Here is a 72,089-nt window from a genome sequence, read left to right as displayed (position 1 = left end):
TTGTTGAGAGTTGGGAATGCAGATTTTTCACAGTTTTGTCACACCGACTTTACCAGATGATCTGGGGAATAAATTTCCTTTTGAAAGTTTTTTATCCTTTAGGCTACCACTGTCAAAATCCCTCTTCTGTTTCTTATCAGACCAATGAAATATATTTTGGCAACAGAATTAAATTTAAAAGGTTTTCAGTCATCAGCTATCCCTGAATATCTACCAGAATGTTTGTTTTTTCCATTATATATATTTTTTTAATTATCAATGCCTCTTTTTGGAGCAAACGTTTTCAAATCATGTCACACAAACTTCACTTTCATCTTCTGTCCTCTTGTATAGACTCTTCAGTATTCAGTGCCACTCTGCCATGTTGATTCAATATGTATTGCACCACTAATTTGCTTTGTAAGATCCATCTATTGACATTTTTAAAAATCTGATGTATATAGTGGACTGCAGAAAGGATAAACCAGCATCATGTAGAAAGAATTTACGGCTTATTTATAATTAAAAAACTGTTAAGCTATCTCACTTGCCTACTTTCAGCTAGTACTCCAATATCCGCCACACCAATCCCACTTAGGGAGGAGTAGTTATCTGTCTTTAACACAATCTGTTGCTCTCTACACGCAGACACACTTTGACTTGGTGTTTTTTTGTAAAAGAAAGTTGTTTAGCACTAGCTGTTTTTTTCCTTTCCCCCTCCCTCCTAATGTTTTTTCATGACTTTGTTTAGTTTATATAGATTGTAATTGATTAATTGCTTTATTTATTTGATAGCAGACCTGTGCCAAGGGAAAATACCCTTTTATTAAAGTATGAATCTGTTCCTTATAAATACACTGACTTTTGGGGTCATTTCTTTTGTTTTTTTTAATGGTATGTCTCTGTATTACTGTGCAAATTTACAGTGCATATTTACTTATCCTTTCAAAATATATCAGAAAAAAATTAAGTACTATCTGTTTTTGCCAAAAACAAGCAGCAACCTCAGGGCCTGAAAAATGAAGCCAATTAATAAAAGTGCCTTAAACCTGCATTCTTTCTCATGACCAGCAGGGGGCGACTCCACTTGTCGTTAAAAGAAGTGGCTTTATGAGAAGTCTAAGTCTATGAGAAAATGATCCTTCTTCTTACTTAATTTATTACCTAAGTAACATTTTCCTATTAAGGTAATCGTTAGTTCTAAGCATGATGATCATTGTAGTAAATATTATTTAAGGGTGTGGATACATTGTTTTACAACTCGCTACCCCAGCGACCTGTGAATCTGGAGGTGTAGCAGTGTGTATCCATTGCACTGGGTTCATTTAGATAGCCAAGAACCTGTTTTTGGAACCTGTGTGGTCCGTATTACCAACGTTGATCCTTTCAGTATGTATATAGTTCATGACAATTAATTGAAAATTGTGATCGGCACATATCTCTCGTTCAGCCATAGGTTGTACTAAAAGACTAAGGAGTCGGCTGTTAAGTCTGGTAAGTACATTTTTTGTTCTGTTTTTTTTTTTTTCGCCAGGAAAAATTTGAGTCCCAATTAATATCGCTGTTAATGTTAAATATGATTGCACTTAACTAGCCTAGTTAGCTAGTGCTAATGTTAGCGAGTATCTGCATTTTCTATGCTAGCGGTACCTGGCCCCATTGGGCTGTAACCTCCCTATTTCCACTCTCATCCAATTATTTTTTACTGCTGCCTCCAATAAAACAAGATGGCGGCCAAAATGACAAACTCAGGGCTTTCAGAATGGTCTTCCACATACTGATGGTTGACACCTTGGGGCTACGTCTATGGTCTATGGCTAAAACATAAAATGTGCTCTGCATGAATTTAAAAAAAAACAAAAAACAAAAATAAACATCCTGCTTGAAAGTTAAACTAAATTAAATTTTATGATAAACACAGCTGCAATATTTTTTTAGATTGTTGCCTTATCTATTTATGTTGACTTCATTACATGCATTCATCTATTTGTAGAATTGGTCCATTCATCTATCCATATCTATATTTGTCCTGTGCAGTGCTCCCAAAACATATTCACCCCTACAGTAAACCTCCATTGCACCTATCCCTGATACAGACACATACAAAGACTCAAAAGTGTTGCTTTGAAGCAACAGTGCTGTCCACTGAGCAACTGAGCCACTTTTGACCACATGGGGTCTTTAGGATCAAAACAAGATGACACCAGATTTGGGTGAGAGAGGGCCTATACCATCTGGGACAACATGTTTACTGCTGCCCTTAAACCAGACCACATTCTAATTTTATTTGTCACCGAAAAAGAATTTATCTCAGATGCATTTGGTACTTTTTTGTGGTGAATCCTTTTCCCTGATTGACGTTTTTAAAATTTTATTTCCAAGATGTTGGCAGGATTGATGTGCAGGAAATTGTGTGTGTGTGTGTGTGTGTATAGTGAAGTAAAGCTCCTCTTTACTGTAACTTAGCTGTGGTGTCATAGAGGGCTCCCAAATCTGGCTGACCACAGCTGCTCACCACGCCACGCTCTCTACATGCACACACACTTTCATCTGCAGCTTAGCAGCTTATCTCTGGTCAGGGCAACCACTGAGAGTCTGCCTCTCGGCAATGTGATACGCCTTCCTCTCACGAACATGGCTATTTGTGTAAGCAAGGCAGTGTAACCCGCAGAACTTGTATCATCATTACAAATGGTTTCTATCCTAACACAGCTTACCAGGTTATTATTACCACCGCTTTACACATTTAAGCATCCATATCAGAGGTGTAAAGTAAGCTGTTACCATTTTTATGGCACATTTACTCTCAACAGCTATACTTATGTGAACTTTAACACCAAATGTTATATTTTTCCTTGAGTTCTCCACGTGGCCAACCATTTTAGGCATTAGGTGCACTTTTAAAGTCACCCCCTATGATGAGACAGGCTTACTAGTGCTTATCCTGGAGATTTTTCTTTTTCAAAGACATAAGAGCAAGTATAGTCCTGGCTTGAGTTGTACCATTGCATACAAATTACAAACAATAAAGAAATGCTCTGAAGCATTAAGTCTATTAAACAGTACAGGCACTCCTGCTAAATTGCGCTGCCCATCAGAAAAATAAGCCTAGTCATGCCAATGAGCTTTTCAAATGTTTTTATTTGCTGCTGATTTTACATCATATATATATATATATATATATATATATATATATATAAATATATATATATGTATATATATATATATATATATATATATATATATATATATACATATATATATATATGTGAGTAGTGGCTGGATTGCATTCCAGACTACAGACTTGCACTCACAATGCAACCCTGACATCTTACATAACTGGTTCAGTAGATCAGATTACTATTACAAAAACATTGTACTAGTTTGTTGCAGTAGTTTGTACATTCCAGCTTGTACTCTAACATTTACTGGCTGGATCAGATGAAATATATATATATATATATATATACATATATATATATATATATATATATATATATATATATATATAAACGTCATCTGATCCAGCCAGTAAATGTTAGATTACTGTATTTACAATGCTAGCATCTGGTAGCCTAAACAATGGGTATTTTTCAATTATAACATTTGTTGGAAGAATATTATGGTTTAATTTATAGAAAATTCTGTTTATCTTCGTCATCAGCTTCTGATACAGATACATAACGCACCATTTAGTGTCTGTATGAGACACACCGGGCTTTCCATTAACTCCAATGCAAACCCATCTGTGGCAATATTAGACGCTTAGATAACGGACGTAATACACAGATTGCAAAGGTCCGTTAGTGGTGAGTGTGGCGGTGGATGGGTCAAACAAACCTCAGACTTTAACCCAGGAGACCATATCCAATGAGAAACCAGGATGACCATGTATGTTATTTGATGACCTGTGTTATTTCCCACAGTGCCACAGATCTCAAGAGCTCACACTCAAACTGCACTTCCTTGGGTACTCAGCAATACACCTGTCAAGTGTGAAGTCAGTCAATTGAATGATTTTTAAGGAAGTCAAAGGACATACAGATAGAGAATCCTTCCGTTTTAGTTAGATATAAATGGTCAGGGTGATTGCACACTGGTGTTCACATTCATTGCTTGTTCACCAAAAGTTTTTTCTTAGCATTGCTGAAAGTGAGCTTAGACAGAAAAAATATCTGAAGTGATTTAAAGACTGCACAAGGGAGCATCACTCAAAAACAAATAGCACTGTTTCATAAGCACTTGGCAAATCTCGTAAATTCCATGCTCGCTCTGCATGGAACTGCTTTGCTATATTTGCCATAACTAATGAAAGCCATGACAGTGAAGTCTCACATTGTACAGGGAAAAAGAAAACAAAAGTTAGAGGGATGGTCCTAATCTGATCTTTAAAGGTTAAGACACTTCATGAGATTCAAGTTCTCAAATCCACAAGCCCAACAAACAATTAATCCCAATCTATGTTAGAGTTTGGACATTGTTTTCTTTCTGAATCACATGATTCTGAATGCATACTGACACATTGTTTTGTTGTTGTTGTGTAAATGCAGATTGTTTCCTATAAACCAGGGTTATCTTTGTCCTCTGCAGTGATGTTTGAAAAAAACAAAACAAGAAATGCTCAAAAACTTCTTGCCTTGCATCTTTATTGCAGGGCTCACATGCCGTATAGCCAAAGGGGCCATTTCCTACTGTATCCTCCTGCATCCTCTCTTCTCTGTAGCCTGGCTTTTTTTTTTTTTTTTGACATTTTCTTCACATTTTTTTTAACTTTGACTTTGATCTGCGCTCCTTTCAACTCCTCACATATGTTGGTAATAGCCTTGGTGTTCATGGAGATTTTCTTCCTCAGTGCAGGGTAACGGTTGGATAATGCATTCACGCCTTTTGAAATGACAGAACTGCAGACGGTGTCCTTCCTCTCATCTATAAGTCTGTCTCTGCTGTTCAATTCTTTTGTTTGGGACTCTTCCTGAATGAGTCAGGTAAAAGAGGAAGGGGTGAACAACATGTTTTACAAGTTCAAGCTTAAGCTTGCTTTGGAGTCTTGAAGAAAGTTGATCTGCACTTGCCTAATACATTACATTATCACATTTTAACAGCTACTTCATCACTGTATCAACACTTCAGTAGTGAACAACATGGTTTTCTTTACACTTGATAAAAGTAAAATAAAAGTAATATTTTGTAGGACTTTTACTTTGAAAAGAGAATTCATTCTGGTATTGATACTTTCACTTAAACATGCCATTACACTTTTTGGCCACTTGGGGGCAGCAATATCAAGTTATGAACATTGACATATCACATCAAGTGCGTTGAGGAGGCGAACTAGTTTGCAATATTACTCCCCTAATATTGTAATATTATTATTATTGTAATATATATTGTAATATGTAATATTCACTCTCTTAAGCTTGATTTTGGAAATATCTGGTTCGTTAGCGGCTTAATTCTATACAGTGGGGTACATTTACTTTATAAAGCCGGAATACAAACTGGAGTCTAATACTAAAAGCTGTCAATATAAAAAAAGGATCATCATCAAGGTGTCATGGATTCCTTAATTCTCTGCCAGTGGCACCACATTTTTATAGAAGTGATCAGATGGGGCCACTTAAAATCTTGGAATCTCAAAATCTTAAAATCAAATCTAAAGCCATAACTCAATTTCAGGAATTATATTATGCTATTGTAGTATAGAGGATGAAAACTCTGTCAATATGAGAGTTGCATACTGATATACATTGGTATACATTCTTATTTTACAGTTAGTGTTACAAATGATCTAATGTATAGACAAATACTTGCATATTTATTATATTTAGTTACACAGCAATCCTGTTTTAATGTGTTTAGTATCTGAATATACATGTGTTAGGTGATACATTGTCCTTCAAGTAGGCCTGATTTAAAAGGACAAATAGAGGTTTAATTTGATATTATTTAATTTGAGGTCACCACCAGGCCACTTTTCTGACCAAAGTGAACAAAGGTCAGTATCGTAAAACACAGGAAGTCTCCGTCGGAGCAAAGGATACATGATCATTTATAGATGAGCACTACCCACAGCAATTACAGTGAGCCATTACTGTGAAAATCATCCTCCAGAGGGCTGCATGCTTTACACTGAAGAATATAAAGAGCAGCAGTGAGGGGAATAATGCTCTCTAAGAGACAGCACAGAGGTATTTAAGACTGCAATCTGAACATTTTCATTCACTGACTCTACCAGCGCCTAAGAGGATATATCATTTGTATTATGTTAACTACAAACTCGGCAGTGTAATTACAGGTAACAAGTTAATCAAGGTATAAGGATTTTGCTGATTGCATGGCTTCCTTTTCATAAATCAAATATTTAATAAGAAGTTTAATATTTTATTTTTTATATTTAGTTAAATGTAATATTATTCAGAGAAGAATACTCACATCTCTGTTTTTTCCCATATTCAGAGCTATGAGCAGCTTGGTGACTATCAGAAAAATGCAACATTAGCCAGGACTATGAAGGGATAAACCTTTCCTCGTTGTATTTGTGTTGTTGGGGGACATGGGTTACGGGGAAAGGTTCTTTTGTGTAGAAATAAACCCTATCTCTGTGTTGCCACCGGCAAAAAAAAAGCAATGATATTGACTTAAATATGGGGAAATGAGAGGCTGCCATAATATGTTCTGTGTGCTTTGTTTCCAGCAGATAGGCAGGGAGCTTTGAAGTGTGGATTGGCACAGCAGGGAGCAAGCTTCTGTAAAGGCAAGATGCTAAACGCTAAAGGATGAGAAGGACATGAGGTAGTCTATTACCAATACAGGAGCAAAGAGAAAAAAAAGGCAAATCCAATGATAATGTACATCTGTTCCAGTGAATTTATGAGCTTTGAACATTTTTTCATGTGGGATAAGTGGATCCTTTTTCTTACAGAATCTCAGAACTTCAAAGCAGATTCGCTTTGGATAATGCAAATGATTGGAATATGCTGGTTCCTGCCTACTCAAGAGCATGAAAAGAAAGAGGGGAAAGGGAGAATTAGACCTAATTGGCAAGGCAGTCTTTTATGTGTGGATAGAAGGGCAAAAATAAAACACTTCAATTATTGTCAAGTTCATTCAATTAGGAAACAAGCTGAGAAAGTGCTAAAGTTCAGTATGCCCAGCCCTGTAGCCGCTTGTATTCAATGTCACTTTTCACTGTCGACATTTCCCTGCTTATAGCTGATGAAATCATAATTAGTAGGATTAAATCCACCCTATAATCACAGAGCTGGCACAGGCTCCTTTGTTCAGCTCTGACGTTGTGATGGCTGGCCCTTAGGGGAAGAATTTATTCATCTATTCGTCCAATATTTTGCTGTTCTGGCACAATGCTTATTACATTAATACCATGACCTCCAAATATGTGTAAAACATTTGAAAAGAAATCCCAAAGCAAAGGAATGGAACAATAGCAAGCAACCACCTCCATGGCTGAGAGCTGGAGTAAATATGAAAGTGACTCAACAGCAGCACGGCAAGTAACAAACATCAAAATTGATTTTTTTTATGATCCCTCAGATTAATGACTGGCAACTGAACCACAAAAGAGTCGTTTGTGTCCAGGAGAGATTTTTTATCTTGCTGTGTCATCAAACGGCTGGGAAAAGCAAAGGAAAACACATTTGTCATTTGCAGAAAGAAAAGGTCCTCTTAGAATAAAAGCAAAATACTACAAAAATGAGCCAAACCCTTTGAAGTTGAGTACTTTTAAATGGATTGAAGACAGAAGTTTCATGCTTTTGAAGCCACAGAAAATTTTACTACTTCCTGATAGACTGTTTCTCCCAAAGTGTTTAACTACTTGGTTCCACTAAAGGATATGTCTGGCAATTCTGTATTTTTATGAAATTACCAAAACCAACAATTAATTTATCCGACTAACAAGTATTGTCCATCTACAAATCATGATGTAGGTCATCCCATTCTGCCATTGGCTGCATTCACACCAAATAAGGCATGCAGTGAAAACGTCAGTCCTTCCATTAATCTGAATTGGGGATGGTGCTTTTAGGCTGCGGTGCTGGAGACCACCAGGGATGCCAAAAAGCAAAATAAAAACGCAGAGTCCTGTGGTGAAAAGTTGAAACATGCAACCTGAGGTCACTCTACTGTGGCCAATCAATAAGAGAAAGCCATAGACATCCCTGCCCCTTGCTGTCATGGGACGGGAATGGAAAACAACTTTGGTACAAGAAAGTTATAAAAAGCTTTCAGGGTAAAAAACAAAACACAACCTCTCTGGGCCTAGTTCACATGTACACACGTATTTTTGGAAATGCGGTTTTTCCTCCTTCGTACTCAAAAGGAATCCACACAAACAGTGTCTGTCAAGGCCACACATGCGCATATAGATCTCATTCAAAACTGTTGGCAATGTGGTGTCTGTTGTAGGAGTACTGGGTTATGTAGCAGTGATGTTAAATTAAGAGGCAACTAAATACATGAATATCCATTGATACACGATATGACTGTCCACTTACAGCCACTACAACTACCTAAATTGCAGCAGTAGTAATTTGCTGGAAATGCATGCATTAATATGAAAGCCTGAAAGGACATGCTGACCCCTTGACAGTTTTCCTTTTGCCTTTTACATTCACTGTGAAGATGGAACTTATTCCACAGTTCCCTTCAACTGTATATGACATGACATTCACCATAGGAAGTGTAATGTTGAAAACACAAACCCCACTGCTGCAGTTTAAAAGCGAGTAGAGTCTCTTTTCACCAGTTGTTCATTCACTTCATTTTGCAAAGAGTACAGTTCAACTTTTCCAGATTACAAATCAGCTGTATGGACTTCTGGAGACTGACTCCAGACTTCTAGAGATAGCAAATGAATAAAACAAGGCTCCAGAAAGTTGCATTGGTTTTTAGTAGATCATTGGAGCTCTTTCTTTTTGCAACATCAAAGGCAGCCGCAGCTCTTTGATGTGGCAGCATGCTGTTTAAGGTACAGAGTGAATGGAGAGATGTCAAGCTGCAAGGTGCCTCTGTAGTTTACGTTGAGTGCTGCAGAGAGCTGCAGATGAAAGGAGCAAACAGAGTTTGATAATGAATGTCCAACAAGTAGGACCCATCTCAGACAGCGCACTCTCAGCGGGGTGCCTGCGCTAACCTTGAGCGCAGCACCCCAAACCTCAGGCAGACGCTGGAGACCAGACTCCTTCAACTTGGCCGCCCCTGAAAAAAACGGGGGCTCTCAGATGTGAGCTTTAATCTTCCTGTCAATTAAATCCTGATTGACACACACACACCCCCACACACACATGGTCACGCACATGTGCATGATGCCATCCACTTCCTCAGTTAAATACTTCTCGTTTTGGCTGAAGGACGCCTTTTCTAATTATTTACTAATCCTTTCAATGTATGAGTCAATATGAGACTTTGCATTGCTATAGTATGGCTGTACAAAGTGAGCCTCTTAATGGTAATGTCTCTATTAATGAAAAGAGGTAATCCACCTTTATTTGTCCCCCCTTCGTCTCAGAGGAATGTGTGATTACAGGTTGTAAATGTATAACTCGACATCATTGGAAGAGTGATTGTTCTCTTCATTTATTTAGCATCGAGAACTATAATAAACATAATTCTCTCAATGCTTGTATGACGTCTATATAAATAAAATTAGTGGACAGAGATTTTTGTTGCATCATTTGCTAGGGGACTAAGAATCCTCACTGCTATTTGCTTTGAGTAAGCTTTCTATAAATGCTGATTCATTAATATGTAATCGTACAGTCCGGTATGTAGGATTTAGTGGCATATAGCAGTGAGGTTTCAGATTGCATCCAACTGAATAAAACCCTCCCCAGGCATGCCCGAGAAGCCTCATGTAATGCGAAAGGCCCATTCTAGAGCCAGTGTTTGGTTGGTCTGTTGGTAGAGTTGGTTGGCCCCAACCAAAGGGTTGGTGGTTCGATCCCTGACCGTCGCAGCCTACATGTCGAAGTATCCTTGAGCAAGATACTGAACCCCAAATTGCTCCTGATGCTGCGTTCATTGGTGTGTGAATGAATTCCTAATGGTGGCAGGTGGGACCGTTTAGGGTAGCCTCTGCCACCAGTATGAATGTGTGTGTGAAAGGGTGAATGAGCACAGTCTGTAGTGTAAAGCGATTTGAGTGGTTGCAAAGCGACTAGAAAAGCGATATATAAGTGCAGGTCCATTTACCATTCTGGGCTACCGTAGGAACATGGTGTTTCAACATGGCAGACTCTGCTTCCTATAGACGGCCGTGGCTCAGATGATAGAGCTGTCAGTGATTCAATCCCTGGCTCTGGTAGTTTACATGTCCAAATATCTTTAGGCAAGATATTCAACCCCAGGTTGCTCCCGAAGTTGTGGCCTCCATGAATGAATGCAAGTGAGTGGATGTGCAGGTGGCACATTGTATCCCCGGCCACCAGTGTATGACTGTGTGTGTGGATGGGTTAATGCTGACCTGTAGTGTAAAAGCCCTTTAACTAGAAAAGTGTGATGCAGGTGCAGTCCATTTACCATTTCTATTTAGATTTGAAGGGCTGATTCTAAGCTCGAAAAAAAATGCAATAATTCTTAGTTTCAGGTGATAATACATTTATGAAAAGTACAAATATGAATATTATATTCTATTTTTACCAATAAATCCCCCTCAAGATTTAGATTTTTTACAAAATGTCATGGGTTCATCCTTGTCCTAATGCTACACCTTTCCACCAAGTTTCATGACAGACAGACAGACAGACAGACAGACAGACAGACAGACAGACAGACAGGACAGACAGGACAGATGAACGGACGGACGGACGGACGGACGGACAGACAGACAGGACAGAAATAATAATGAATATGGAATTCCAGTATATCTTCCATATAGTGCAAATGCATATGTATCAGATAATTAGCATCAAATAACTGATCAACACTAAACTAAAAGAAAAACTGACACATTAACACACATCAGTCTGATCAGAACTACCTAAAGAAAGGAAGTTATTTGATGGGTTTGACAGGATTTTTTTTGGCCCATGTTCCATCTGCTAGTATAGAGTGGGCAGGATTTATGATCTATACTGCAGCCAGCCACCAGGGAGCGATCAAGATGTTTAGCTTCACTTTGGGGGAGCTTTAATGTCTTCTATCTTCGTATATGTCTATAATAAAAACATATTCCAAAATGTATCTCGAGTTAATTTAGGGTTAGGCAGTCAGTACAAAATACCCTCTTAATTTTACTCTCCCTGATAAAATTGGTATTCTAGTGTTTAAGAACAATTATTTAGTTAATTGATAAAATCGCATATAGATTGGATTATTTTAATTGCTGTTAAAATGCATGTGACTGTGTACATTTCTGTCATATGCAATTTTGATTTAACCCATAAGAACCCAGACCTATTTATCCTTAAAGGAAACTTATGGGGGATATACCACAGAACAAGTGGACCACATATTTAAAAAAAAAATACTACCTCTAAATGTCAAAGATCTGTGATGTGACATATACGATACATTAGGCGTTTATGGTATTTATGTTTATGATATTTCTTATTTTTTTCACATTCACATTCACACAGTCACATGACCACCACACCAGCGTGTTGAGTATACGTCACTTAGGGATTTAATGAGTTAAGGTGAAGCAAAAAAGCTGAATATGGGAGATTACAGAAGATTTAAAATGTTTGTTACACGGGTGTCACCATGGGTTCTTATGGGTTAAAGAATTCAAAGAAGTTTTTTCTTTGTTTTTATGATTATGTTGTGCGTTCTTTAAAAGTTTGCAGTATCAAAAAAATAAATCTTTACTTGTGAACATGAGGACATTTATAATTTGTTATGTATAACAACTTGCATGTAGATTTACTTGAGAATTCATGGAGGATGAGTCGTGCTGATTTGCTTCTGGGAGTTCCGTGTCTCTGGCAAACTAATCAATTCAAATACTGTACATCAGTGCACCTGGCCTTACACTGAGCTCACCACATGTGCTTTTGATATCTGCACAGAAAGAATGCACAGCGATTAAACAACTGGAGCCAAAGTATTCTATCTCTGCTATGAGAGTGGGCTGCATCCAGCACTGAGCTGCGTGCTGTTATTCATTGACATACAGTTTAAAACTGACTTGGGCGGACAAGGTTATTTAGTACTGGGCAGCAGTTTTTAGTGCAGCACACAGAGCTGAACTGACTCCATATGGAGCGAGACCTAACTTTCATGCCCAGTAAAATGCAAGCTGAGGAGTCGATCTTTCAGGCCAAGTTTAAGTCAACCTATCTGTGTGTCCATGGTGGAAAAAGGAACACTAGCTCTCATCCTGATTGTCTGTAAAGTGATTTGGAGGAACACAAAGACCCCGAATAGTTCTCTGTCTTGTTCCAGATATTGAAATATGCCTTGAGAACAAACTAAAAACAATTTTCAGCAGCAGATGCCTATTAACAAGTCAATTTTTTTTAATCCAAACTGAGGACATAATGGTCAGACACTGCAGCCTTTGACCCTTGACCCTTTGCTAATACAATGCAAAAACCTTGTTTTGCTGCAAAAACAATTGTTGTTTTGTATATATTTAAAATAAAATATAATATTCTGCCAACTCATCATTAAGGGGTAGGACTAGTTTTTTTACTTCACTTTCCTTTCCTTTTTTCCCCAATTTTTTTGCTTTTTTGTTTTGATTTTTATTTATTCATCTATTAATATTTAAACTTGTTTTTTTTATTGCTTGCATGTTCAAAATAAAGACAATCAATCAAAAAAAATCAATCAATCATATTCAAACTCATGTTCTTAATTCCTAGATAGCTAACTCTTTTGAGATATGAGGTTTACAAGTGACAAAAGAAAAAAGTTCAGACTTTATTTAATACTTATTTGTTCGTAATTCAAAGTTAATGTGTTACAGCCTTTGGCCACAAATGTTAAAAATTAAAATTACTGCCTTATGACAACCAGCTGAGTTGTACTTTACATCCATGTCTGTCCAGTCTCAGATGTAGCCATGACTGTATACAATGCATCAAATATGAATGTTGTTTCAGAGAAGCTAAGAGTTCTAAAAATTTGATCTTCACTAACATCTTTAACCTGCAGCAGGAGATCTGTACATTCACCACAGTTTAAAGGTGGGCACCCAAGATTAGTGTCACCAATTCAGTATCCAACCATATGTTTCACTTTCTGATGACCTTTTGAAATATGATGCCATTACTTCATAATTTTGTCCCATTACAATTTGAAATTGGTATGAAATTTTGTCATAATAAGTGAATTAAGTTACAGCCAAAAACATATGATGTGCAAAGGTCACAGTGACCTTTGACGTCCAAAATCTAATCAGTGCGTTCAAGTCGATTTTTGTGCCAAATTTGAAGATGTCTCCTTTAGGTGTTTCTGAGATATCACTTTTACAAACAGGGCAGGGAGACATAATGTCTCCGACCATGGCTGTCACATAAAAATGGTATAAAAAACCCTTGTGTTTCTTGGCTAGTCCTGGCTCAACAAGATTTCTTCATTGATAGTGAAGGTTATACAGTCCAAATGGATAAAGTTGGAGCCACATGTTTTTCTTGCGCAAGGTGATAATAATTCTGTTGCAACAGAGAATAGAAATTCTCTGAGATGTCTTTTGGGACTATATCTGTATTTTCTTTATTGACAATTTCTTACCTTCTTTCTTATCCATCCAAACTTGTCTGGACCCCCTACTGTGTTTTGGATGGTAGAACTCCACGTTAGAGCTTCACGTAGGATGCCTGACAGAGAGCACTCTGCATTACACTCCCCTTGGTGGAGTTGCCTGTTTCTTAGACAAGAGGAAGAAGGAGAGTGAAAAAAAGAAATTCACTTTAGAAAGTTTTATTCCAGTCTGTCTTTGATTACTTCTGCCTTTGTGTGTATGAGGATTTTTCCTCTACAGGACACACTGAAGAAACACAAGAATCCAATCATGGTCCTCAGGAGGGGGCTGTAATAACAGTAATGACAACTCATCTGACTGTCCAAAAAGTCATTCTTGCACTTATTCTTTTCTTGACATCAAAGAATGCAAGGGGAGCAGGAAGCAGGCCCAGTATGAGCTGTTTCCAGGGTTGTGTTTTATATGCACTTTTTGAAGTTTACATCAGATACAAAGCATGTTGGCAAAGCTACAAGTTCCTTATTTATTATGGGCCTAATTTAAATATTGTTTTCCTGGTAATGATGATACTTTTTATATGTCTTTTTAAGCAGAAAAGTCTGACCAGGGACAGGGGTGACCCCTGTGGTGACATTATTCTTGGGTAGAAATCTGTTTCCGTAATACATCTGTAGTATTTTATTGTAACTTGTTATCATGCTGTTTTGAATTATCCCTGACAATTGAACTAATACATGAATAATTCAATACAAATCATCACATTATACGGGTATTTAGAAAAAACCAATAAGACCACTCATACCAGTCTTGTTACCATCAAAGGATTTTCACTTAAACCACCGAAAATGAGTTGTACAATGTGAACATAGAGAGGGTTGGGGAAGTGGGTAGGTTGACAGGAAGAAGTCAGCCTCTGAGAAATAAAAGGCCATATAGAAGTGTGATGAAAAGGAGCATAAAGAAATGTGAGAAAAGGCAAGGAAATAAAAAGTTCCGGCCCCTTGAACAAACCAGATTGGTTTATTTATGCAACAGTTCCACCAAGTGGTTACACAAGCTACTTGCAGGAACTGCCAATATGGTCCTGCAGCTTCCTCCTTCGGTATATTTATTCAAATAGTTTTTTTTCTTTTTCTTATTGTTTGTTATCAAATGAACCTTTTCTATTCAATAGTGCCAGGGCTTCTGCTTTTTAAAAAACTTTACTTCCTCTTTATTGTCTCCCTAATGCACTGAAAACCCGTGTGACTTTGCATCACAGTGGGATTTGTCAAAGTATGCTCAGCCTATGAAATATTGCTTTTGTTCTAATTATAAATGAAAAAACCCCAACAAAGAGAGGGGATTTAACTTTTGCAGTGTAGTGCATTGTCATCATTGGGATGGAATTGTGTTTAAGTTTCATCTCATTTGCTGGTAAGTTGTAGTTTGCAGTTTATAGGAGGGACTTGGTAAAAGAATAAGTTTCGCTTTCAGCTGTGAAATGAGGAAGAGATGAGTGTTAAGTAGTGCCGCGTCTCTGCCCAAATGCCAGATGGAGGGAAGAAAACTCTGTTGTGGAGACTCTACAGTAAGTGATACTCTTACAGTGGCGTTATTATGTGTTGCTTGCCTTTTGTGGTTAAAGTCCCTTGATAAATCTTGTGTTTTGGCACAAAAATGTTAGTGTTATGTTTATGTTAGCAATAATACTCATCAGAGTGAAACTGGAGATGACTAATAGTTGCATGACGACATGTGGGTGTTCACTGTACCACCTTGTGTTATTGGAAGGAGCATCGGTATGCATTGGATGTCTCTGAGTATGGACGCTGACATGCAAACAGCATGTTTGCCCAGGAGCTTGTGCTGAGACAACGGACAGAGATACTGCATGCACTGTGCAGCAGCGGGTCAGCTGAACGTCTGGAACAGGTGCTGGATATACTGCTGTCCCAGGGGGAGCTCACATGGGAGGACTACCAGAACATACAGGTACCGGGAAGGACGCTGTACAACAGTGCCAGACAGCTGCTCGACCTGGTTTATACAAAGGGTGTGGATACCTGCCGGATCTGCCTTGCTGCTCTCAAACAGGTCCTGCCTGAAGCGCAGGGAGTTTGCCTTTCATATTCAGAATGCTGTACAAATCTAGAGGAAAAACAAGAGAACCAGAACACATGTACTGAGACTATTCTGACTCAAAGGCCAAATCTGGTCAACAAGCTACAAGGCTGCATTGATGGTGCTCTAAATGCCCTTGTCACATCAGGACACTTCACCTCAGTAGACTGCGATGAAGTGCAGCTACCTGTATACACCCCCTCTCAGCAGGTAATTATATGGCCCATGTTTTATACACAGTAGTACCGTGGCATCCTGTTATTGTTCTTTATCATTCAGTTGTCTTGGAATAAAAACTGTTTTTTTGCATTGTTTTTATTGGCAATTTTGGATGTTATGTACAATCTGAAGCTGGGTCTGGTTTTCATTAAAAACCTCCGACTGCTTCCTTTTAACTGATTAACATATTCACCGTATAGTTTAATCTCAGTTGAGGCGAGTCTGAATCAAGGAAGTTTTTTTTAATAACTATATAGAATGAGCTGACAGTTTGCTTATCTAGGTCATATAGAGGCATCAGCATTACATTGATTGTTTAATTACCAGTTAGGAACACCTTGCAGTTGCTTTAATATTGAATCTGTTGCCACTCTTATGTCAATCAGGCAAGGCATTTGCTTGACCATGTCAGATCAAAAGGGGAATCAGCGGCAAAGGTTATACTGAAGTACATTGAACAAAAACAGGAATCTGGATCTCCAGTGAACCAGGAGAAATGGACTCCTCCCAAAGGTGCGTCATGCTTAAACATGCTGAAAACTATTTTCTTTTTCTGTAATGGAAGATTCTACAATGCACATGCAAGCTGAAATCTACACAAAATGCACGTCCTTGTATAATCTTGTGTAGGATCTGTAGAAAATATACAAAATATATGAATTTCCTTAGAAAATATGGAAGCAGCGGAGCTCCAAAAATAGAACTTGGTTGAAAAAACTTATTCAAAAAAGGGCAAACACCATTTGTGGGCCCATATTTCAGAGTGACAGAATATTTACAAATACACAGTATTTACCATTTTGCTATTTATAGTTTATCTCATGTGGGTGCTTTTTGTTACAGAGGTCTTAAAGTATCAGAAGAAGCTCAGCAGTTCTGTATCTGCTCAGTCTTGCTTTCTCAGTACTTATGGAGGCACCAGCCACATGTCTCTGGATGACATCTACACTGAAGGCCAGCTGGAACTTGCTCATGACTGTGCTGATGTTCATGGGCCTTTGGGCCTGGAGGACATAGTTGGTGCAGCGGGTACAGTGAACAAGGAGGCCGACACGGTGCTAGTGTGTGGGGAGGCAGGCAGTGGGAAGAGCACCTTACTCCAGAGGCTGCACCTGCTTTGGGCTCGGGGGGCAGCTCTCCAGAACTTCCTCCTTCTGTTTCCATTCAGCTGTCGCAGGTTGAACACAGAGCAACGGGAAATGTCAGTCCAGGAGTTACTGTTTCAGCACTGCTGCTGGCCTGACAGGGAGCAGGAGGAAATTTTCCAGTTCATCCTGGACCACCCACATCTCATCCTGTTCACTTTTGATGGCCTTGATGAGCTCAAGCAGAGCTTTTCAGATGAGCACAGGGTCTGCTGCCCCACACAGCCTGCTCCTGTTCACGTACTATTGTTCAACTTAATCCAGGGTTCCCTAATGAAGGGAGTGCGGAAAGTGGTGACCAGTCGCCCAGAGGCAGTGGGCCCCGTGTTGAAGAAACACCTCTGCAAAGAGGTCCTCCTGCAAGGCTTTTCCCCAAGTGGGATTGACTGCTTTGTGAAGAAACACCACAGTGACCCCACTGTGGCTGCTAAAGTTTTGGAGTCTCTACAGACAAACACAGCTTTACTTGGACTGTGTCATAGTCCAGTCCTCTGCTGGATTGTCTCACAGTGCCATAAGGAGCTGCTAGGCTGTGGAGAGGGCAGCCCACAAACCATCACAGATGTTTACCTCATGATCTTACAGCACTTTTTGCAGCACCAAAGCTCCCTGAAGAGCACCACAGGGCTAGGTTGGCTTCAGGAGCACCTAAAAACAGTGTTGCATCTAGGAAAGCTTGCCTTTGATGGGATAGGAGCCACCTGTTACATCTTCTCAGGTACAGACCTGGAGACTTGTGGTGTAACTGAGAAGGATATCTGCATGGGCTTTCTCATACAAAGCAAAGATATATCCTCAACCAACAGTAAACGCTATGAATTCCTTCATGTGACTATGCAATGTTTCTTTGCTGCTCTGTACATCGTTTTGTCAAATAACATTGACCGCTCAACTATCCCCAAGCTCTTTGAGCCCCAGCACATTAGAGATACAGGTCTGAGCAGCACATGTTTCATGGCCTGCTTGCCGTCTACTGACCAACAAAAGCTGCCTTTAGAGGCGGGAGATGTAGCAGCTGAAACACCAAATCTCCAAATCGCAGCCACCTTTGTGTCTGGACTGCTGTCCCAGCGCCATCGCACCCTGTGGCTCCACTGCTGCCCCAGTGCTGTGATGGAGAAGAAGGTCAGACAGGTGGCTCGATGTCTGTCCAAAGGCATGCAGAAACACTTTAAGTCAATCCCTCGAGCTGTAGAAGGGGAGAAAAAGAGCATGCATGCAATGCCCGGCTTTGTCTGGCTTATCAAATGTATCTATGAGATGCAGGAGAGCAGGATTGCTAAAGATGCTATGAGTAAGCTACAGGTGGACCACCTGAAACTGACCTACTGTAAGATCGGCCCTGTAGAGTGCACTGCTCTAGCCTACGTGCTCCAGCATTTAAGGGATCCTGTCGGCCTCCAGCTGGACAACAACTCCGTAGGCGATGTTGGAGTGGAGCAGCTTCTTCCCTGCATGCACATTTGTAACTCCCTCTAGTAAGTATGAAATCCATCTGTTCATTATAGTGAACAAAGCTTCTACAATAGCATTTATTATAAGACAAAAATACATGTTACGCTCATTTTACATATATTTTTCCTTTATCAGCCTCAGAAATAATAACATTACAGATGAAGGGATCCGCAAACTGCTGGCTAAAGGTATCCAGTGTGACAACTTCAGGAAAATTGCGTAAGTGTTGTCAAGATGATTAACAACACAATCAGGAAGCCACAAATGATCAATTACCTTTTACAATCATTTTGTTGTTTTTTTGTCTCTAGGCTCTTCAACAACAAGCTAACTGATGCTTGCACACAGCACTTCTCTCATCTATTGAAGACCAAGCAGGATTTCCTTTCTATAAGGTAACCACATGCAATATTTTCAGCACTCATTTAACTGACACTAAATGAACTATAATAACACAAAGTCTGTGTAATGTAATGTAAAAAGCAAATAAAAGTCTCCATTCTCCTTTAGGCTTGGCAACAATAACATAACAGAAGAAGGTGCAAAGCAGCTGGCAGAGGGACTGAAATTAAACCGTTCACTGCAATATTTAGGGTAAAAGTCTTCCAGCGAAATTCCATGTGTCCTATAATTGGTGGTCTATTTCCATTTTACAGTCTTTCTTTGTGTTCTCAGGCTTTGGGGCAACAGGATAGGTGATGCAGGAGCAGAGGCTCTTGCAGACGCCCTAGAGAGCAGCAAAACTCTGGTGTGGCTTAGGTAATATTTACTTTTAATATTGACACATTAGACTAAAGATAGTGTGGAAATTGTATTACAAAACATATTCAAATATATCCCACTTTTGTATTGCATGAACACAATTGTATGCATATAATGGCAAATGTTTCTGTAAGCTACCAAATAGACATGTCTGCAGCTTTTAGATATAATAAATACATCTCCCTTAGCTGCAGACTATACTTTACCTGGATATAATTATACTTTTATCTAACAGCCTGGTGGGCAACAGTGTGGGGAGTACAGGAGCATGTGCCCTCGCTAACATTATCAAGAACAGTACGTCACTGGAGGAGATTTGGTAAGTGTAGGAGACAAGTTGTACTTGTATTAATAATACACATGTCACCCAAATGGCTGATTCGACATTTAAGCACTCACTGTATGGTAATCTTTAAATTACTCAGCCTTTTCTTCACCCTCTTATTTCCTGTAAAAGGTTGACAGACAACTGCATAACCAGAACAGGGGTGGAATGTCTGATTCAAGCCCTACAGCTTAATACTCATGTGAAATCTGTATGGTATGTAATATTCACACTGTTTCTTTTGTGGTTACATGTGATTGGTGATTGATTGGCTGCATCCTGGATTTGATAGCTGTACTGTTCATTTAAGAGCCAAGATAAACTGTTGTTGTTAACACTGCATCCTGTTTTGGCTCAACTAAAATGTTATTTTGCTTCAAGCTTCAATTCTTTATATTGTCACTGATTGATTTTGTGTCTTCCTATTACACTGCAGGTTGAGAAACAATGACCTCAGTTTGGAGGAGGTGGAGGAGATGACACAACGGGAATCAAGATTGACTTTCTAATTTTGTGTTAAGTTGGCCAAAGACTGTATAATGTTGTAAGAACTATTTCTATTTATTATAGCAAATAGTTAATAGTGAAATGTGTTTTTTTTCTTCTAAAGTGGATTTTGGTTTTCTGCTTAGATGGAATAAATATCATTTTTCAGGGTTTTTGCAAATACACAGAAAATGTCTATCTTAATCTTGGGTTTCGTTTTTAAATGTAGGTGTACTGTACATGGTGATAGGATCATATGATACCATGCCACCACCAAGGGCACAACCATCACTGTGACTACAACTAATAACAAGAAGTTTAACTGAAGCTAAGTTGTTTGTAGTCAGTGGTGAAACCATACAAAATCACTTAAGTCACAGTTTTAAGGGATTACTTTTCTTGAGTATTTAAATGTGATGATATTTTAGAATTCTAATTCACTAGAGGGAAATATTGTATGGCAGCTTTAGTTAGTATTTTCAGTTTAAATAGTCATTCTAAACACATAATCATAATCATCAACACAAATATGATTTATAATATAATATGTTATATTCAGGAGGGTGTTTTGACCATTTTTTGTCCATTCTCAAATTGAAGAATGGCATAATTCAGCATCATATGTGTGTAACAAATGGTATCAACCCAAAATGTGCTGCAACAACTTATAGGATATAGTTGAGCATGGAAATAGACAAGCCAAGCATTAATGTTCTGAACCCTTACACACCTAAATAGGTCAAAGGGTTTTTTGTTTTTTTTAATTCTAAAACATGTTGCTGATAATAATACTTCTCTAGTTAAGGTTAAATTAATTTATTAGATTTTGAGTACTTAACTGTTATAGGGTATATTTATGATCATCATTATTTCGCAGTAAATACTTTCACCAGTGCTCGACCAGAGACAGCATCATTTGCCCTGAAAGCTACACTTCAACCTAACTACGTGTTCTGCCATTCATGGGAAAACCCCACAGAGTGGGACTTGGTTACAAACACAATGAACAGCCAATCAGCGATTGAAAACGAGGCCAATGGCCAATGGCTGTCAAGGGGCGCATTACGTCACACAACAAGTTTTGTGAGGTCGTCTCCTGTAAATAATATATCTCATAGCTGTAGCGATACACTGTATTATTTCACGTATTTCCTATGGAGAGTAGATTTATCTAAATGCTGATAGCATACTGTAGACGGTGGCAGTCCTCTGCCAGCCTGCTTGCTATCGCTCAGCTCGCTAGGCCAACTTTAGCGTGATACATAGCTGGTTAGCACGCTAGCATTAGCTAGCCATTTAGCTAATCAGAGGTTATTACGGGAGGTATCTAGCTTGTTGTTAGAGGCCTGTATCTAACTGAGATGGACATTTGAAATGACAGTCGCCTGCAGCCGGTAACAGAACTGACGCCTATCAAAGGTAAGGTGTCCATGTCGTTAGCATTGAACGGAAATGACTATTTGGTGCTTTTTAGCTGACGGTACGTTAGCTACTTCCCTCTCTTAAAGGGCCTGGGACTGACAGCTTGCCTGGTGATGACACACCGCTGCTCTGGTTGTCAGGGAAAATGTGCATGAAAACGAGCCATGATATTGGTTTGAGTGATACTGAGATAATCAACTTTGTGGTTGTCACCTTGATGACCACGCTGGGTGTTGTCAAATTTGACAAAAATAAATGTCAAATCAAGTCAACGTTAGCCCATATGTGGTTGAAATACTTTACATTTTCTACCTGTGCTGTTTCTTAGCCCTGTAAGGCGTTAGCTATAACAATTAATGGAAATATGCTGTTAAACTGGCGTTACAACATTTGTTGAAAGCAACCAAATAACCAAGTCAGTAATACTGTCATGCTTAAAAAACAATTGACGGATGTAGTGTGTGCTCTTGATTGCGTGGGGTGGTTGATCATCATATCTGAGGTGTCATCAGGGGAAATCCAATTGTCTGCCATTGTCTTGTTCTGGGTATCAGAATAAGTCAACAGTGTGTTCATCGTCTATTTTTGAAATATTCAAATCAGACGATATGAGTAATGTCACACGGCCCTGCTAAAAAAACAGTGTCTGTGGCACTGCATAGGAATGACTGGGCAGTAGAGAGGGAGAGTACACAGCTGAGACCATCATGAGCTACTAGATTTCTCACAACAAACCACAACAAGCAGACTGGATCAGAGATCTGATAATCAGACAGCTATAATCAGCAGATTAAGAGTGTTTAAAGTTTTATTGAAGATTTTTTTATGCATCTTTATTGTGTGCACCAATTATCAATAATCCGAAAATATTTTCCTTCACCTTAAACATCCATTGACAACTGTGATGGATGAATGACTTGTTTATGTTGAAGTCTGCTGAATATTGTATTTAAATTTATAAAATAAAATATTGGTTGTTCTTCCTACAGAACACAGGTCAAGCTTGCCTTGATGTTGGACCCCCTGCCTAGCATGCAGCCATGAGCTCTGCCCTGTGGAGCCAGGAGAAGCCCAGTGGGGGCTTCAGGGAGGACTGGCGCTTCTACATGGTCATAAAGGAGTGTACAGTGGAGAAGCCTCCCCAGAAGACCCTGAGGATCCCCCGTGGTAGTCTCGGTCAGGCCTGCCAGGAGCGCAACAGCCTGGGGCGAACACTGCCCCCATGCAAGGGCAAAAAAAGTCTCCGTATCCTTGACCAGACTAACGTGGTGCTGAGCCTTGATGAGCGGGACGTCCTGGAGCTGGATGAGAAGCTGGCTGAGCTGCTGTTTCCCATTACCAACTGTGAGGAGCGGTATGCCCTGCTTTGCAACAAGTCACGGCTAGAGCGTGTCCGAGATATTGACTGTGGTTCGAAGGTGCGTGTCCAGCTGCGTTCAGGAGATGAACCTTTGCCTGGTGTGGTCCGCTTCAAGGGCTCGCTGCTCCCTGACAGAGCCCTCTCTGGAATCTGGTTTGGAGTGGAGCTGCTGGTGAGAACTCAAATGACACATTTGTTTCTTTTTTAGAGATAATGACATGGTTATTGGTTTTTCCTCTGTGACTATTGCGCCTGAGAGCTTTACTAGAGTTAAAATATGAATTTCAGTATTAAAGACATGGTTTAAGTTGCACAGTACAAAGGAGACAAACGTCCCTCTTCAAATACTTGGACATTAATAGTTGATTTTGAAGACTGTTTCCAGTTTATCTCATATTAGTATAACAAAAAGAAAAACAGACATGGAAATGGGTTTTTAAACTTAAACCACAGCTTGAAAACATCCGACACAGATGTGCCCAGGGAGCAGGGTTAGGTGCCTTACTCAAGGGCACTTTGGTCGTTGACCATCGTTCGAACCTGCGACCCTCCAGTAACAAGCCAGATTCTCTAACCTCTAGACCACGGACTGCTAAAAAACACAGATTGCGGCAGTGTCAGTGTGCCTTGTGCCAATTCCTTTCAGTCTTCTGATACAAAAGAAGCAGCCAGCCCTTGAGAGTGTTCCGCTTGGCCCAAGTATTAACATTAAAGCTGCATCAGACCCATGGTCCAACCCGTGGCCTTCATTAGTGAACATGCTCATGGCAATTGCAATGCAATGAAGTGTTTGTAATCCTGTTTATAATAAATAATACAGACATGAGCAACACCATTCATTGGTGGAATGTGAGTTTGCTATTTTTAGTTCAGTGGACTTTGGTATCTTCATAAATACAGACTGAAAAAAATGCAAAGAACATAACTAGATTTATTCATCCAGACCGTGCACACAAATGTGTCTGTCTGCTTTCATGTGTGCCTTGTCAGCTTGTATTGTGTTGGAAAGTTGTAGATACATCTCAAAGCACATTGGGAAATAACAAAATAGACCCTGAAGCAAATCAGAGTTTTTGCTGACAATTGTAGAGCTATTTTGGTGACTGTTTTGAACTGTTTGTACAGAGCACAAGGCTGCTCTTCCGAGGCAGAATGAAAAGCAAAGCATTCACATTTCTGTGATGTTTGCACATCACATCTCTGCACCTTGTGCATCATATTTGTTTTGACCATAGACAGTTTAATCTGTGGACAAGTCTCTGTTACCCATAGGTTTCTGAAGAGCCTTTGTGAATTTCAATGTGGGTGGGTCCAGCTGTCGCCATCTTGGCATCCCAAAAATGATCCCTGATCCAAAATGGGCAAAGAGGTGGAGCGTGGATGAGCTGAGGCAGGCCGAATGCAGCCTGGTTGGTGAACCACGCCACCTGTGACAGCACCCACCTGTCACTCAAAACTACCCTCACTTAATTATTTATCATTTTAATATAATTTAAATGGGTGAGGCATATAAAAATGCACTCCCGTACAGTTGTCATGAGCGGACAAATAAGCTATAGAGACCATAACTGTTTTTTGAACCAGGCTAGAAACGTTTTTATTTCACCTGTAAAGTTGGCTATTTACACATAGAGGTTTATGGGGATTGACTCGCTCTTGGAACCAGCCTCAAGTGGTCATTCAAGGAACTGCAGTTTTTTCACACTTCTGTGTTTGCTTTATTTTTCATGATCTGCAAATTTAAAGTTTATTATTATTTTCTAGCCTTTCATAAGCTTGAAATATAAAATTTTACTTTTTGTACTAACTCGTCGTTTAAACTCACTTTAAATCTGATTATTTGATATCATTCCTTTCAATCAGCATCGTATGTACAGTAAGTGAGAAAATACAAAGGGTTACTTATTGCAGCACAAAGGTGTTCTTATTCCACGGAGTCCAGCTGGAGTCTTTTTGAGTGGGCTGATAAAGCTGAAACATTCACACCGTAGCTCAACATAAAGGCCTCAGACTTTGCACATATGCTTCAGATACAATTCATATTTTATGCCCCTATCAAATAGAGATGACTCTCATTAATTCGAATCCCGCCTTGTGAAAAAAGAAGCACAATGTTACACTATGGTTTATTAGAACAACCAGTATCTGTGCTAGAACTTTTTGAATGCATTTATCATCGCAGTAAGTCGAGTCATATTCCTGCTGCAGTAATCGATCATATGCTCTTACAGCTCTATGATGTTGACTTCCCTTCACTGAAAAATGCTGAGCAAGCAGCCTCACTACCTGCCCTACTTTTTATGATGATAAGTTGCTCATCCCTCTTGCTTTTGTTTTGTCTCACTCTCTACACTTTGTCTCATCATCATTCCTTTGCTTCTGTCTCTCAGGAGGAGGGCCGGGGTCAGGGCTTCACAGAGGGCTCCTACCAGGGCCGCCAACTTTTCCGCTGTGAGGATGAGTGCGGTGTGTTTGTGGCCTTGGACAAGCTTGAACTCTGGGAAGATGATGATGACGAAGCTTTGGGCGAGCTGGAGGTGGACCATGTCAATCTGGTGGAAGAGGACCAGGACTTCCCTCCACTGGAGATCAACTCCAGAGTCCTGGTGCAGACCAGGGACGGGCCAGAGAGAGGCACCATCATTTTTTGTGACTTGCTGCCAGGAAATGAGAGCCTGGGCTACTATGTGGGAGTTGACATGGTAAGTACAACTGTAGATAAAAACAAAATCAATCAACAGGTTGCTTGATAAAGAAAATAATAGAAAAATGCACAAATTCTATCTATTTCTTGCCAATGAAATGTAACGGAATGAAGTTCAAAGCATTTTTCTCCTCACAAATTGTTGTTTTACGGGGTTTATGTGTTGAACTACTTTGTGGTAGGGATCATTTCTTCTTGGACTGCTTGCCTGCCGACCAAGAAACAGTCCAGAAACAAAAGTCTTTGTTCTCCTTGTCTGTAGGTTGTAAAGGATTTGCAAATTATTGCAATTTGTTTTTATTATTATTTTATTTAGTTTATTTTTCACAGCGTCCCAACTTTTTTGGAAACAGGGTTGTACGACATCTCCTGCCCTTTCTCTTATCTCAGCAGAGCAGTGGTGGAATGTAACTAAGTTAATTTACTCAAGCACTGTACTTACAATATTGTGGTACTTATACTTTATTGGAGTATTTCCACATAAAAAACTTTTTACTTCTACTCTACTACATTTTAAATGCAAATATTGTACTTTTTTTTCAGGCTGTAGTTACTTTTCAGGTCGAGTTTTATCATGAAAAATCGCATAAAAGTATATTAAGTAGTTAAAATTCGCCTTCCTACAATATGTATAATTATAATATATATAATCTGTTTCTGAGGGGGGCCAAGTACTTTTACTTTTGATAAGTACATTTTGATACTGATACTTTTGTACTTTTACTGATGTAAGTTTTGAATGCAGAACTTTTACTTGTAGTTGAGTAATGTAGTGTGTCTGCAGTGTGGTATTAGTACTTTTACTTAAGTAAGGGACCTGAATACTTCTTCCACCATTGCAGCAGAGTCATTTTCTTCCACTATTGTGCTAAGGAGTGCAGAATTTAATTTAATATTTTACATGATCTAGTTTGTACAAATTGTTTATTATTTAGAAAAAAATGCAGATGAGTGTGGTCAATTGCTGGTCAAGCATGATTTGTTCAAGGATTGATGGAAAAATTTCAAAAAAAAATTTCAAAATCCCACAATCATTTCGGTTTTTACAGTTTCTGGCTATGACAGAATGAGTCATTTTGGTGTTTAAAAGAAGAAAATAAATCTTTCAAACCTGCCAGCAGGTTGTTCTGAGGGTTAATTCAACCAATTTTTCAAAAAGTTTTTAACTGGTCAGTGTTACATTAAGGGAGTGTTTATAATGAAGTGAGTTTAATGAAGTGTTTTTCAGTCATGACTTGCCATCTTTGTTGTAGTTTGTTCATTTGAACTCAGTCTGGCAACGTGCAGAAAGTTACACATTTAAGATTTAATATACAAGGAGTCACATTATTACAATTAATGTCTTCTGTTATGACCGTGCTTTTGTTTTGTTATGAACGTTTCTCTGTATGTTGAGGGAACATGTCTTGTTGCCTGGGCTCACAGTAGCTGGTATCTATGACTACTGTTGTCAGGCGGGAGGAGGTATTGTAGTCATAGAGAGATTGAAACACATAACTGAGGCATTTGACTGCTGATCGTTAGCAGCAGCACCAACAGCAGCAGCAGCAGCAGCCCACTCAGTGCATCTGAGCCACCCACACAAAGGCAAGGCAGTCACGCGGGGAGTGAGGTAAAGACTTAGTGCTGTATGACCCAACAGCATGGCAAGGGGCCAGCAGGCAGCTGAGGAGAGCCCACTGCTCTGCCTCACTCTGCGTCCAGCCTCGCCCTGCCTTCTCTAGCTAGTGGCACTGGCCTCACGCTTATCTTAGATTATCCCGCTGGAGCAGAGTCCTGGATTCCAACTAAACAAGAAAAACAGTGTGGTTGTGCTTGCAGAGAAAGTGGAGCTTTCAGGTGGAATGATTTGGAAGATCTGTGGTTTTGGTGGAGAAGATGAGATGAGCAGTTTGGATTATAACAAAACAGAGGATCAAGCTTAAGCTTCATTTTCAAAGCGATAAGACAAAAGACCTTAATAATCACCAAGAGGAGAGTAGGCGAAGAAGCACATGTGGCTCCTGATCAGTTTTGAAGAGATGAAGAACGCGTGGCAGTGTAATAAGGTTCTCATGTCTCCAACTCTTCCAGGACAATCCTATCGGGGACTGGGATGGTGTGTTTGATGGGAAGTTGCTGTGTAATTTTGCCAGTTTGGAGCACACTCGACTCGTCCCCATCTGTGACGTAATGCCAGGTGAGTCACCCATTTGTCCCTGTTTTTGGACTTTCTGTATATTTTGAGACCTCAATGTCCTACTAAAACATTCAGCTGTCCTTCTCTTGGTTGCTGCTCTGAGCTCCCTCTAAGCGTTCTTAGTTTGTGTTTTGCTTGCAGCGTGAACAGAGAGCCTTTTGTGTTGATGTCTCACTTGTTTTTTGAAAGTCAAGTGAGATACTCAGGCTCTTTGTTCTCCACATTGGCATATTGATTTGTTTATGTGTGCTACTGCCGCCTCCCTGACTATTCAGACTCACATCTAGAAGATCTTGAAGATTGAGATTATTTACTTTGCAAATTTGTCATTTACTTTGAAACCTTTCTTCTTGCCCTCTCTGTACAGGCGACATGAGCGACTTTCAAATTTACCCCCAAACAAAAGGTGTTTTTCATTTGTTTCTGATTTGTCATGCTTGTGATGCTCAACATTGACGATACTTTGTGACTGTCAGCCTGTGTGAGAAGTGAGAGGCAAGAAAACTTATGTTAAAGTTATGGTCAGTTGAATGCTACATCTTTAGTCAGAAACTTTCCCAAAGCAACTTTGCCTTTGGCTCAGTGTTGTAGCCCAGATTAAAACTTCATTAAAACTAGTTTGCCTAAACTGTAGCTGCAGAAATTAAAATAGAGTTTTGATTGTTGATTCTTATTTTGATATTTAAATGTGTTTGTCGAACTGGTGTTTATTGAATTATTAAAACTAACGAAAATGGTAGAAGGCTGCTGTAAATTTACATAGGTTGCAAGTGGGCTGTGGATAGGGTTGCAAATTTTCAATGGGAGGTGAAATTTTGCACAATTTCAACTTAGACAGTGTACCCTTTTTGGTTACCTTATTGAAGAGGGAAATGTAAATTAAATACCATGTCAGGTCTTTTGGCATGTTTTGGTGTGCTCATTTTAGTTAAATTTACCATGCACTGCAATCACAAGCACACTCTTCCATCCATATGCAGATAATTTGCCAGAATCCCATTAAACAGGAATTCAGTAAAATGACAACCATCTGCAGTCACAGTGCATTCTTCCATCATGTGCAGCCCACACAACTGCCAACACTAGTGCACTGACTGAGCCAAAGGGCAACATGCTTTCATGTCACTTTTGATCGTGTCACTGAAGTGAATATGTTTTATATTTTGTGTGATATTTTATAATACTTGCAGCAACTAAGCTCAAGCAAAATTCACAATTTACTTGATCTGTTCAATCTTTGCTAGCTAGCTGTTACATGTGGGATGCAGCTTGATTTAGAATACTAATTAATCTATTTCCATTCATTCTTTATTGTAAAACATTTCTTTTATAAATGAGTTGTTCACTTTACACTTTGCCCACAGCCCACATACTTGGCTCCAGTTTTCAAAGTACCGCTCCTCAACTTGCCAGCTAGCTAACTCACCACATGGCACATTTTGCACTGCATGTTTTGACATGGTTTTATTCGTATATTTAATGGTTTATGTCTGCTTATTATATAGTAAAAGGTTTATTTGTATCTGCATATGATGTGGTAAATAGAGCAGAAATTATTCTTCTTTACTGTTAATTCCCATGAATTTCCCACAAAGTCCTGTTAATTCCAATGGAAAGTTTCCATCTTGTATATTTCTGGAAATTTGCAACCCTAGTTTGGATGGTTGTTGAATGCAGGCTGATAGGGGTATTGTGCCTCTAATGTGGATGTATTTTTGGGCTGTGCAGAATATTCCATGCAGGACCAAAGGCTGCAAAAGCACAGTTTTGCCCCCAGAGGCACCAACAGTGACAAGTCATCCTCTGGCCAAAGCAAACCAAAGAGCAAAGGTACTGCACTGCCGTTATGATACAGCCCTAACTGACGTACCCACGGCTTTGTGTGATAATAATTCTTGATAAGGGGCATTCCATCAAACTCCTCTGGTTATAATTTTACAAATGTAAAAAGCAATTAAACTACTTTTGTCCTGAAGATTATTGCTGGTTTTACAAACTTTGATTTGCTGGTTCTAATGATCCCTCTGATCTCTTTTGCCTGTTGGAGTTTCTTTGTTTTCCGAAACTCTTAAAAATAAACAACTTGCAATATTTTAAGCAAGCAAAGTTAAGAATAACAACAGATTTAACAGTTCTGGTGGAATGTCCTTTTTAAATACATAATAATAACAAAGGGCATGCTTAACTTCATTTTACACAAAATATGAGAAACTCCCGTCAGAGCTACATCGGTGGAATGTGTTACAATCCTGATTTATTGCTTTTATTTTATCTTTTTATCTTTGCGTTTCTTTTGTGGAGAAAAACAGACTACAGTTGTTGATTAATTGACCTTTTTTCCTAGAATATGTACCTTTTGTTTTCGTTCTTATAGGGGTCAAAATGTGCTCTTGGACACACACACACACACACACACACACATTTTGCTTATCCTTTTCATGTACTTGTATTATTTACAGGATTAAGTCATCAGTGTGGAAGTAGAAGCAAGTCTGAATTTTACTATACTTTAAATGGCAGCTCTGTTGACCCCCCAGCCCAGTCCAAATCCAAAAGCACATGGTACATTGATGAAGGTAAAACATGGGTACTCATGGATGTCAACTGTCTTACCGGCAAGCTCCTGTTTACGTCAAGCTACACACTAATCTGTTTTACACTTGTGTTGGTGCTGTATAGTTTTAATTTACCAACACTGAGTGGTTTAGGGGTTCCATTACTGGTGTGACCCCACCTGGACTAAAACACATATATATTATGTTACTTTGGGCTGCTTTAAATAGAAGTGCCCACCAAAAGTAGCATACAAAGAGTGTGTCTGAGCCCCATTTCTCCCACCTGCTAAAAACATGTGGCATATAATTATTTTTAATGATCAAGTGAGTTTCGTGGTGTATTTTTTCTCATATGACTTAAAATTTCTCATAAAGTGAATGAAACGCAAAGTTGCAATGACGGTTATAATTATTTTGTTATATTTAAAAGACACAGGGACATACTGTAGAGTCTCTTCTGAGATACCCACTGCCCAGTGGTTTACTTAGTGAGCATCCTAATATCATTTCAGCAGTAACTAAACAAAGCTGTGGTGCTGAATCATTGGTAGTCTGCCGTCTTCACCACGCTGGCTAATATAAGAAATACCACCAACACAGCTGATCTGATCTGTGAACAGAAATAGTTTTCTAGTAGCTTACAAAAGAGGTATATCTTAGATGTAAAAGGGAGAAAAGCAGGGATTATGGGCCTTATTTATTTATTTTTTAATTGCTCCAATGAAAGATTTAAAAAATATATTTTATTGTGTGTCTGGGCATCTCAAACAGAACATAAATGTTAAAAAGTTATATAATTAAACCTTTTTTTGTTTAACAAGTGGGAGAAATGAAGTTCCATACACATTCTATTTACAGTATGTATGTGTAGTTTATGTACTGTCATTACTGTATACTGGGATTGAGTAAAATTTTCCCATTTGCAGAAAGCAGTCAGTAGTTTGATGCAGTAGCTTGCTGTAAAGACCTTTCCACTAGTCTTGTGGTCCCTTCATCACCATTTTAGTGTGATATTCCGCCTGCATGGAGTAATTGGTGTCGCCCTAAGGCTTTTAATAATGCTCAGTGCTGCAAATAGCTCCTTAACTGGCTGTTGTCTTGTTTTGGCTGTAGATTAAAATGTCTGTGTAATACTATTTGCAGGCCAATGCATTAGTAAAAGCCTTTACTTCAAGTGTCAGGACTGGCTGACTCAGTCAGCACATTGTGTCATTGTTTTTGTATTTTCATTTTTGGAACACTTTTGTTTTCTTTATTAAAGGGATATAACATTGCTCATGTCATCACCAATTCTTGTCAGTTGTGAAGAACCGTCATGTCTCCTGTAGTTAAGGTGGTGCAGGCTGATTATCTGTCTTTCTTTTTCTTTTCAAAATGTAACAAATCAAGCAAAAAGTAAAAATCAAAATGAAATACACAAGAGATTATGTACTTTAGCATCATGGCAAATGCTATCATGTGCAAGCTCTGAAATACTCCTCAAAGACTACTCATCACTAAATAAAGGACATTAAAATGATTGTGGTTTTGCCTCATGATAAGGCAAAACAGAATACTTGAGTGCCTGTAAAAGTATTTCATTACTAACACTGAAATAAGGAGAGGTCATTCATGAATGGCTGACATGGTGTTTTCACAACTGCTTACTCATCCTGTGAATGCGTAATTGTTTTCATCTTCCTCAGGGCTTTCCACATTTTGGGTTATTTTACTTTGTGGTTTTGGTTCTTTAATTTCTGTCACAAAGTCACTAGACTCAAGTCCAAACTCCAATGTTTCTCTCGGTGGTGGAATAGTTCAGGTGTAGAAGTACAAGCTTAAAGGTGAAGGCCACTTTATTTAAGAATTTGTGTCACTCTTATGACAGTTCAGTCAGTATTTGTGACCTTGCATCACTCAGAAAGAGAAAACTATGACATTGCAGTGTCAGTGATTTACAAAATCATGCAGGAGACAAAAATATTGTGATAAGCAATGGGATGCAGGCTTGCTAACAATCATAAATCAAAATTTAAAGATTTATTTTGACATATTATAATGACCATCTGTGTTAAAAACATTCTGCACGTATTGCATAATGTTGATAAGGTTGTGTAGCATCTGGTCTATGTGAAAGTGCCAGTAAACAACCGCTGAACTATAATAAACAGGTTTCATATTATGTCTGTAATTTCACACATGGATTTCAAAACCAGAAGTGAAGCAGATGCACACTTCTCTGACTAGAATCTGATTACATTACGATGGCGAACAGCTCATCTTTTCAGTTATCTCTCACTTCTGCAAAGGGTGAGGTTTCAGGCTCAAGTTATCTCCTTTTAACTTTTTACTTGAAGGGTTTAAAATCATTAAACCTTTGTCAAAAAGCTGTTATTTTTTAGAGCAGTTACAGATATTGAGTCTCCGTGAAATCAGAAAATTCCCCAATTTATAGCTTTAGCAACGAGTGCAAATTTATTGACTCAACTGTCATGGTAGTCGAGGGATTCTTATTTTATGAATTCTTAGACATTGATATACTAACTTCTACAATCACAGAGTTTACAAAAAATGGATCAGCAAAGAAGGCCAACTCCAAGTATGGTATCTCCCAAAATTGTCGATTTTAACAAAGCACATAAGTTGAATGAAGTGCTCATAGTTATTTAGGTGTGTCATCTCAAAAGCAAAGTGAAGCACATTGCAAACACCATCCGATGGGAAGAGAAGGCTGCACACCAGACAGCACGTCTCAGCAAAGGGCATTTTCACACTTAACGCAATTACTTGAGTCGGGACGGTGACTTGTTGCTTCTAAGAATTAAGGAGGTTCATCATCATCAGACAGGAATATATCATATTGTATCGTATCATGAGTTACTCTGTGAATCCCAACCCCTACTCAAGAGTACAAGGGTGTGAACTAATACTTAATGTTACTGTCACTGTTTACAAAAACAGAAAATATTTGGTTCATGCAATCCCTGGCATTACATACAGCAGTCAAAGTGAAGGCCAACTCCAGGTGCACTCTATTTTTGGAAAAAGCTTTGTCCATTTGGCGTTTTGCTTTCCTATATTTATGCATTTATCCTGCTTTGTGTCCGCCTTTTTGGTAGGTTCCTCTTGGATGCGTGCTCGTACATGCGTGGGCGCTATACGCCCAGTGCCTGACACCCAAGAATGTCCAGAACACAGCAAAGACAAACAAGCAGAGGGTAGGCTCTCTGCAGATACAGACACCGCTACACACTTCAAATGTGTCATATGGGATGGGAGGGATTACTTTTGTATGAGTCTATACAATATTTTTTTGTAAAATTCTTCATAGTATATGTTTTGAATAGCTTTCAATAAGCCCACATTCTGTCCTAACTGCAGTCTGCCCATCATGGGTTACCAGTAAATGTTTTTTAAATACCATTACAATTCTGAGACTTCTGCTTGTAGTTATTCAGATGTAGTTACACCTCAGCAATGATTTGTTCTCGTCACTTGTGATAAGTGAAACACCTCAGAGGTGTCCTATTGTCTAGGTAAATATACGTAAAGAGCTTCACTCTTGGAATTTATGGAACTGTGATTCCTCTCTATTTGAATTAGCAGCGTTTAAAGACAAATGCCTTCAGTTGCTGGTGTGCAGGTTCCTCTCTTCCTTTAGATGGCGTTATTAATCTGTGACTCAGCTCCATCTGAAAATCTTGTTTTTGCTGACCTCTAGTGGTTGAAGTTCTCTTATCAACAGTAAAATAGGTATTTCCAGCCTGGTAATAAAGTACTCTTTAAAGACATCTGTACAGTAGTGAAGACAGCCTACCTAATAGGATGCATTTTTACTGTAAAATGGACATTAAGTTTGGGTTTCTGCTTTCTCTCCTGTAGTTGGGGAGGACCCCGCCAAGTCACTCACTGACACGCCCCCCGACTTCAACCAGTCCTCCCCGCCCTCCAGAGCCCCGCCCTCTGCCTCGTTGTCCAGCGACAACAAATTCCACTCTCTGCCCTTCAGCCTGAATCGTAAGACCGGGCCCATTGACAGCATGAGCCATGGTCCTCTCTCCCTTTCTGTCCAGTCAGTGATGGGAGAGCAGCCCGAGCCCCCATCACCTGCTGCCCCTCCCTCGCCGCGGCCTTCGACGCCCCCCCGAGGACAACCAGGTCTGGAGGTGGGCTCTCTGGTGGAGGTGAAGGAGAACCCCCCTCTGTGTGGTGTCATCCGCTGGGTGGGCCTGCCCCCTGGCCTGCTGGAGCCTTTGGCAGGGCTCGAGCTGGTGAGGCAATACAGCAATGTAAACACGGAAGGTTGATTTAGTTTTCAGTACCAGTACATTAAAAAATTGTGTTGCAGGACTATTTGTTGGCTGGGCATAGGGACTTATTGGATTTTCTGATGGTTGTCTGGCAGTCTCATGTTGAAGTCAAGACTCCAAGACTCCCCTGATTTTATGCACATGTGCCAATGTTAAAGTAAAATGCAGCATATTTGTCACTGAACAGCCAATCACTATTGACAAAATTGTATACAAAGTCAGTTACAAAATGTCTGATCAGTCAGCCCTAGTTGCAAGTACGAAATAATTTCAGAACAGGACAGAATAAATGAAAGCCATGCATTAAATAACTGGATAACATGATCTTGTTCTTCTCTTCCAGGAGGAAGAGTGTCCCGGTTGCACTGACGGCACCTTCAAAGGTACGCGGTACTTCACCTGCCCACCCAAAAAAGCCCTGTTTGTAAAGCTCAAGTGCTGTCGGCCCGACTCCCGCTTCCCCTCCCTGCATCACTCCTCCAACCCCATAGAGCGCTGCAACTCCATCGGTGAGTCAGGAACACAAATTGGAGCGATTAAAGGCACCAAATTAACTGTAGTCCCCTAAATGCTCTGTGTTTACACTTGTACTATGTGTGTTTCTGCAGCATTTGGGGGTTACCTAAGTGAAGTAGTACATGAGAACACTCCTCCCCGCACAGAGAATGATGGCCTGGATGTCATGGTGGGAAAAAAGAAAGGCATCCAGGGCCACTACAACTCCTGCTACCTGGATTCCACCCTCTTCTGGTCAGAACTTTTTCAGTCTAACATGAAATACTTTATCAGCTACAGTGTATGCCATGTTATACTAACGTCTCTGGACATCAGTTATATTGATTGACTACCTCTATGTTGTGTTTCCTCAGCCAACAGCGCTGTGTTTGCCCAGAGGCAGAGGCTTATTAGTAAACTGTTTTGACTTTGCCCACTGGCTCTAACAGGAGGGTGTATTCCTGCTGTGAGCAGGCTGGTGGATAGTTCTACATCTGTTGTTTCTGCCAACACTGCCAAAGGGCCATTGAACAAAGCAGTCAACCTAAAACTTCTACCTGAAACTACAGGAGATCTCATGCTTTGATGATGCTTTGAATTTGGGGATTTAAGCTATAAATTTCACCATCCCAGAAATAATTAAAAATCTGCAAGTAAAGTTAGATTAGATGGGAAATTATACAAACGGTTGAAAGTATTTTTAATGAACTATACAACAAATGTATGTAAAATGTAATAATGCATGATATTCATCATATATAGTTTTAGAACATTACATGTTACTTTTTGGATGCTATCTATTTAAATAAAAGAAATATGTATATTGATTATAATCTTTTGTTTGTATATTCTGCTTTGCAGTCTTTTCTCCTTCAGTTCGGTACTGGACACAGTTCTGCTGAGACCTCGCTCAAAAACAGATGTAGAGTATTACAGAGAGACCCAAGAGCTGTTACGCACAGAGATAGTCAACCCCCTGCGCATGTAAGTCCCTGTGATTTATTGTATATGTACTGATAAGTTAGGCTTGGATTTTTCATCACCTGTGTAAGGTGTGAGTTTTTATATATTTATTTTTATTAATATTCTTTCACAGGAAGCTAAAACTTATTTTAAAGCTGTTCAAGAATAGAATCCCTGACTTAAATATAAGAGCTTCCACATACTTTTTTAAATCCAGAAAGATAAAAAGAAACAGAATCTGTGATTTTGTAGGCTGCATTATTTACTTCATCATTAAACTCTGAATTCAACACCGAATGCAAAAGTTCCATAGCAGAGCTAATGTCACTAAACCAAATGTCATTATTAAGCTAGCTTGTTACTTGGTCGTTACTTGCTTGTTCTTTGTCCTTGCAGACATGGGTATGTTTGTGCCACTAAAGTGATGAAGCTAAGGAGGATCCTGGAGAAAGTAGAAGCTGCATCTGGCTTTACATCTGAAGAAAAGGGTAAGAGAATGGATCAGATTTATGTTTACTTGTCTTTCATAAAAAATGTATATATATATTTTTAAAAAGTGCTCTTGCCAAGACTGTATCATGATGAATGTTTCAACTTATTGTGCTGGAGCTGAGATTTTGAATTTTGATGTGACTATACGCTCCTATAATCATTTAATACATTCACTTTTTGAGGATAAAACTAACTCTTTAGAAACTGTGAAATATGAAATATTGCTGAATCAGCTGTTTTAAGATGGCATAGACTTTCATGCTGTCATTGTTACAGTTTGTACAGTGTCTGCATTCGATTGTAGTTTGTATATAGGATCGTTGCATCACATTTCATTTTAGAACATCTTGTACTGCAGATCCTGAAGAGTTCCTCAATATCCTTTTTCATCACATACTGAGGGTGGACCCGTTGCTCAAGCTAAGGTAAGGGCCAGTTCCCTTTTGAAAACAATATAAACTTATTTGGCTACATCTAGTTCAAAGAGTGATATAAGCACAATGTGAAATTTAGCATGTGATTCATTTTTATTAGTGAAACATTTTTATTATGTAGTTTTCTACTATTTTTTTAAGTTCCCTCCTTTATTTAACAAAATACATTGCTGTAATAGTTTAGTGATGTAGTTACTGCTTTTTACACACAAACCATGTGTTCATGGCATAATGAACATATCTTTGCTGCTGATAGTTACCAGACTATGCAAACATACTGTAGTTCCAAACACATCACTGCTAAACCACAGAACAATACCAGACCTCCTGCCTCCATAGATTTGCACAGTCACATACAGTTTCATTTCTGCTGCACTGCTTGTGCTGGAGCTTGAATGGCAGACAACAGTGTGGGCAAAGTGGTTTGACTGTAGGAGTTCTTATGGTCACGTTATGAAAACTCCTCTGTAGTTATGTTTAATGATCTTTGCAATTCAGATGAGCAGCATTTGGTCTCAAGTACGACAGGGTTATAACAGTAGTATTTCCATAATATTTCTGTAGTAGGCAGCAAAAACTGCGTTCAAGCTTTCATACCAAAGCTAAGCAGCGACAGACTCACACATCCATAAAGCCATGACAAATAACACGGCTAATCTGAAACATGTACCTGGCAGAAATGAATGCTTCAGCAGTGTTGAATCTGTCATTGCAGTTTATCAGGGACAGGATACAGATGTTACAGAAAATGTGTTTATCACATCTCAAACAGGCAAATCTCAAGCCACACTGCTTGTTTTGATCATCAGGCAGTTTGAAGTTGACATTTAACTACTTTCAAAGGAAAAACTAAAATTCCCAATTGTTCTACTAAGTTAACATATTTATTTAGGATATTACCAGCTGTTACAGCGTGTGGCTGATATTGTTATAGAGGTAAATATCACTCGTGGGTAGTACAGGAAGTGTTTTTACTGTCAGGTAACAGTTTTGTTTGACCCCTGAAGAAGGAAAGAATATGGACAAAAGTTAAAAAGATGAATGAACAAAGACTTTGTGTTCTCCAGGTCAGCAGGGCAGAAGGTCCAGGACTGTTACTTTTACCAAATCTTCATGGACAAGAAGGATAAGGTGGGAGTTCCCACCATACAGCAGCTCCTGGAGTGGTCCTTCATCAACAGCGACCTGAAGTTTGCAGAGGTACGTTTTTATTTTACTTCAACTTTTAAAAAAAAGGGTAGTTACAGCTGATATATTAAATATTTTTGCATATACAGTGCTGCCCAAAATGTAGACACCACCCACGTATTCCATCATGGTGAAATGAGTTGACACTTTTATACCTGATGTTTTCAGTTGAACATAAGTTATAATAAAATTGTGATGCATTCAATAACAGTGGAAAAAAATGTCATCACAGTGTTATTGTTTAAGTTAGAAATAAATACCCCTGTTTTATACCTTTAAACTGCTGTAATCTTACATTCAGATTGTACTGACAGGGCGTTTTGTCACTTTGGGTTTTGATTACCGTTGGTAAAGTAACCTTTTTATCCAACAAAAGCCAACAACTGAGCAGTAAAGGGTGTAAATAGTGAGGTGTGGGAAATTCAGAAAACATAGCAACATGTGCAGAATACTATTCACTTTTTGATGGCTTTGACATCTAAGTCTTTTCAAAGAAAAGATAAATAACTTTTATATCCCTTAATTCATCTGAAAATACACAAGTTGTTACCTTAAGCATCCCCAGTATGAAACAAACGAGTGGCTCCCCCCTGTGGTAGATAGTTTGTAACTAAATAAAACTATGTTAGTATTTTTTAATCAGAGATATCTTAGGTGTATTAGTTATTGTTCCTTTTGTAAATAAAAGTTGATCTGTTTTTAGGTTTTTTCAATGTTGATGAGGAGAACAAAATGCTTTTTAGGTAAGAAAGAGAGTTTATATGTGATGTCACCTGTCATAGCCCATTCAGTGATCTAGAGAAAGAGCTGTTTCAGAGACCAAAGAAGTGAGAATGCTGAAGAGTAGAGTGTGAAAACACAGCTTGTCTGTTTCCATGTCCTGTCTTCCTACCAGCCCACTAGTGGTACAACCCCTAGGGATGTGAATTGAGAATAAAACTGTGTACGCCTACTTTTTTCCACACAGAAAATTATTCAGTAATCAATAAGGATTGGACTGATACATAGAATCGATAATGCTGTTGGCATTAATAAAATCTCATCAATTCCTATCCCTAACAACCCCACAGCTCCAGCAAATAGGTGCTACACTACAAGTCTTTGTGTTCTAGAGCAATCCTAATCCTAAAAATGACTCCTCCAGGATCAAAAGCAGCTTCAACTGCTGATGAGACAACTAATTCAAACAAGACAGGCAACTTATGCTTTATATTCTGAATTTTTTATTCTCATTTTCTTATCTTTAGTTGTCCTAGATAGCACAACAGTGTTTAAAAAATGTCATCTGCATTCACTTTCACAGACTTAATTGTTAAGTTCTGTAATATGTTAGATATCAAGAACAGTGTGTAGATTCTGTTCTGATTGTACTTCCTGTGTACACTGGGCTTTGCTGATGCCTGCTTTGTTGATGACCACATTGTGTTTTTCTGACCCCCAGGCTCCCTCCTGCCTTATCATCCAGATGCCACGCTTTGGCAAGGACTTCAAAATGTTCAACAAGATTTTCCCCTCTCTAGAGTTAGACATCACAGACCTTCTTGAAGACAGTGAGTCGTAGCTAATAATTTATTTTTCCAGTGTGTAAGTGTGATGTGTTCTTGCCGATCGATGGTGTTGCAGAGCTGTGTGGCATTTGGTAATGAAATCCCACTGAGTTGTCACTGCTACTCAATTGAGATGAAGGAACCTTTTTGTCTTGTTTCCAAAGCTGCTAAAGAACTTTTGTGCAGTGTGTGTCAGCCAGAATTAATGTGTGTGTTTTTATTATCCAGCTCCAAGGGAATGTCGAATCTGCGGAGGCCTGGCTCTCTACGAGTGTCGAGACTGTTATGAGGATGGGGATATCACGGCTGGCAAGATTAAACAGTTCTGTGAAAAGTGCAATACACAGGTAAACAACAGAGGGCATTATTGTAACACCAGTTCAATAACAACTAAGCTGTAAAGTGTGGGGAACAATCGTCCATTTGGTGGCGCCAGATCCAAAGGAATGGTACTGTCTGAAGGCAGAAGTTATGTTGCAGGAGAGCAGCTTCTACAGTAGATTGTAACACATGGTCTGTTTATTTCACTTGCCAACTCTCAGTGCATTTACTGAAATATTGTTGGATTTATATCTAAATTTTCCATCTGGCAGTTTAATCCTCAAATGTACTTTAAAGCTTTTATTTCCTATGATCTCTGATCTATATGTTATATGAAGCATGTTAAACATATTTAAATCCTGCGGTAACAAACAGTCCATGCGATGTTGCATACTTGCTTTTACTGATTTAGGTTCACCTCCACCCGAGGAGGAAAACCCATCGGCACAACAAACTGTCTGTCCCCAAAGAGCTGCAAGAAGGTACGGTGCGGCAGGGCAGCTTCCCCCGCCAGAGGATGGAGCTGTTCGCCGTGCTGTGCATCGAAACTAGTCACTACGTGGCCTTCGTCAAGTACGGCAGCGCGGATTCCGCCTGGCTCTTCTTCGACAGCATGGCTGACCGTGACGGTAGGTGTCACAGCCTTTTGATGCCGTGTTTGTTATGATATGAAAGTGATCCTTGAAATAAGATCCAGGATTGTGCAGGACGTTGTTTTTGTAACACCGGTGAAATGATTTCACACAGTGCAGTGACACAGATGGTGTGTCACTGCACTGTGTGGGCCTCACAGACCCAGTGAAGAAGACGTGAAACTAATGAAGCATGGCACAGAAAACATTCACACTCTTGTCCAATTACTGTTTAAATTTTGAACCAAAGTTATTGTTTGTATATTGCATTGCATTGTAAGACTCTGAGATCCAGTTTGATTATTTATTCTCCCTGTAATAACAGATATGACTGCTAATACTTGCTATTTAAAATTCTTGTGGCTATTTTATTGCTATTTGAGGTGCTACTATCGATTATTTTATTCTAAATTAATTTGTACTTTATATTTTGCAATTATTCAAGTTTTTTTTTAAATGGAGTTGATTAATCATCCAATAGATTTACCTCTAATTGCTGTTTTATTTTATTCTGGCCATTTAAGTGCATAATTATCATATAAAATAACAGAATGAGTGCCACAAAGAATATGAATAAGAATAAAAAGTACTTTAAAAACAATTTTATATTCCTTCTGGCATTGGCAGCTTCTGAGTCACTGTTTGATTTGACTGGATTCATTAAATCTTAGTCATCTAGTTTTCCTAACACTAAGAATAAGTTGTGAATATGTTTTGATTATGGCTCTGCTGTTACAAATTATCATATTGTTTCTAATCATCATGCATGTGGATTTGCAGGAGGGCAGAACGGTTTCAACATCCCCCAGGTGTCCCCCTGTCCGGAGGTGGAGGCCTACATGAAAATGACCCCAGAGGAGCTGCACACCCTGGATCCCAAGAGCATCCAGGGCCAGGCCAGACGCCTGCTGTGCGATGCTTACATGTGCATGTACCAGAGCCCGACCATGAGCCTGTACAAGTAGAATCCTCTCCCCCAAACCCCCTCCGTCCCTGCCCCTCAGCCACACCACCTCCCCCTCCCCAAGGGCAGGAGATTCCCAGAAAGACCAAAAATGAAAAACAAACTAAAAGAAGAAAGGCTGCCTGCCAGCAGGGGTGCTGTCCGGAGTTAACCCTCTCCGCCCCACCGCTCCTCAATGCCTCCCCATCTCCAGAGGTTGGAGAGATGGAAGAGAGGGGGAGAAGCCTATTTGCACTGTGCATTAGTTGAAGTGTCGTGTTCTTCATGTAGTCCTATGTAGCTTCCCTGTGTCTCACAGCTGAGCGTTGGTGGAGGATGATGAAGCAAAGGTAGGCCTTATGAAGATTCATTCCCTCTTCAGGGAGGAAGGGGGAGAAGAAGGCATGTTCGTGTCGACGCGGCTGACAAAACATGTGCAACAAAAACAAGATGAGCTAGTGGGAGGACCTCGGCCACCTCATTTACCTTAAGAAAAGAGGAGTCCTGCTATTCTTAATCACTGTAGAAGATGGGAGCTTTCCATAACGCCACATTAAGGAAGCAATGCAGTGCGCAAATCCTCATCCAACCTGTGTGTACTGTTCTTAAAACTTGTGTAAAATCTCTTAGTAGCATTGATTTCTCCAGGTAGTCACATCAACAGTATAGATGTCACCCTACTGTGCAGTCGCATTAATACCAGAGTATTCTCTTCTCTGTGAACCGGTTTGCATATATCCCCATCACGCTGTGTAAATGTCTTTACAGTACATGTTTTGCAGAAACAGATGTAGCCATTGTAAAAGTCTCACGTTTTACTGCATACTTGCTCAACCAATGCTGCACTTTTGCTCCATCCCCAAGTGGACCTATCAGGAAACATTTAGGTTTTTGCTCTTTTTTTTCCCCCATTGGAAGTCACAGTGAGTGCTAATTTGTTGGTTGGGAGACATCAGAGTTTTGTGTTACAGAATACAAATGTGCTTCTCCTCTGTAGCTGTAAAGAACGCTCTGCATTGCTAATGCAGAGTAGATGCCAGATAAATGCATGAAGGGAGACTTGTACAATGGCTCCTGTTGTAAAGCTGGTTGGTGGAGCACTCCATGCATTCATAGGGTCAATGAGGTGAAATACTGGAAAAGTCTGGTTGTTTTCTTTAAAGTAAGGGAGTATGATGTGGAGAATTTCACATGCAGTGTTTTACAGTCTCCGATTGTTGCGTTAATGACTAAATCTAAATTATATTTTATGTTTACAAAGCCTTTTTTCTGCCCGTCATGGCAAGTTTTGACTCTCGCTGCCTTCCATGAAGATGTGACATCAGCCATGCAACAGATAACAAAACAATTGTGATCAAATATTATTATTTATTATATTCTAATCATATTACAAACTGATATGTCGTCCCTTTCTAAGAAAATGAAACAGGGTTAAAGATACTGGTTTGGGTACTCTTTGTCCTCTTTCACAGTATATTGAAGTGAGTTATTGTAGTTTACGGCGTCTCATAACAACTACTGAATGTTAATAGTGGCACGTTGAACAGTGTAGAGTTAACAAAGGGTGGGTAATGAATCAGGCACAAGGCTGGTAACCTTGGGGCACCATGTATATGTATTTAATGAAAAACATTTTAATTAAAAAAAAAACCCTTGATTCCATTGCATTTTAAAGTATACCTAAAGCATACCAATCATTCCGTGGATTAAGATATAAAGTAGTTGGTTTTTATATATTACACTCAATTGGATAAAATCAAGAAACTGCCCATGTTGGCATCAGCATTATATATATATTTTTCCTAAATCACAACTCAATCATTGATTCAGTTGTGAGTATAAAATAAGTGTGTACGGCCGTTTTTATAAAATAGGTTCCAGCTGACAACCTTCATTTTGCTCTGTGGTTGTTTCCACTGTCCCAGGGATCCTGACAGGAGGGGACCTTCCTGTGTGAACTTTTTCTGCACTGCTGAAGCTTGTCACTGACTGGAGCCTTGTTCTCTATGAGAGAAGTCTCACAACAGAGGATGGGATTTTTTTTTCTGTTGCATCTGTACAGTATAGACATGTAACGGGTGGAAAATTAATGTCAGTGATGTTCCTGTAAATGTTAACAAAATAAAGCCCATTTTTAAGGGTACACTGCATGTTCTGAGTGATGTGATGGAAGATTGTGCATGTTTTGAATGAGTGACTAGTGTAGATGAGCACTGAAACAGTACTGAGACAAGGTGGAAATCCGCCATGTAGAATAGGTTACTGCCAGATAATTTGCTATTTCCATTTGCAAAATTTTTACATACAATATATTGCCTTTATATGAACATTATATTACTATTTCACTCCAAGAAGTAACTAATAATAATAATTGATATAATCAATCAGCAATGCATATCCCATTAGAAATTACTGGGGACTTTCACAAACATTTCCCTTTTTTTAAAGACCAAACTTGGAGGCAGAATATGTCATTTTCTAATGTTGGGGTCTCTCAAACAAAACAAAAAGGAAAGACAGAGTTTGATAAAGTAGTGTGGGATCACTGGAGTTGTTATCTCCACCACTATAGCCATCATTGGTGTCAGTTTCTTCCAATTAGGGTTCCTTCAGCATTCATCCTTCAGGAGGTTTTTATCAGGAGCCAAATGATCAGATATCTCCTCCAAAACAAACAGACCAGGCAGCTTATTTAAACTGGTTAAAAACACTGAATAAAGCACAGATTTGGGGTTGGGTTTGGACATTTCAACAACATTTTGGTGCAATGTAAGTACATATCACAAAACATAACATAGGTTTAGTTCTGTTAAGGCATTGTAATGTGGAAATGCTACATATTTTGAGAAGTGTCAATACATGATGACGTCACTGTTTTGTGTAGTCAATGTGACGCTACAATGTTCAACCCGGGAGTTCAGATTGATAAGAGTTCAGACTTTTAAGACCTACTCACATCTAGTGACCTGCAGTATATACTATAAGACATAATTCAAAAAGCACTTCTTTTACATATGAAGGCCACCTAGGCTTATAAATGCTCTCAAAAGAATTGGGGTCAGTTTTTGCTGATCCTCTGACTGTTATGATGTTATATGCGTTGTATGAGCCTAAACACAGGGAGTTGTAGCAGTTTTACAGCCACTTCGCTGACAATGATTGGGTACTGATGGACACTTAAGAAAAAACCTGAAGACCTTCCAAAGTAGCGTTTACAACTGGATATTAAGTTGTTTTGCTGATATTACTGCCCTCCAGCAAGTTGATGTACAGAATGCTGCAGCACGTTTCAATGTAGACTGTTTTTTCTGGATTCTGTTTTTGTTGCTGCTAAAATAACGTTCTTTACCTCAAAACTCAGAAACAGTGTGACATTGTTTCTGTACACTGAAACTTTCTGTGCTGTACATGTCCTGTGTATATGGCCATAAGTTTATCTACACAATAATTACATTCTTTGTTGGTAGCTCTGTGTGGTTACCTATAAATGCTTGCATTTTAGTGTCTCTGCTGGCCTTGAAGTGAAAATCTCACACATTATAACACTATTAGGAAAATAAAAATGGTGAGATAGATGGCTGGCCTTGCGAGTGCTCTACACTGGGGGTGAGAGTGGCAGAGCTGTATGTTTTCCATCAGATGTCACTTTTTTATTATTGTTATTATATAGTCATTCATGGGCCTTTCTTTAAGATGTAGCAGTAAGTCGTTGTTAACCTGCTTTTGGGTGTATTTTTCAATGTTTTAGGTGTTTGTTATCCACTCCTACAAAGATCTGGTTCTTTAACTGATAGGATTAACATGATCAAGCCCAATTTAGTCTTCTGACGCAGTGATCATCCGCTGACTTGTAAACGTCCAACAACAATATGACCACAGCTTGTTTACAGGAAGATGAGAAAGATTACAGTGGTCTGTTGTGACCACTTGGTTGGCTTTAGTTTTCTATCTGGCCTATATGTTCAGATTAAGTCTCCATTCAGTGACCCAATTCCCCAGACAACCTCTGACAAAACGACACCCCGAGATAAATCGGCATGTATTATACATGCATCTCCCCCACAGGAACCCTATTCCACACCTTCCCCCGTTTAGTTTTTAGTCAAACTTGAAACCAGCTTAGCAAGCTGACTTCAGAAGTGCCAGATAAGTATTTGTCAACAGAACAGCTGGCACACAATGCCCTCTTGTAGCTTTATGCCACAGCATATGCCAGCCGCTCGTAGCGTGTGGTAATTTAGCCGGGGCTGGTTCTACAGGAACAGATGGGCTCAAGTATTGTTATTCTCGCTCCAGCTCAGGGCCCCTGGGGGGAATCACTAAATAAAATCAAAGCAGATGGACCTCTCTGGGCTAGGCTGTGTTTATGATAAACAGCCAGTGTCCATCTAACACCTTAACCCCACCCTTTCAAACAAACTAACAGGAAACAGGATTACAGTAGTTTAACCTCACCTGCTCTGGGTTTCAGCTCTCCATTCACCCAAACAGAAGGCAAACAAACCCAAACAAACACAAGACAGGAAGTACACTATGACTTAACCTATGCTGTGCAGATTTAAAATAATTTCTACCCATCACAACAAGTCCTTTTTACCCCATTGACCTTAAACTGAAAAATTCTCTCAAAACAGAGAGACTTTCCTGTCTGACTTCCCTGTTCTTTCTCACTGACAGAGGACTGTTTTGTTCTTTTATAACCTTGTCAAGATTTCATTGCTGTGGTTCTCACATCTGCGCCATGGACACAAGCCTTGGTGGCAGTATGGTCATAGTAAACAGTAATATGGTGTGTCCCCCGTTGTTATACAATACATGAGAATGCAGGACAGTTCTCACTTAGCACTGAACTCCAAATCTACTTTCATTCCCATGGGAAAAGACGTCAGTAAACAAAGGAATCCTATCAGTGCAGAAGGAAGGTAAATGTCTACGGTCATTAAGACAACAGGAAAGCAGTGATTTCCGGCACTAAAGATGAAAAAGAGTGGAGCATGAATGGTTTTAAACCAATCAGTCCTAACTCAATATACCACTTAGGTGTTGTTTTAACTCCATCATGATAACCAGCTTTATTTACTGTCTTCAAAGGTCAGTTTCTGATCAAGTCAAAGTAGTGTAATCAACCTAAATGTTTAGCCAAAAGTATTAACTCAGCAGTTACTCCGTCACTGTAAGCGATGTGCAAAATCTTTTTTTTACTTTTTCTTCAGGCTTCACCAGACAGTTGTTTTTCATCATTACCCAGATCGGTTTTCTTTCCGTTGACACATGCCCCTCCAAAATTACACTCAGCCAGACATTTATCCTGTCTATTTATTTAATTCATCAGTTGAGGGACACAAGTGCCTCTGGCTTCTATGTTGTCAGGACACAAAATCTGCATTTCTGTCTCTTTTGATTGTTGTAGCTTACTTTTTCAAATGAATGGGAGCAGGCATCCACACGTTTTATCTGTTCTTATTTTTTCCTATATTTTTGAGTGCCACTAGCACTAGGGATGTATGATATATATTGGGTGAATAAAGTATCAGACAATATTGGCAAATTTATATGATTATGTATTATTCCAATAATGAAATTATAGCCAATAAATTGTTGGCTGATAATACAAAGTGAAATTTTATTGACTTAACAATCGTCTACAGCATCTACACACTCCGATACTGTAGGTGGCACTATGCACCTTTAAAGTTGGTTTTTGATCTGCCAATAAACACGTAGACATGTCTGATTTCACAGATTATGTCAAAGCATATATTTTAAATATTTAGGCTTTATAAAAGCCAAAACATGTTTGTGAAGTTTTATAGTGTACTTTACGAAAAAAAAAAAAAAACATGAACATTTTTAACCGTTTTTTGTTTTTTGTATGCGAAAAAAAAAATAATTATGTCAGATTTAGTGAGGTCAGAGCTTTGGAATATTGAATTATCTATCTTTTCTCACTACAACATACTTTCTGAGTATGCATAACTAAACGTTATCAACTTCTTTTATAAAAGAGAAAACTGATCATATCGGTCATGAAAAGCAGGTAGTTATAGGTTCTTGGTATTGGCTGAAAAAAATCCATGTTGTGCATCACTAATTAACTAATTAAGATAGATCCTTTCATTCATATCTTATCCTTAAAATGTAAAGAAATTAAATATATTCCATTTTAATAAAATAAATTCCTCATTCATATTTGTGATGTCTTTGGCTGCTGCAAAATGATGCCAAAATTGGTTGACATTTTTGTTTCACCAGTGGGTTTTGATGCCACTAAACTGCATTGTAATCTTTACATTTGTACTCATCTAAGTAACACATAAGTCCTTCTCCCACATTTTCAGAAAGGACCCTGGCCGCTTGGATGAAGAATTAATTGCCTCTAAAGCAACAGCTACCAGATGTTGTTGCTCCTAAGAGCCAGGTGTGGATAAATTGCATATGCAGAATGTGTGTAAAATATTTAAAGTCGTATCTTTCACTTAAGGTGTGAAGTGTTTTTATTGCCCATCACTGCTTTGAGTATGGAAAGGCCGGCGGCCCCCCTGGGCCTGCCACGCTGGAGCTCAGCACCTGTGGTGTTAAGACTGCGGATGGAGAGGCTGACACTGAGACTTGGCATGGCAGTTGTCGTGGTGGGGCTGGTGCATGGGGGTGTATGGGTGGAAGGTGGGGGGAGGGGGGGGTCCATCCACCTGTTCGCCCTCTAATTTTCTCCTAGCTGCCACCTTTAACACTGCATTATTTACAGGTACTCTCTGGATGGAGACACAAGCTGCTGTCTGATTTAAATATGGATGGTTGTGTGTGTGTGTGTGTGTGTGTGTGTGTGTGTGTGTGTGCGTGTGCAGCTTGGCCTTTCATCCACACTGAGACATTTTCCACTAACAAAAACTCTCTCTTAAGTGGAAAAAACTTCAAACTGCTCAGTTTTCATAGTTGTGTCACCAGTAAAGATCAGACTTGACTTAAACGTGTTTAATATATTAAAAAGCGACAGCAATGTTAAGAATTGTCCTTGACTGTTTTTTAAATGTGTTTTTTCTTTATTTATTTATTTATTTTTACACTTTTTCACTTTTTGCTTTATCACTTTTTTGTGATTCAACATTGCCAGTCACACAGAACAGGTGTCACTGATAGTGGGCATGTATAGCTATAGGAATATATTTTTTTACTGTATGCTCAGCGCAATTTATAGAATGTAGTGGATGTAATGCTTGCTGGCCAGCGTGGCCGCAGATGAATGACATTGATATGACACACTACTTAACCATCTTTTAGGTTTACTCACTATTTTATATCAGTTTTCTATAAATGTATTTATAATAACAATGTGTTAAATGACAATGTAAAAGGCGCCGCTCGGAATGCAGCTTCTCTCAGCTTTATGCGTCTTTATAGTGAGTTACAGCTCATTATTCAGTGGCTAGACCCCAACTTTTCTGTTATAGGGCACTCTAACCACGCTTATAACGCCATTTTTGGCTGCAGCAGGAAGCTGTCAGAGAAAAATCTCTAAAAAACAACCGTGTATTACCTGCTCAGCACCAAAACAGCAGACACACAGCATTTAGCAGCCTAAGAGCCAAATATTTCCCTCAGCAGTTGGTAGTGACCAAAAACAGAGCTAAAAGAGAATGGATACTGGGCTTATATTCATCGTCTTATATTCAATCATTCTTTGAGTATTCTCATACTTCTTCTTGAGCTATGTCAATGTTTTAAAAGGCTTTTTAAAAAAGTTTGGATTATATTGTTTTCACAGGACAATGAGGGTGTGTATGTGGCTGGTGTACACAGCACAGGGAGCAGTGGGAAGTGGATCTGTGACCATCGGTCAATGGGACCATCAGTTACTCTGGTGCCCTTAGTAATGAAAGACCCATGACCCTTCAGGTCACATCCAGTACTTTACTGTACATACTGTAATTTCCACTATAGTCACCCTCCAGACACATTTTAAAGTATGTAAAAAAATACTCTTCTATCATAAAAATTTTGTTTCATATGGCTTTCCATAGAGAAGGGGCTGGAAGCATGTGTTCTCTTCCTCCTTTAGTAAGAAATCCTGGATCTGGCCCCATGCCCTGCCCATAACTGTTGCTTGCGTACTAGGTTGACTAACTAAAGAGCAATGCAAGCCGGTCATAGAGCTCAACAGCACGGTTTCCTTTAAGGTTTTTGATTAGCCTTTGAAATTATGATTTTCCTAATCTAGTTTGAAGTGTATGTTCGAATCTCAAATGCAAAGACATCTCCCCCCTTCACTAGAGAAATAGAGACAGTAATAATTTCTAGTAACAAACTTTGCACTGATACAAGTCATATATTTTAGGGACACTTTATTTTTGAGGGGGGCACTTCAAAGAAATGTATGCATTAAAATTCCAGTTCCAAATACAATCATTATAATATGTGCCATTATGAGGACAACAAATTTAGAGACTGGCCTTAGACACTAATTATTGTGCTTTTATGTGATCATCCACTATAATGAGTATGAAATGACTGAGAGTGATTAGGCTCAGTAAAGTACATATGTCCTGTTCAGTGACCTTTCATAATCTCCCTCACAATTTCCTTCCACGAACTCAGCAACAATGGTCAGATTGGACGGATATGTTCAAAGGACCTTAAGAGGTTATCTGAAGCAAATCCATGTGATCCATGTGAAGATCAAAGGCCAATTAAATGATTAGTCTGAGGGGAATTATTGTTCTGAAAGTTTTTTTTAAGTTTACTTTAAGAGGTATGCTACAACAGGATGCAGTCATGCTTTATAGATAGAAAAGCAGATGGAACATGAGTTTGCAAATCATCAGCTTGTCAGACTGGAGAAATTATTCATTCAAATGTTATTGTAATTTGTCATAAAACGCGAAAATTAAACAACTCAATACATATCTATCTATTCTTCAGAAAATGAGTTAATAAAAACAAATGAAAGCAAAAACATTTAATCCCTTATGACCACGTCATTACATCTTCCTCCTCTAAAATGACTCTCCGCTGCCTGCTGGATGGGTGAGGTGCACCCTGTACAGATAAATGCATAAACACTCCTTGTACCCTAACAAAGGCATCAAGCAGGCATTTCATTAGACCATTGTGTGATATGGCAGGCCGCTGCTGTGAATGTATTTATTAGTTTGCGATACATGCCTTTTCCTGTTGTTCCCGGGGCAGTGGATAATGCTGGTTTTGTTCACGGCCCAGTGTGAACGGCGCCTCGGCTGCCAGCTGTCAGGGCTGATACCGTCTCATTTGGATTCCCAGCCTGCTTGCTGAATGGCTAATTAGATTTGCCATTTTCAATCCACTGATTGCTATACATAGCAGGACAAAGGGGCTGACAGCATGTAGCATTCAAATCCAACTGTAACAATTAATAACTATGGTAATTAACATGTGTGTTGGGTACCATTGATTATGACATTACCTGCAAAACTGATGGCCTGGCCCCTGCCATTTCATTAAGGAGCACAGATATAGACTGTTATTAATAAACTGCTCTCTGCAGCTGAGAGGGGGTTATTAATTACACAAACTAGCGGGTGCATAGGGTAATCGAGTTAAAGCGGTTTCGTTCACAATAATTGATCTAATTTTTACTGACCAGTCCTGTTGGATCGTGTCACACGCCCCCGTGTGAAGAGAAATCACCTCATTAACAAAAGTTTAATCCTAATCATAGTTCTTGGTCTGGCTGGCTTTAAGGTCATATCTGAATGTCAGAAGCATTTGAAATTGATTGGTGGTAAATTGAATCAATGTCATGTTTAGAAAAAACAATAACAACTAATGGATGGGACGGGCCAGCCCCAAAACAAATAGGTTTATTGGGAAGTGTAGGAAGGTGTGCATGTATGTTTATGTGTGTGTGTGTGTGTGTGCTGAGGAAGGTTGGGCTTGACACTTTCATAATTCATTATGTCCATAGTAAGAGAAATGTCAGGATCGGGGTAATTAGCAGCAGCTGCAGGGACCTGTTGGTTCGTGGTGGAGGGGTGGGGGAGGGGGGTTACTGGAGAAGGGACAGAGATGGAGCAGAAACAACTACAGTGAGACTCTGGCAACAGTTTTGCTTTTGTTTTACAGTTTAACAACAGGTTTGCTAGTATTTCAAAAATGTAATGTAACGCTATGTAAATAACAGACTTACTGCTATGAAGATTTTTGTTGATTAAAAAACATGGAGACAAAATATTATAGACATGATTATAGATTTCCTGTGCTGCACAAGCCATATCAGCAGCATGTTCTGTTCTATTTTGCTACGGCTTCCAGTTTATACAACTTGTGTTCTTGAATCAGTGTGAAACGGTGTGCAACAGGCCTTGAGGTATGTTTTCTCTCACTTGCTGGGTGTGTCAGAGGTGTTACCCAATTTGCAGCGATATGTATGTAATGTCTGCAAATTGAAAAAGCAGTGCACTTTTGTACTGGGTGTTCAACACACCACGGTTTCTGTTTTAAATGGATGTTGTGCCACAGCAAAATGACACCGGCAGCACACAATGTGCACAGCCAGGAGGACTCTTACTAACTTATTAAAGTTAGGTTGACAATGACAACAACAGGACTTGACTTAAATGTCAGAGGCAGATTTTACTAACTAAAACTATACTAAAATAGTTCTTAAAGTAGGTTTCCTTTGTCTAAGATGAGACTAAAATGCCAAGACTTTTAGTCAACTGAAACTTTACAAAAAGAAAAAGATAACAGGATGAGCTTGACTAAATATGACATTTGACACGGAACCAAGACTAAGACTAGATAAAAAATAGCTGCATGACGCCCCACTGGCATCTTATACAGAGGACAATTTGTTCCATTCTGTGTGTATCCTAATACAAGGCACGTATTCATACAGAAGCCCAACGCAGATGTCAACAGAATGATGTACTTATGCACAAATGGTTGCTACATAAGCAATCATACAGTAAATCTACAGAGCTCTGTGACAGGCAGAAACATCCACCAACAGTTGAATAAAATACAATATTTCATAGAAAAGAAGGAACTGTCACAGCTCTGCCTGTGACGTTCTTCTTCTTATTTTTTACCCAACTCAAGTAGCAGACATTTGACATTTGGCATCAGTCGACTAGGCCACACAAGCCAGGAGTCCCTTTCCTTCAATTGGCTTTTCTGTTTCAGGTGACGGGCACGCTGCCAGCAGAAACAAATCCTCTTGATCCTGACAAAGCTCCAAAACATGAAGGGTCTCAGTTTTTCTGATAGGCTCACAGTGTAGTTTATAATAAAAGCTGCATCTCCCAACCACACAACACATGGCCTCTATACCTTTCTGCACGTCACACATCAGATTTCTATTTCCCCTCCACCTGGCAAAACAGCAGCCATTTTCATCATCCGGAGTGTGTGAAATTTCACACTAATTTTTCACAACACATCTTTTGATATGCACTGCTCCTTTTTTGTGTTCCTCTCCCCTCCCGCATATGAAATCCTTCCATTCTTGGCTGCCAACACCAAAAGATGCAGCCAATCATCTCCAAGCGATGGCAGTTACAATTTTCTGTGAACAATTTGCCCCCTTAAGAGGAAAATTGCTTTCAATATAAGCTCCCTTTGACAGACAACAACAATAAAAAGATACAACTGTAATGCCGTTGCCTCTGTCAGCACTTGGCTGGGACAGCTTCAGTGCGAACGTATGACTGGGGGATGAGGTGCTTACAAGTCAGCCTTGTAATATCAGCATCTGTGTGAGACAGTCCTGGCAAATGAATCCCACTTTGAACATAACAGCTTGGCATCACATGAAAATTACTGCCATGAGCAGTAGTTGTCAGATATGCTCTTGCCATTGTGATGGTGAATTGTCATTTATTATATGTTGTCCCTGCCTCTGTCAGCTCCTGTTGACTGTGTGTATTGATTTGCAAGAGCAGAGGGGTGCAGAGGTCACTTTGATCAACACTCTGCAACACACGGGAATCACACCGAGCTGACATTCCATTACCTGAGACAAAAAGGACTCAAAACAAAGAATATGTTAAGGAACACTGGACTTCAATACAGCAATATGACTATAATTAACAGAGAAATGGATGGCGTATGTTGAAATGGCTCGAGGCTGTTTGCTCCCGGAGGCTATTGTGCACTGGAGACAAGTGTGCTGTCTCCTTGATATTACATGCTTGACCTTTTGGCTCTCCTTGTTTCATTTCCTGAGCTTCTTCAAATCAAATACGGTCCTTTAAAATCACACCAGCACACCACAAGCAAGGCAGTGATTGGACCCATGTAGGTACAAAATAAAAACACAATTATCATTTACTTATGTTTCACTTTGAGAAGCAGCAATGCCTAAAAATATTTCTACAGTCAGAAATTCTTTGGTTGTTGGCTTACCAGTAGATAGAGTTAGATAGAGATAGATAGATAGATTCTTTATTTATCCGGGAGGGAAAATAAAGTTGTTTAAAATTGTTTTAGATTAAGATTAATTACTTTATTCATTTCACAATGTGGAAATTCAACCTCTGCATTTAACCCATTTTTTTTTTACACACAAGTGAACACACTCTAGGCCATGTGCTACCCACACCACAGATTGAGGTGAAAAAAGAAAAGGAGAAGTGTCCCTAACAAAAAATATAGAGATAGTGAGTTAAATGCACCATAAACAAAGCAACTGGATATCTAGTCTTTATTAAGAGAGCCTTTGGCTGACCTCTGAATAGGGGTCCTCATGCTCCTACAGTGTGATTGTAGCTGTAACGCTGCAGATTTTCACTTTCACTTTTAAATGTGTCCAAGATCAGTTAAATATTACACTTCCTATGATACTTATCTACTGCACAGGAAACACAAAACAAGCACCATTTTTGTTGCTCCTGAATAATTTTAAAATCCAATACAGACCCAAAATAAAATAAAGAACACAATAAAGAAGATAAATCCTTCCCTGACATATTAGTTTAAAATTATGTGTATGTTGCACAGATAATGTCCCATTTATAGTTAGAAACAGTGGAAAAAAACACTCAAAACATTCCTTTTATTTGAGATAGATTTTCAGGTTTCTAAACATTAAGAACACATTTAATCTTATGTCCTTAATAAAACCATTAAAAAACACATTATACTATTTTGACGTGCACGGTTGTTCTATCAAAAAAAAAAAATGGCTTCCTGAGGTGTGTGCTACTGATCTGACAGCAGCAATATGCCTTTATTTATTAACAAGCTGTTGGCAATAATTAGGAGCATGACTGTGAGCGTAGGTGTTTACTTTGACTGCATTGTTGCAGATGAAACGCGTGTCTCAGTGCTGTGCTTTGAGGGAGAGCCTGGGTGACTGGCGTTATTGCGTGGGCCGGCCCTGCTGCTGTCTGTCGTGCCTGTCAAAGTCATGAGAGGATCACTTTATCATCGTTTGTCTGCCGTGTCTGACGCTATTGAGTAGGAGGGAGCCCTTAGGGAAATGGGGGCAGGCTGCTGTATTTGCTGTATGCTCCGTTTTTACTTAGTTGCTAGCTTGGCTTTATCAGCGTTGTTGTTCCAGCCTGTCAAATTGCTTGGTAAGGTTTGTTACACGTCTCCCAAAAACCAGCAGCCCGGCCTCATGTTGTATTACTCAGTATGACGGCTTGTCAAGGCTGCTCAGTAATACCTGGCTGCATTTAAACACAGTCGGAAAACATAAATCATAAAGCATTTTGATTGACCAAAAAAATCTATATAATTGCTATTGGTTTCCTATGTTGCAGACATACCGTAGAAACAATTAATTTACTTTTAAAGCTTATTTTCCCCCCTTGGATTATGTTTTTTCTGTATGGTAAGGCAACGATGTTGATGGAAAAAGTTTACAAAGTAAAAAAAGCGATATAAAAATGATTCAAAACTGTGACTGAGTGTTTTAAGCCATGCTAGCAGCTCTGTGAGGCTGTAGCATGGATTTATAAAGAGGACTGGATGAAGCATTGAAGGTGGCCCCCCCATTCATTCCTATGAAAGTTGTTTAATGACAATAAAGCCTTCAATGGCTCCTCTGTATGTATGTTCAGTCTAGCGCTCTGTGAATTTGAATGGGGATAAAATCATGCAATCCTACGATGCGTCTATACTTTCCAAATGTTATTGGACTGAATGCCAAAGTCTGATGTAAAACAAGTAATTTCATAGGTTAGTATTTTGTTTTTATTTAAACTTTGACTTGAGATGAGCTAAGAAAAAAAAGAATAATCCTTTGGTTGTCTGTAGGTGACCAAATTACATCACAATCTATGCAATAGTGAAGAAATTTCAACCAAAACAAACGTTAACCTTATGGCATGGTGGTTCTACCAAAGTCGTTAGAATAAATCCTCTGGGAACCATGATTTTTCTGTTTAGAAATATTGAGATATTTCAGTCTGGACCAAAGTGACAGTGTGGCTGAATATCATCAAGTCCCTCAAACAGTTTTTTTCTCTCTGGATCACCCAATATGTTTTTTAAAATTAAATTATTACCAAATTGCTCAGCAGAAAGACCGAAAACTGACTCAGACATTTCCTTACTTAGCCAGCCAAGAAGCGAGGAGCTCAGTATACGGTACTGGCAGATGGACAAACAAGACAGCTTCTCCAGCTCTGTAATGAGGCCAAAGACGGTCTCTCCCATCACCAACAGATAAAACGGCAGTGCCCACCATATGAAAACATGACACAACATTGGGAGCTCATTAGTGCAACATTTTGATGCCGAGAAGCAAATTACATGGGCTGTGAGCCTGAGCACAGGAAATCACAGTATTATTCCAATGCATTACACTCAAGTGAAACTGATGTAGCTTCCTGTGAAACTGAATAGCCATGCTGTGGCCCAGTGGAGTGAGGTTAATGAGTTCTGACTGGTATTAACATTAACAGACCATGTCGGCTGAAACAGACCAGTTTGCATGACTCAGACAAACTTCAGCCTGTTTATGAAAGATTATCATGACTGGCTCAGTAGGTATTATGAACTCAATAAGCAGTGCCAGTCTTGGTTAGATGCTATGGATGATTCAGTGTCAGTTAACACATGTCCCACTGCCAGTAAGCCAACGTGCCAGCTGGCTCTACAGATTCTTTGTAATCATCCATTTGTAAGGTCATATCTACAACTTTAAAAACGTGTACAGTATTTTCTGTTGAACTTCCAAAGCAAACAAGGAAAATAATTCTTTAGGATAGCAGGCTTAATCACTGGACATATATGCATCTAGGTGGGATAAAGGGAATTAGCATTAGAGAAAAAACTGTTTTCCCAGTGAATAAAGATATAAAAAAGGCCCAGGAGTGGGGCATGGCAGGGCATGTGCGCACCTAATATGATAAAGCTTAGCGATACAAAGTCCTCAGCCTCTCTGCAGTTATCATCATAAGTTTGAGTCGAGGAACGTCTGCATACATCCATCCTGGCAAAGACACCGCATGTATTACACACTGCTCCGGGGCAATCCACAATGCAAAATTGATTAATATTTGCTTTCAAAATGACACGGCTTGATGCATGGGGGCTCTCCACATGTAAATGAACACTTTAAAGGAGATGAATAGCCTCAAAGGAGGATTGTAAAGTTCAAGCAGCAGATTTGCATATTTATATTACAAGTAACTGATAATAAGCAGGGCAGGAAGAAGCAAATGCAATCCGTTTGTCAATGTACAATTCCTACATTACAAAACTAGGTCTTATTAGCTTCTGTGAACTGATATGTTCAATTACTCGCCGTGATAGCTCTGCTGAAGATGTATTGTACTGCGTTTTGACTTTATAATACAATTTAGATAAAGACGGAGACATGAGGCAATTGATGATTCATTTAGGATGCCACACCGAACATGGTGAAAGATAATAAATCTCATCTGAGCAACATTATGTTATTCCTCACAAATGATGTCTATAAAAACAAGTATGAATTGCAATTCACAATCTGCCAATATTTAAAAAAAAATCACAAAGAAAGGGCTATTTCTTTGTTGTGTGCTGGCAGACAGCTTGCAAAATCATTCCAGCAGTCCAACCTGAGCAGCTATGACAGTATTTATGTTAAAAGGGTTTTCTCTGCAGTCATCACTTTCTTTTGGAAAGCCACAGCTTGCCTTCAGCATGGATTTCCTGTTCCTGAGGAGATATACAAAGACTGGACACCACTAGAGAGGCAAACTGCCGTTATGTTTTGTGAGGAGAAAAAACAGGAAGCTTGTGCTGTCCAGTAGTGTCAAGGATGATGTCACTTTTCTCCCCTCAGCAGAGCATTATGCCAGTGTTTCCAATGCTCTGTTGTCTCTGCTGATGCTTCACTGCACTGTGACAGAGAGGTGCAGGCTGCAGCCAAGAACATCATTCATTTTTAAATGTCAGTTTGGTTGGTTAAGATTCAGAGAACTGATTTTAATCAAAATGAACTGCTGTGATCACAACCAACAGTAGTAGTAAGAGTAGAAGTCATAGAACTACATTACTGATACAACACAATAATGAACTAAGACCATATTTTAAAGCTGTAACAATAAAGTAAGAAAAAAATGATAAATCAAATTTTGCTGGCTCATTTAACAAAAATATAGCAATTAAACCAATCAGTCATTCAAATAGATTAATTGCAGTAAAGTTTAAAAGTACACCTCCATGAAATACCACATCCTGCAAGGTATTTCATCAATAAAATAGACATTACATACCTATCGGAGGAAAAGGACCAACTCAGGATTTTTTTTTTTCTGTTCCAGTAAATTATTTTCTTTTCTTTGCTGATCTTGCCCCTTTATCATCCATAACCACGGAATAAAAAAAGAAAAAAATATATTTGAAGAAAAATCCCCTCCTGCTTCCTTTTAAATGGCTAATAACTTCTCACTGCCAAACTGAGACAATGTGAACAAAGGCTCTTCCAGTCTGTGTGCCATTAAAAGTTGTGTCTGATTTTGTGAGGGATCAGACACAGTAACAGGAATTGGAAATAACAGCAGTGGTGGAAGAAGTATTCAGATCCCTTAAATAAAATTATTATTAATTATTAATACCACTCTGCAAAATATTGTAAAAGTCCAGTATTCAAAACCTATGTCAGTAAAAGCAACAGCAACAAAATGTACTTAAAGTAGTGGTTATGCAGAATGGCCCCACTCAGATTATTTTATATATTCCAAATATATTATTGCACTATTATTTTTGATTCATTTATGTAAGCAGCATTTTATTGTAGTCAAGGTAGGGCTATTTTAACTACTTAACATACTTTTATGTGGTTTAATTTATAAACAAGTAATCATTTTAAATTGATCGTGTTTTTTCATGTTAAATCTTGACCTGAAAAGTAACTAAAGCTGTCAGCTACATGTAGTGAAGTATAAAGTCACATTATGTGGAAATAAAGTACAAGTACCTCAGAACTGAATTCAATACAGTACTTGTTGTACATTCCACCATTGAATAACAAATACAAATAGCCAATCCTCTTGTTGATGGTCTTGTTTGTTGATGTAGGTAATATAGTGGCATCAGTATTAAACTGATAATGTTTCAAAACTAGTTAAAAACTTCTTGTGGTTGCTTTAAATTGCTGTCAGATTAACAAGTAAGTCTTAATAGTGGCTTTGACGTTCTCAAGGAGAATCTTAACACAGGGAAATTCCCCATAAAACATTTGTACAGAACTTGTGACTTGAGAACAAACTTGAAGCCCAAAATATCAGGATATTAACATTTTCCTTGTGAACCTGTTAGCATGCTGACATTAGCATTAAGCTTAAAGCATTGCTGTGTCTAAGTCCCACAAAGCTGCTAGCCTGGCTGTTGACTCTTGGCCTTGTGAATGTACAACATGACTGGTAAGAAAAGGAAGATTTTCTCCCTCAACAACTACCACTGAAGTGCTCTTAAGCAAAGCCGTAAGCCTCAGCAGCTCCAGTTAATGTGCCTAACTGCTCCAAACTGTTTGATATGTAGATTAATGCATCTGCAGCTAGACCCCATGTTCAGAACAACTTCACAATGAACTTTTTGGTTCTAAAAGAAATACCAAACACCTGTTAGTTACTCAGAGCTTACTGATCCTTTATGCTGATATGAAGTACCATAATAGCTTATATCAGATACCAGACAGACTTCAATAGCTGGAGTGATATGAGGAATAGGAGAGAACATATGTTGCATGAAGCCATTGGATGAGAAAGATGATACTGCCAAAACAAAACACAATATATGAGTAATCTAATATGTGCCATATGTTAACCATACATATAGGACCTCCCCCCTTTGCTGAAGAGAAAAATGAAATCAAATATCACAAATGAGGAGAGGCCATTAAATTAAGATGATCGAGACCAACCGAGTGTAATACACACCATCCTTTGAATGGGACATTTTTGTGTTTGGCTGACACTCAATATCTCAAGTAGTTTTTTCCCCCCTCTCTTTTTCATCAGGTGAATTGCCTCTATTGAGCTCCTTAACAAGTCATTATAGTGTGGTGCTTGGAGAGGGCCTAGCCAGGACTCCAGGTGTTAAAATGCACTTGGCTCAGCTATCAGGCCAAAGCAGCAGGAGAGTCAGCCAGCCACACTGCTCCTCCTCACCTCCTCCACTTCTTCACACTGTTAGAGGGAACTCCAGGTCCGCTTGCCGCCTCAAACAACACACATTTGATTTTCTGTATGATAGCTAACCATCAGGTGAGGATATTGATTTAGCACATTAATTCCCTAAACAGTAATTACCTCTGTCGCATGCCCTTAAAGAGATAGTTCGGATTTATTGAAGCAGGGTTGTATGAGGTACTTCTCCATAGTCGGTGTATTACCCACAGTTAGCGGCAGTTGGCAGTTTGAAGAAGCAGGCAAGAGTACATAAGAAGCTAAGCAATGTACTGCTGTGGATGGGGGCCGCACAAAAACATAAAACATCAGTATCAGTCTTGTATATTTAGAATATTTTTTAACACTTTACCTTGTTGTCAGAGAGCCCTGTTTAAGTTTAAAAGGGGGAGACTGAAGCCATTTTATGCTCATGTCAAAGCTGCCAGACTCCATTGACAAAAACTGTAATTTTACCTTGCAGAGCACAAGAGTTGCTGGTCTACTGCTGCCTCAAACATTTAGTTTCCTTTAGTTATTGTGTGACTTTGGTGAATCCGAAACAACAATTTAAAACACAAAAGTCACACCATAACACAAACAGGCCAAACGATCAAGGCAGTGGTAAACCAGCAACTCCAGTTTTCTGTGATATAGAATTACAGTTTTTTTCAATGGAGTTTGGTTTCTTTGAAGTGAGCATAGACAAGACTAGTTTCTCCTCCGTCAACTGAAACAAGGCTGTCTGGTGACAAAGTTAAGTGGTGAAAATATTCAAAATACAGCGTCCCTTTAACCCTGATGCATGCACAGTTATGCCCCTTAACATTAAAATCCAACAAGCTCCTTAGAAAAGTGTGGAAGTTAAAATACAGCAACGCACACACACACATCTGCCCATAAGTGGGAGGCCAACACTTGTGCGTAATAAAATATCAAACATGTTTCAAACAAAAACACTCAGCAGGCATTTAGTCAAGTGTTCCACTGTGCAACACATCCAAGCCTCAGTATCTAATGAGAATGTTGGTTTTGCTAATGGATTGCACATAAAAAAATTCATCAGGAGATAGATAAAGATTTAATTTAATTTGGTACAATTGCTCTCACTGTATTTGTTATGAAGCTGATGCTGGTTAAGAACAGTGAGACGCTTGAGACCTCGTGCTGGCTGAGCCATAAATCTCCATCATTTTAACAAGAAGAGACAGGAACCAATTTGCGAGATTTATGTTTTTCTTTCTCCCCAATATGAATGAAGAGCAGACATATCTGTGAAGCAATGATGATAACATTAAATCTAATCAGAGTGGAAAATGAATTTTAACTGGCTTGTCGTTACAATTTAAGTCTCATAAGGACCTACCCCTTCTGTCACGTTAATTCAATTCCTGATCACGATGATCTCCACTGAACGCAGAAACTTCTGAGACATAAAGAGAGGCTTTAAGGGCAAGCATTGCATGTTTGAGGGGGAGAGATATGTCCTGTAATTGAATAATAAACAATGTCTAAATTGCATTATAGTCATCTGAGGTAATTGGGTTAGAGGAAAAATGCAAGTAAACCACATAATAATAACATATAAAGAAATGGATTGAGAGCGGTATGCTGGTCATTGATGGGACAGGACTGGTCTGTGCTGCAGCTCTCTGAATGTGCCACTCTGAGCCCGCCTTGTCTACAATAGAGGTTTCATAGTCAGGCGAATGAGCATGGACAAGCTCGCTCACACTTTAAATGTAAGTAAAAACATACAAAATGATGTGTCAACTCCAGGGTGTGCATGTGAAAGAATGTTCCTTCACAGCTTCCAGTTAGAACTAATATTATTAGAGCAGAATCAGACAGAATTAGTAGTATTAGACAATTATATAACAGATAAAAGAGTCTCTGACCTCATTATTTGAATACATCTCTCATTTCCTCAAGAAAAGCAAAACCACAAAACCATAAAACAATGTTGATGTATTGAGGTGGAAGAAAATGTTAGGCGCTCAATCCAATCATTACACTTGGGAAGTTCATATAAATGTGGTGGAAATAAATCAATAAGGGAACGCACCAACTTAGATTTCAGCAAACCTATTAATTCACTCGAGTCAAGCAGAGTCAACTGCCAGGATATTTTCACAACTTCTGCAGCAGAGTCAGAATTATCGGCATGCGGCCTTCAGACCAGGTGGAAACTTGTCTGGGTACAGTGTGGTGCAGCAGTAACACGGATCTTTTGTATTAGCTTTATGGATATAATGACATTGGATGGTCCCTTAAGGTGAATAAGGGACACATTTAGCACAATTTTTTGTATACAAGTTTTCTGAAATGTTATGTTGAAATATGCAAATGAGACATTAATTTATATTTGCTAATTTACATACCCCCCATCCCCTAACAGAAAGAAAAATCAGAGCATTGCATAAAGTCACATATAAAGATCTTGTTTAATTTTGTTTATATATAAGAGTTGAAAGTTTTTACAGATGGAATTTTCTCTTTGTATCACTTAAATCACATACATCAGAAAATACTGTCAACAGCCATAAAAAAGTCATGTTTTTAGGGAATAAAAGTTCTATAAATCAGTCCATGAAAGCTGTATGAACAAACCCACGTTCAGAATATAGGTAGTAAAGAAACTGGAAAGTTGGCTTATTTATGAGAAAAAGTAGCCTTAAAGATAATTTTGATTCCTGTTGTAAGGCATAGGTAAATAGGGTTTAAAAATCAACAACAACATGTTAATCTTAGTTGCTTAGTTACAAATTTAATACATATTGTATTACAACATTTTAAATATATGTTTAAATATGCAAATGAGGAATTATCTAAAGTATTGTACACACCTGTGAAGACATGTTATAAAAGTAAAATAAACCAAAATCCCAATACTGATGAGTGCATAATAATTTTTTGAACTGTACATACATGTATGAGCATGTGGCTGAAAGACAACTGAAACTACATAAATTAACAAATAAAAAAAATGTCTATATACAGATTCCAATTGAATACACAACAAATACATGTCCCAAAGGATTAGCAAATTTACATTTTAGACATGCCCTAACTTTGTTGGAACTGGGGTTGTACTCATCTACACACACACACACACACACACACACACACACACACACCACATGTATATTGTTCACAACCCATGGACCTTCACCTCTTCACCACAGACGCACCGTTTTTCCCACAGGAGGAATTAAGTGAGACAACCACCAGAAAGAGTGAATACCTCAGCTCGGCTCACCCAGCCTGCCTTGTCGTGCTTGGGGTAATCTGATAATATCAATCATAATTGTGTTAGATGTAATCCATCTGACTTTCAGTTTGTCGGGGTCAGGGTAGGAAGCAAGGCCCCACTTGCCATCAATTATCAGACATAAGAGAGTAGTGGATGGAGCTCTCCTCTATAAATAATATGGTGGGGTCCCGGCGCTGCAGATCGATGCCGTACAGTTCCACTGTCATGGCTTTAATGGCAGCTGGCTTTCTTGGCTGTGTGGATCAATAGCGTGTCTCCTCAGGGCTCAGTCTGGGTCCAGGTCACGCCTGGTGACGGGGACGTAAATGACACCTCTGTTGTGATTGGAAAAATGCAAGCCTTTTGGGTTACTTAGTCCCACTTCTGGTTGCTCGGCCTTTTCGCCAGCACCCAGGGAAAACACCTGTTGATATGGTCAGATCTTCTCTCATTATCTGCTGCTACTTTCTTCAACAAAATGTTCAAACATGACATTTTTCCCTTTTCAAAAGACAATTCCAGGTCATATACACACATTTATTCCACAGCCAAAGAACACTTTCAGTCATCTCTGTTACTCAGTGTCTTCCCATACACACATGCAAACAAACATCACAGGTACTGAGTAAAGTACAGTCCAAGGTCATAAGAAAAAAAGTGTGCATATCCATCTATATTTTTCGAGAAAAAATCCTCACACTGCAGATTTTTATTCCCCATGTTGAGAGGGTGTGTAAACAAGGAAAGTGAGCCCTTTAAATTCCAAACAGCGTGGTTTGAAGTGATGTCTAATTGAAAAACATGAAGAGGCACAGCTGCTCAGTCTGAATGTCAATGGAAGCAAGAATGACAGACAGCACAGCAGGCACCCAGGCCAAGATTGCTTGGCCAAGACTTACGAGACACATAAACAAACACACACAAACCGAGTTAGCATGGAGACACAGACACAAAGCCAAAGTAGGTGGTATCAACTGCACAAAAAAAGAGCAACAGGCAAATAAAACCAAGAAGATGGGGGAGATGGGTAGTTCTGCCTTCAAAGGAACACAAGGAGATAGGTTAAAAAAACCTGACCCTTGAAATCCAAGATGCTTATCATAAGGACATAATGTTGGTTGCATGTAAAGTACTGAAACAATTAATCAATTTCCGCCGCACTCTCACGGACTTCTAAAGTGTTTCTCCTCGGTAGGAAAACAGAAATAAATTATCAACATCAGGCTAAAAGAGATGCAGTGAAAATATGATATTCAGCATAAAGAAAACATGTTCTCAGATGTCAGTGCCACATGTAAAATACTGCAACAACATCTCCGGGGTGAACAGATAGACGTGAGATAAAAGTGTCACACAGAGGCCACAGAGCTGACACAAATCTGTGTCCTCGTCGCCTTTTATGGGAGAAGTGGTCACTGTAAAGGCCGGGAGTGTGAGAGATAAACGACATTTGTTATTAACAGAGTTATGGGTCAGCAGGCAACCGGGGCCTGATTTGCCAGTTGGCTCTTTCTGTTGTTTCTTTTCCTCCCTCATTGTTTGAAATGAGAAGTCTCATCTTCCAAAATACAGACATTTCTGTTTCATTTTGGCATAAGAAACACCCCGATGTGAATGAATCAAGCTCTGGTGAAGCACTCAGGGTGGGGAGGAGCTCCAGAGAGCATGTCTGACTTTGATGTTAACACAATCCTTCTCTATAAAAGTGGTCCGGACAACTTTTGTTCTCCAGCAGTTCAAATGCTTAAACAAAATAAAATTATAGCAGTTCATACATTTCTACTGATCCTGGATCAGCTTCATTACACAGGTGTTGCTCTGTAGAAGACAGGACAAAGTCATCAGATACTTTCAGCTCAGCTTCCACTCACTGTTGTGTAGACATGACATGTGGTAAGACTTCTTCCACTGATTGCTTTTTCAGTGATACAGTACTTGGAACAAAGTACAAGCGTGACACTGTTCACAGTCAGCGGCCGGCATCAAAGAGAAACATGCAGTAAATAGCTTTAAAGGCCTCGGCCACAGTAGACTCAGGTACAATTCTAATGCACTATTTTTCCCGAAAGCTTTTTTTCACTGAAGACAAGAAGAAACTTGTGTAAAGTATAAATCAGTGCTCCAGAGGCTGTGTTCATTGTCCTTAGACCTCTTTCCCAAAGAAGTAATTGAGTGTGGAGGGCCGCTGATGCTGGAAGAGAAGGAGAGTGTTTCTGCTCTGCTGCCGCCATCAGCCACTCAGGGCCCGGGCCGTCCCTGGAACTAATGGAGCTTCCTCTGGGCCGCTTTTCCCCTCAGATGGGCACAGCTGGGGGAGATCCGCCACCCAGAGCTGGGGTTACACCCCCCTACACACCCAGCTGCCGCCTCCTCCCCCTCTGCTCCTGCCTCTCAGTCCTGCTGTGCCACTGCTGGGCCTGAGCCTTCAGTCTGCTACACATGCAGTGCTCACTCCTAGCAGAAGGGGAGGTGAGCGTGGGAGTTCCAGACGTGGGTGGACCACCGTGATGAGTACCGTCAGGCATCGTATCTGCCCTCAGAGAAGGGCGGTTGCATTGCCTTGCCTAGCAGGTCTCCCCGCAGAGGCCGAGAGACAGGCATGCTTAAATAACACGGCCATCTAACGAGGGCAATGAAGCCAGCTATTTGTGCTGGACCAGGGGGTGGTCGGCCTTTTGATATGCCTCTGTGGAGCCCTCCACCTCTCTGACATTTTACATGGCCTAGGAGAGAAGGCCGGGAAAAAGAACCCGTGTCATAAAAACATTACAACAGTGCTGTTAAGCAGGCACACCGGACTGTTTGATGTTTTCACCCTGCATTCTTTGTCAACCAAAAAAACATGTCCACTTGACTCTGTACTTATTCATCTGACTTAACTTTACCTAACATTAGTGGCCTTAAAAGCAAATTATACTTCCATTACACACAAATATTGTTCACATACATGCACTTTATTTAAAACCAAGGGCAAATGTCATCATATGTCCGCAGCCATCTTTGGTTAACAATACCAAGGAACGAGGACTCCCCTCCCACATTGTGTGTGACGGATAGTGCGTGTGTGCGAGCAGGTTATAAAAAAGTGTTCTTCCACACCGTGGAACTTGTAAAACATAGCGAGGGCTACACCCTCTGCAGCCACACAGCAGGATCCAATTAGGACTCTTATCTACTAATTATGTCCCTTACACATCTGCATTCCAGAATTTAAAAAAAGCCTGCTGTCCTCTCTCCGTAACAAGCTCTCGAATTAATGAGATTGCTCTGTAATTGGACCTCTTCATGGGTCCCTTGGCAGGGAAAATACGCTAAGTTAAATTTGTATTAACAGAGCATCAATCATAGCTGATCAAACGATAAACAGTGTTGATGATCACAGGCGTAAAGGGGTTGCACCTTTATGTAAATGTGCTGTCCACCTTGGAGCAGAGGCAGCGAGGAGGATGGAGGTGCTGGCAGAGAGCTGAGGAACACTGTTTCCAGGCTGGACCACTGTGGGGCGCTATGCTCCAGATCACAGGCAGAACTCACATGAATACACAAACACAACCAATTGTACATGGTTTGTGTGGTTATGACACACACTCACACATACATAAGCACCTTGGATATTACAGACTGAGCTGGGATACATTGTTATCAGAAAGCAGACCACATGCACTAGTTGAGAATGTATTTCTTTTTCTTTTTTTGCTTTAATTAGTATATCAGACCACATGCCAAAAAAACAAAGTAGTTGCTATGTGCATAGTGAAAATTACAGGGAGAGAACTTTTGCGATACTATAGATCAGTTTTAGTACACTTTAAAACGTTTTGCTAAACTCCACAAATGCATCATAAAAGCTTTACATATACACATATAAAATAGGACATAATGATTACATGAAAATTATTTCCCTGAGGCATAATTTCTTACTTTCTTTGAGGTAAGCGTGGCGTTCATCCAGGAGCAGCTGTCATCAGGTGGCACCTTCACTGAATGCTTCAGCCTTTAACCACCTCCACACGTTTTGCTTTATATTTATGCTTGATGAAGCTGACATTTATAATAAGGTTTAAAGTTCACATGCACATTCATGTCCGTGCCTAATAACATGAATTTGCTTTCCAATTAAACCAAGTCACAAGTTCCAGTATGACGAAAATGAGAAGAGTTCATTCACTTTCCATGAAAATGTATTCCATGAATGTAGATTAAATCAAACAGGCCTTGTGTAACTTGACCTCTATGTGCAGATCGGCCTGCACTGTGCACATGTAAACTAGATTCAAAACAACAAGAGGTTGCATAAGACCTTTAATATTTCTCTAAATACTTAAATAATAATAAATATTTAAAACAGAACTTTACAAATTCTGAAAATGACAAATGTGCTTTATTTCATATAGAAATTGACATACTTTTACAGTTACTTTTACACTAATATACTATTACGTTTGTTCACATTGACTTTGAATTAGTTTTATTTTTGATTCTCCCCATTCCCAAAATTACACTTTTCACTACAAAGAGGTTGTGCTTTCCCAGGCGTAGTGGCTATTTCAAGATTTTTTTGGGAGAACACAGTCATGCAGTCAAGTGTTCTCACAGTTTAACACGTGCTTGAGACTTAAGAGAGGGAGACAGTGTGGAGGTTAGCACAGGTATGTGGAGTGGTTAGCACTGAAAAAACACCATGACAGGCAGATGGAACACATTCATCACTTTGTTTGACATTTACAAAATGCTTTCCTGTGTTTTTATATGGATAATTTAGCTTCTATTTAATTAAATATTTGTACGGAATAATCAGCTTGGTGAAAATGCTATTTGTGCGATTCATTTATATAGTTAAAACCCCTAACAGGATACCCTATAGGTATCATAGAACCTCATCAGTGAAGGAGGGCTTAAATTTCATATTTTAATTTGAAAAGTGGCTTTTGTTATTGTTTCCTTCTCATTAGCTGCAGTTTTGCTGCAACCTGGCCATTAAAAATTGTTAATAGATGTGATCCCTGACCTGGACCTTGCGTCACTCATAGTCAATCATGTCTCACATATGACTGGACAAGGAATACAATAGCTCACTTTATTAGCATTGATTCCCTTTTTATGTATTTTTTCACAGCTAATGCTATCGATCAGAGCGGCCACTGGCCATGCCCCCTTTAAAACTTTAACAAATTATTTTTTGTGTGTGCCATTTAGCCTCAAAAGTGTCTGATGTCCTTTTAGAGGCATTAATCATCCATGGGGACAGACTGTGCTCCTGTTACAAACACACCATGGTGGAAGATTTAAAGTAGGAGATGTCCTTTAAACACACCATACAGATATTGAATTGGTGACTTCTCCAATAAAACTTAATGATATTCTGACAAAGATTCCTATTTCTTTTCAAATATAATATTGTGTGTTTGTGATATTACCTTGACGTTAGTGGTTATGTCAGCACACAGCGATGGAGAATCTTCTCTCACACTAATGTAGCCACAGAGACAACACACTCTTTCTGAGAAAAGAGGAGAAATGAAAGAAAAGACTTGTGTTAGTGTCAGCTCTCCTCTCCTCCCCGTGGCCGGGCATGTTGACAGGACAGCAGCTAGGGATCGAGCGTAGTTCACATGTCCCCTCCATCTCAAACAGGATCCCCACTGAGGAGAAGAATAGCAATTAGCATGCTAAAGGTAGCACTAATGCGAGACCATCTTTGAACCCCCTCTGAACCAATCTGCCTATTGCAAGCCTTGGTAATAGGCAGATTGGCTCAGTGTTTACACAGGATAATCAAGCATGTGGAGTTTAGTGAGCAAATTCTGGAGGCTAACTTGTGTTAAACGGAGGGTCAGAGAGTCAGTCAGGAGGGATCTAAAATGTAGCAGCTACTTTAATAAACATTTATTTGCCATAATCCATCCACCAGTATAAACAAAATGCAGTAGATTTTATGCAGATTTGCACACGGTTTGTTCTTCAACATTGGTCTTCACATTTCATCTCATTGTGTTCATGAGCTTCAACACAGTATGATTTTCTCTACATTTCAAAATATGGGGAGGTTTGAAAATTGTGCTTATTTGTCAGGTTCATTCACACAACTTTCAGATTGTTTCCTTAAACTTTACTGTCCATTCTGGAACACTCTATGAAAAAACTGCTATGCCTCATCCGTATCTACTTATTTAGTTTAACCCATGCTTAGTTTAAGCCTACATAGCCTACATTACCATCATGCATTACTTTTGTGTGAACATACCACATTTGATTTGAATATTTGATGATACAACTTTTGTCAGTTGTTTGGATAAAAGCATAAAAGCATTCTTGTATGCATGTTAAATGCCTTGTTTTATCCAAACAACAATTCCAAAACCCAATGATATCCAATCTAAAATTATATAAAAAGTGTGAAGCAGCAAAAACTTACATTGGAGAACATGAAATCAGAAAACCTTTAGTAGTATTTGCTTGAAAAATGACTTAATTTGTGATTATAAAAATATTTTCCAACAAATTTTCTGTGAATCAACTATTCAGTTAATCAACTATTAATTGCTGCATTAGTCTCAGCAGGTTTGTTCTGTTCCTTCAGATTCTCTCTGATAGTAAGAGCCGAACCTACAATACATTTAAGCTGACCTAGCTTTCTGTGCCAATTGTCATATAATATATATATATATATTATATATATATTATAATATATATAATAATGTCATGTAACAATAAAATGGGTATCTGATTAGGAATCATAAATGTTTACTGCTAAACAAAGCAACAACATACTCATGAATAGTTTGTATGGTATCTTACGAATTATAGCACAGTCACTGTTTTAAACACATGGTTAACACTGTGAAACAGTATTACTTGGTGAAGGTTGGGGGAAAATGTATAGGATTTGGATTAAAATAAATACTTCAACAAATAACTACTGGACGCAGTTACATAGACGATGTGGAAAAGCCACGTCTTTATGCACCGAAGTTGATTCACATGTTAACTTGAAATAATAACGTTGACTTTTGGTTTCACATGAAACATGAACACAGGTATCTTGGGTCAAAGTTCTGTATTTGTTTGATCCATCCGCCATAATCAGACTTCAGGTCGCACCTAACAAGAAAAGTCTATATAGGTCTCTAATCTGCACCTCCTGGCTCGTGATTACGTATGTTAGGTAATAGTGGATTACTTATCGTGGCTATAACAACGAACAGTGAATGAGAACAGCCTGAACCAAATTAACCAAAGAGTTGTGTAGCTGTGTTGGTCACATTCTTATTTTTTACTTTTTCAGTTGTCTGACGGCATAAACATACAACTATAGCAATAACAACAGCTATATTGTATCATCATCTACTTTAGCACAAAAATAAGTAACCACAGAGTGAGGCACACATTTAAATACTTTTCATGCTTGTAGGATGAAAACTTGAGGTTTTTTATTCTACAACACAATGCCAATGTTTCCAAAATCCACCCACTCTGGATAAATTCTATTTCCTGTGGTGGAAAATGCTTATTTTGAGTGAATGGAAGTCTAAAATGGGGTAAAAAATTGGGTTTTCAGATTCATGTGCTTTGGAGGTGACATGATTTTAGTCTCTCTTGTGACATCAGAGCTGCAGATCAGAGTGTGTGTGCTGAGATGGGCTCGAGCGGTCCTCATCAGCTTATGGTAATGTTGTGAACAGTGTGACTGCTCCAATAGAAAGCCAGCTGACAGCCAGTGACATGGCCTGCCCGTCACCTGACACCTGCCAATAGAGGGGGAGGGACACACACACACACACACACACACACACACACACATTAACACTCCCACACATACACACACCTGATAATCATTGAATTATACACAGTGCGCCTCTTTCACTAACATCTCCTCTCCCGGGACCCAGCTGTTCATGAAATACCTCCCAGTAAGACAGTGGGGATGGAGGAGAGGGGCAGCTGGGGGAGGCTGGAGGGAGGAGGTGGAGAAAAAGGCGTAAAAAAAAAAAAAAAAAAAAAAAATCACGCCTCACTGGCTTCCAATACCATGCACATTTTTAAGAGAGCCAAAGTGAAAAGATACAATTTCACTCAATGAGGCGGGCTGCAAAGGCAGGCACAAAGGAGACAAGATAGTGCAATCTAGAGGTCACTGACACTGCCTCTGCTGTAATTACTACACTTCCTTTAATACTTCTGCAATGTAACTGTTCTCCCACCCCCAACACACACCTCCACCACACAAACATGAACATATTAGTACGAGAACAAGCGCTCACAGTTACAGCTGTATTATGTCTCCTCAGGATTAAGCTTTTTAATGTGCTGATTGTGTTGATATTAGAAGGCGGAGAGCAGGTTTGTGACCCTTTAACCTTTGGATTGTGCTAGAAAACATATTCTCTATCCTCATTTCTCACTTCACTGACTGTCAATAGGTGAGTTAGATATATAATAATAGCAGCTTTTTGATTTCTGGTGACACGACTGTTGCATTAAACTTCAGGTCACAGTGTTGATCCAGAGTATCACAGCTGAAATAGGTAAACCAAACCTGAACACACACTGGCTCAAATGAACATAAAAGCTATTGCAGACCTATGGGTCTGGTC

The 72,089-nt window shown here is 39.2% G+C and overlaps 2 protein-coding genes across 11 annotated transcripts; both read left to right on the top strand.

Annotated features, from left to right (window-relative positions):
• Positions 1-15,203: 15,203 nt before the first annotated feature.
• On the top strand, positions 15,204-20,292 carry nod2 (nucleotide-binding oligomerization domain containing 2). Its single transcript, XM_059350557.1, has 11 exons — positions 15,204-15,215; positions 15,419-15,958; positions 16,354-16,480; positions 16,811-18,590; positions 18,703-18,786; positions 18,879-18,962; positions 19,078-19,161; positions 19,243-19,326; positions 19,565-19,648; positions 19,787-19,870; positions 20,091-20,292. Exons 2-11 carry the CDS (start codon positions 15,473-15,475, stop codon positions 20,161-20,163), a joined length of 2,970 nt encoding a protein of 989 aa, XP_059206540.1. The 5' UTR covers positions 15,204-15,215; positions 15,419-15,472; the 3' UTR covers positions 20,164-20,292.
• A 921-nt stretch (positions 20,293-21,213) lies between these two features.
• cylda (cylindromatosis (turban tumor syndrome), a) lies at positions 21,214-47,326 on the top strand. Of its 10 annotated transcripts, XM_059350469.1 has the most exons (19): positions 21,214-21,559; positions 22,552-23,094; positions 25,313-25,624; positions 27,700-27,805; positions 28,173-28,211; positions 29,534-29,635; positions 30,265-30,381; positions 33,459-33,557; positions 34,222-34,610; positions 34,993-35,158; positions 35,258-35,399; positions 36,006-36,128; positions 36,504-36,595; positions 36,958-37,024; positions 38,101-38,233; positions 39,663-39,771; positions 39,997-40,115; positions 40,502-40,718; positions 41,502-47,326. In XM_059350469.1, the coding sequence occupies exons 2-19, from the start codon at positions 22,603-22,605 to the stop codon at positions 41,684-41,686; spliced, it is 3,009 nt and encodes a 1,002-aa protein (XP_059206452.1). In that variant the 5' UTR covers positions 21,214-21,559; positions 22,552-22,602; the 3' UTR covers positions 41,687-47,326. The 10 variants fall into 10 exon arrangements, with proteins under 10 accessions (XP_059206452.1, XP_059206460.1, XP_059206472.1 ...); XM_059350477.1 differs by lacking the exon at positions 28,173-28,211; XM_059350489.1 differs by lacking the exon at positions 30,265-30,381.
• Positions 47,327-72,089: the final 24,763 nt, after the last annotated feature.

Source organism: Centropristis striata, chromosome 2 (assembly GCF_030273125.1).
Source record: "Centropristis striata isolate RG_2023a ecotype Rhode Island chromosome 2, C.striata_1.0, whole genome shotgun sequence".
NCBI lineage: Eukaryota > Metazoa > Chordata > Actinopteri > Perciformes > Serranidae > Centropristis > Centropristis striata.
Note: the sequence above shows the minus strand (reverse complement) of the source record. Positions and strands in the feature narration are given on the sequence as shown.

Coding starts and splice junctions, on each gene's coding strand:
- nod2 (XM_059350557.1), top strand. CDS start 15,473: ATGTTTGCCCAGGAGCTTGTGCTGAGACAACGGACAGAGATACTGCAT. Junction 19,327..19,564: donor AAAACTCTGGTGTGGCTTAG/GTAATATTTACT, acceptor TTTATCTAACAG/CCTGGTGGGCAACAGTGTGG. Junction 19,649..19,786: donor ACGTCACTGGAGGAGATTTG/GTAAGTGTAGGA, acceptor TTCCTGTAAAAG/GTTGACAGACAACTGCATAA.
- cylda (XM_059350469.1), top strand. CDS start 22,603: ATGAGCTCTGCCCTGTGGAGCCAGGAGAAGCCCAGTGGGGGCTTCAGG. Junction 30,382..33,458: donor CACATGGTACATTGATGAAG/GTAAAACATGGG, acceptor CCTTTTTGGTAG/GTTCCTCTTGGATGCGTGCT. Junction 36,129..36,503: donor ATAGTCAACCCCCTGCGCAT/GTAAGTCCCTGT, acceptor TTGTCCTTGCAG/ACATGGGTATGTTTGTGCCA.